Source organism: Daucus carota, chromosome 9, assembly GCF_001625215.2.
Source record: "Daucus carota subsp. sativus chromosome 9, DH1 v3.0, whole genome shotgun sequence".
NCBI lineage: Eukaryota > Viridiplantae > Streptophyta > Magnoliopsida > Apiales > Apiaceae > Daucus > Daucus carota.
Genome location: NC_030389.2, coordinates 2,810,244 through 2,871,191, shown reverse-complemented (window position 1 = coordinate 2,871,191; position 60,948 = coordinate 2,810,244). Strand labels below are relative to the sequence as shown.

At 32.7% G+C, this 60,948-nt stretch overlaps 5 protein-coding genes and 2 long non-coding RNA genes across 23 annotated transcripts; 4 read left to right on the top strand and 3 right to left on the bottom strand.

Annotated features, from left to right (window-relative positions):
- Nucleotides 1-8,490: 8,490 nt before the first annotated feature.
- LOC108192221 (putative wall-associated receptor kinase-like 16) lies at nt 8,491-11,131 on the bottom strand. Its single transcript, XM_017373017.2, has 3 exons — nt 10,258-11,131; nt 9,992-10,156; nt 8,491-9,890 (listed from the first exon to the last, which is right to left on the bottom strand). Exons 1-3 carry the CDS (start codon nt 11,129-11,131, stop codon nt 8,698-8,700), a joined length of 2,232 nt encoding a protein of 743 aa, XP_017228506.1. The 3' UTR covers nt 8,491-8,697.
- Nucleotides 11,132-16,559: 5,428 nt separating this feature from the next.
- Nucleotides 16,560-19,356, top strand: LOC135149345 (uncharacterized). 3 transcript variants are annotated; one of them, XR_010287769.1, is made up of 5 exons: nt 16,560-16,861; nt 17,719-18,052; nt 18,536-18,616; nt 18,750-18,934; nt 19,100-19,356. It is a non-coding gene; the product is annotated as an uncharacterized LOC135149345 (long non-coding RNA). The 3 variants fall into 3 exon arrangements; XR_010287768.1 differs by having other exon boundaries at nt 16,560-17,826; nt 17,932-18,052; XR_010287767.1 differs by having other exon boundaries at nt 16,560-18,052.
- An 8,775-nt stretch (nt 19,357-28,131) lies between these two features.
- LOC108192608 (UDP-glucose flavonoid 3-O-glucosyltransferase 6-like) lies at nt 28,132-32,897 on the top strand. 15 transcript variants are annotated; one of them, XR_001803552.2, is made up of 9 exons: nt 28,136-28,575; nt 28,685-28,725; nt 29,084-29,514; nt 29,746-30,447; nt 30,982-31,139; nt 31,229-31,249; nt 31,441-31,599; nt 31,698-32,152; nt 32,610-32,897. XR_001803552.2 is itself a non-coding variant. In XM_064085575.1 (8 exons), the coding sequence occupies exons 5-7, from the start codon at nt 31,137-31,139 to the stop codon at nt 32,122-32,124; spliced, it is 588 nt and encodes a 195-aa protein (XP_063941645.1). In that variant the 5' UTR covers nt 28,205-28,575; nt 28,685-28,725; nt 29,084-29,514; nt 29,746-30,447; nt 30,982-31,136; the 3' UTR covers nt 32,125-32,152; nt 32,610-32,897. The 15 variants fall into 15 exon arrangements, 2 of the variants coding, with proteins under 2 accessions (XP_063941645.1, XP_063941646.1); XR_010287928.1 differs by having other exon boundaries at nt 31,435-31,599; XR_001803548.2 differs by having other exon boundaries at nt 28,138-28,575; nt 31,353-31,599.
- A 3,837-nt stretch (nt 32,898-36,734) lies between these two features.
- LOC108203831 (uncharacterized) lies at nt 36,735-37,890 on the top strand. The gene is made up of 3 exons (XR_001803554.2): nt 36,735-36,856; nt 37,172-37,220; nt 37,357-37,890. It is a non-coding gene; the product is annotated as an uncharacterized LOC108203831 (long non-coding RNA).
- Nucleotides 37,891-45,232: 7,342 nt separating this feature from the next.
- LOC108203822 (uncharacterized) lies at nt 45,233-53,825 on the top strand. The gene is made up of 8 exons (XM_064083938.1): nt 45,233-45,779; nt 45,867-45,968; nt 46,048-46,114; nt 46,202-46,300; nt 51,952-52,329; nt 52,416-52,699; nt 52,798-52,971; nt 53,630-53,825. Exons 5-8 carry the CDS (start codon nt 52,015-52,017, stop codon nt 53,739-53,741), a joined length of 885 nt encoding a protein of 294 aa, XP_063940008.1. The 5' UTR covers nt 45,233-45,779; nt 45,867-45,968; nt 46,048-46,114; nt 46,202-46,300; nt 51,952-52,014; the 3' UTR covers nt 53,742-53,825.
- On the bottom strand, nt 47,219-50,037 carry LOC135149230 (uncharacterized). Its single transcript, XM_064084270.1, has 5 exons — nt 49,279-50,037; nt 49,085-49,190; nt 48,048-48,246; nt 47,606-47,843; nt 47,219-47,258 (listed from the first exon to the last, which is right to left on the bottom strand). Exons 1-4 carry the CDS (start codon nt 49,920-49,922, stop codon nt 47,608-47,610), a joined length of 1,185 nt encoding a protein of 394 aa, XP_063940340.1. The 5' UTR covers nt 49,923-50,037; the 3' UTR covers nt 47,219-47,258; nt 47,606-47,607.
- On the bottom strand, nt 50,260-51,738 carry LOC108203824 (uncharacterized). The gene has a single exon (XM_017373015.2). It carries the CDS (start codon nt 51,736-51,738, stop codon nt 50,260-50,262), a length of 1,479 nt encoding a protein of 492 aa, XP_017228504.2.
- Nucleotides 53,826-60,948: the final 7,123 nt, after the last annotated feature.

Genomic DNA, 60,948 nt, shown 5'->3' with positions numbered 1-60,948 from the left:
TATCACGCAGATGTTGGTAATAGGTGTCATCCCAACCATGTCAAAAAGACTGATTTCCTGTCTACAGTTTGTGAGTTTTATCTATTAAAAATAATACTCATCTTCATAAATCAGTAAATCACTTTTGTTGTGATTATGACTGGAGTATGATGACCCTGAAGATGCCAGTTAAACATCCTCTGTCACCAGGTTCATTTGCTTATTGTTCTGTTCGTATAATGATATATGTTAGTTGTTTCACTAAGAAATAGAATTGCAGGTAAACATGTCAACTTTTATCAAAAAGGTGGTTCAAATAGTATCATGGAAGCAGAGCCGTGCCTGAGGGTGTTCCAAGTGTTCAACCGAACAGGGCCCAAAAATTTGAGGGGCCTTTTTTAAGTGCCTTATACATATAATATATACGGTTGGAAAAAAAATAATTATAATTTCATTTTAAAAAAGAAAAGTGCAGATAGAATAAAGTTTAAAAAATAATACATGCCAACTAATTACCAATTATAATTATAAGTAAATTTAAAACATGTTATATTGATCTTAAAGATTAAAATTAATCATAATAATTTAATATAGACTACTAGTCTTACTTATTTCATTAAAATATATTTTACAACCGGGAACACTAGGGTTTTGTAGACAACTTCTACATTTTATCATTTTTTTAGTAATTCAATTCTTAGGTGATTAATTTATTTTATTTTATAACTACATGCAATGTTTACATACTAAATGAAAAATATTAACTTATAAAATTACATTAATTAAATTATATATTTATATAAAATTTAAATAGGTTTACATATATAGGTGTAAGGACGCTCCCTCACTCCTAGATACTCACCAAAATACAGGGTAAGATGAGGGCATCTCCAATATATTTCCTCTAAGTTTATTCCTAAGTTTTTCCCCTAAGTTTTATGTTGAGATTTATGTTATTGATCCAATAATACTATGATTTTGTTTTCAATTAATATTTATAGTTTATGAATAATATTATTGACATTTCTATCATAACTGACATCATTAATTAGATTTGTTACATACAAATTGACCATTTTCTCATGGCTACAATCCAAAATGGTTATAATTTGTTTTCATAAAAAAATTATTACATAGGATTGACTTTAATATACACTAAATTATCTCCTTGTATTATAAGGAAAACATAATCAAACAACATTCATCACAACAACGAGGAAGAAAATTGTTGTCCAAAAATGATATACAAGAGTTTATTTTCATACTACAAAATGTATTGTCTAAAGCATGAAACTAACAATATTTTCAAAACTGTAGCCTAGAAAATTGCATCAGACAATTATATTTCTAGAAAGAAAGTGTTGGACAATAGGTAAAAACCATTGTCGTCTGAAGTAGTTTTCTTGTACGGTTGCATACATTACCACTGTCTAACAGGGTAAAAACAATGATATGATTAATTCTTCAACAAAATTTGAAGATGAGCAAAAGAACTATTTCGTCTTGACAATGAGAGGTGAAATCAGCACCAACAAAAAGGCCATCAGAGAAAATCACATCCCAAATTACAACATTCAAATCCAAGAAGTGGCACTTAACCACAACATTTATGAATATATATATATATATATATATATATATATATATATTTAAAAGAATAATAGTATAATATAATATATTATATAATTACTACACATAAATATTTGATATACAATACCGATATCTCAATTTTATTCCTCATTCGCTTGCTGGTAGAAAGAAGATGGATTAAATCATCTCTTGGAATCTTGAAAACAGACACGCGGACAAACTATTAAATTGTTCATTTCTGTTTGTGGGCAATTCCCCTTCACACAGGCACTATACTTCTTCTTACATGCATGTACGCAATCTGTAAATTTTGGATTGGGTTTATTAACTTGCCCTCCATTTCCATAATCTTCTGCTGCTTTAACTTGGTTAACAACTCAACCAATCAAAATAAGGAGTAACAACACACTCCACTTATAACTATGATCATCCTCTCTCAGGCCCATAGCGAACAATAATTTAATATATGAATTAATTATGAACTGTACTTCTCAAGGTAGGTCCATCTATAATGAGTTGCATATATATATATATATATATATATATATATATATATATATATATAGGCTTTTAACTATGGAAATGCATGAACGTACGTACATACAAGCTTGTATTTCTCTATCAAATCTTATTAGCACCGCACAATTACTAGTTTAAATACCAACCATACCTCACATGCACAAATAAAGGGAAAAAGAAAAAGGCCAATCATATTGATGTGTGATCTTTATGAATATATTTATGCTCATATTTTTAGTTACTTTTGCATGAAATTGGAGTTTATTTAATTTATTTTCATATGTGTCTTGTTAGAAATAAAAAATTCTTATAATAAAAGGACTGGAGCAAAACTTCCATTATTTGAAGTTAATGTTAGCAAAATCCAGTGAAAATCTAAACGTAAAGACAATCCTATCTTTTACATAGACCTAATAGCTCAATAATAGAACACGACAAGTAAATAATATTACGCCCGCACAAGAATAAAAAAGATACGAAGATAAATTATATAGAAATCATCTAAAGTCTTGAAGGAATAAGTTCACTAAAAGAAGTTCATTAATATGTTTAGGCCTTAGCGAAGAACAAAGATTTAAGTATTCAAGATTGTGGAAGCAATGAAGATATTGTAAAGCTATGATCTAACTATTCGACTAGGATCAAGCTTTAATAGAGCTGACTGAAACGAACTCTAAGAGAAATGAAGAATTAACAGAGAGAGAGCAGAGAGAGATGAGAAGAGAGATTGATTTTCAACATTTTTATTCATAATGAGTTTGACATCACAATCTCAGTTTTATACAAGCTCGTGGATAACCACTAACAAACTCTAACAGAATTTGAATGATATGATTTTACCAAAGTACCCTCAGGTACACAGCCCTGCTATAACATATCTCCCCACTCCTTTGAGACTTGTCCTCAAGGCTTAGCAGTAAGGAAAATCTGGGAATTTCTCAACAAAAACAGTTGCCACTTCCCAAGTAGCTTCAGTTACTGGCAACCCTTCCCATTGGACCAAGAACTAGACTTCAACAGAATTATGGACTTTCTGAACTCTCCTTTCCAAGATAGCTTGAGGCACCCTTAGTTCAGTTGCAGACTTCCTCATTGTAGGCAATGTGACTGTTAAAGGAAAAGCACTATGGAAAGGTTTGAGTTGTGAAACATGAAAGACATCATGGATCCCAACAGAAGAAGGCAATTTTAATTTGTAAGCCACTTTACCAATCTTAGCAATGATCTGAAATGGACCATAAAACTTTGCAGAAAGCTTATGATTAGCCCTGTAGTGCACAGACTGTTGTCTATACGGCTGAAGCTTTAGCCAAACCCAATCATTCACAGCAAAATTCCTGTCTGACCTATGCTTATCAGCTTGACTTTTCATTCTTTGCTGAGCCTTAGTTAAATGACCCTTAAGATCACTCAAAATCTGCTCTCTTCTTTGCAAACTTCTATCAACCTCATCATTCATGTCTTCTCCAGGTAAGTAAGGCAAATGCAGTGGAGGAGGTTGACCATAGACTACTTCATAAGGTGTCATTTTAATAGCAGTGTGGAAGTGAGTATTGTACCACCATTCAGATATTGATAACCAAGAACTCCAATCTTTTTCATTATTGCTACACATGCACCTTAAGTAATTTTCAAGGCATCTGTTAACTACTTCTGTTTGGCCATCAGTAGCAGGGTGATAAGCAGAAGAGAGTAAGAAGTCAGTACCATGAATAGAGAATAGACTTTGCCAGAAAGTGCCGAGGAAAATGCTATCTCTGTCACTTACTATAGACCTAGGCCACCAATGAAGTTTAAAAACATTATCCAGATAAACTTGAGCCACTCCAACTGCAGTATAAGGGTGAGCCAAGGCCATAAAATGAGCATACTTGCTCAATCTATCCACCACCACAAATATAACAGATTTACCTTGTGATTTAGGTAGTCCAGTTATGAAATCCATAGAAATATATGTCCAGACTTCATCTGGAATTGGTAAAGGCTGAAGTAACCCAGGGTAAGCAGCTAAATCAGCCTTATTTCTTTGACAGATCTGGCAATTTTGAATGAATTCTGTTACATGAGCATTCATACCCTTCCAGTAGAACAAATGCTTGAGTCTTTTCAAAGTCAAATCCCTTCCTGAATGTCCTCCTTCAGCAGATGAATGATGCCAATTAATAAGTTGTTTCTGAATGTCTCCTGTAGTACCAACAACAATCTTATTATCCTTTCTCAATAGACCATCCAGAAAAAAGAAATGTTTTACAGTCTCATTGCTCTGAAAAGCCTGTAAAACTTTCTCAAGCCCTTGATCTCCTTTATAGTACTCAGAAGGTTTTAGTGCACTCCTTGAAGCAAGATATATGAGTGCATATTCATTTATGAACGCATAGCTAGTGGAATCGAATCATAAAGTTTAGAATATCAGGCATATATGAAGAATCAGAATATAAAGGAATCCTAAAAGTCTAATAGAGATCACAATGACAGATCTGAGTCTTAGTGAAAATTTAACAGTAGTATTATTGACCAACATCTTAGCCATTCATTATTTTAAATCTATCAGTTATTATTATTCTTATTTTATGACTTTTTAAAATATGTTTAGAGGCTGCATGTTATGTATACTATAAAACATACTATAGTTACCTTTTTCTTGGAGTAGTTACAAGAAACAATGATAATCAAAATCATCTGTTATTATTGTGTTTCAAGTATATCTCTCTCTATTTTGAAAATATATCCAAAATAATCTGTTATGTTTTGTGTTTCAAGTATATCTATCTGTATTCTGAAAATGTTCTGCACATCCATATATCTATTTTTTTCCTCTTCGTTCATTACCAATCAACATTCTTATTCTCTATCTGGAAGTCAACAACCTTCATCGTGTTGCACCACCATTAGTCTGGTTATTTATAAAAATAACTCGACCTCGTTATTGTCGATGAATCCTCACGTTTCTCATGATCATTTATTAATATAAGTTAATAGAATGATATTTGTAGACATTATTACGTATACTTGTGTTGCCTACTCAATATAAATTATATATTTTCAATTGAATTTTTTGGTGATAGTTTGTTCTCACACCTTTGTTTTTATGTTCTCTTATTGTTTGATTGATTGTACGATCTCGTTTCAGTTTTTTTTTAGTTTCTGTTTGTCTCATGTTGTGTGTCACTTTCACTTCCACCATGCACTGAAGGTTCAATTTTAATTAATATATATTATTTGTTCATGTTACAAGCAACATTATTGCACAACCATGTTAAGTGTATATGTCTATCACTTTGCACATGTATTTTTATTCTGTTTAGTTAGCAAATTGTTCTGTGTAGATGAACACCCTCAAGTGGAAAGTTCCAATTCAGATGAAACCATCATTGACTCTAATAATGAAAGTACAGATTCAGAGACAGATGTCGAAGAAGGCACCGAGGAAAATAATTTAAATTGTACATGACAGGTTGGTGCAACACATTGGCTTTTGGGAGAAAAGTTTTGTAATATTTCATGTAATTAATACGTAGATACCCTTCCACTGGACCGCCATATAGGCCTCCTAAGTATATATATAAATATACTTTTTCAAAGGAGTTAATTACATTAATCAACTCTTCTATTCAGTCAACTCCCCATTTCACATGTTCCAGAGAGTAATCACATCAATTGATAGCACCATAACTAGAATAATTAGTTATTTGCTAATCAAATTTCAAATGGTGCTATATATAGTATATCTGGATAGTATAGTTTTCACTATCTATCTTAAAATAATTTCGAATTCTAGTAGAACAATTAGTAGAATAGAATGAATTTGTCCAACAATGGTATATATATAGAACACAGTTATAGTTCAAGTGCGTGGCATGCTATGACTTGAAGTATAGAATACGACAATAATTGAAATTTAAATAATTATGACATGCGAGATAGAATTACTTGCCTTTGTGTACTCTAAAGCGATACTCGAATTAGCACTTGCTGCTAGTACAAGACTCTTGAATCTATAAATCAAAGATATTGATTTAACCACTTTGGCCAACTCAATTGAATTAATCATACGTCTCGCAATAATATATACTACCCAATCGTTTATACTAATCATTGTATTGATACCGTTAAACAAATAGCAGATAAGTCACGTATATCACATAATCGAGTATTTCATATAATATGCGATTTATGTTATCACGTGTCAAGTGTCATTTATATATATCAATCAAATTAGATATCTACTCTAACTATAAATTTAATTAGAATCAATTAATTAAATCATAGAGATTTGGACACCACATCCCTTGAACATAGGCCAATCCAATAATCAACAACAACCCCCCCTCCCCCCAATATCGTCGATAAAATGTCAGCTTTATGACTAAGCATATTATTTAATAAAATGAACTGGTGTAGTACTAGCAATTAATAATTTATATATGTGAACATGTCCGGAATTTAAATTACTAAATATTCTCGACCAGGGTATAATTGAATTGGAATAATATTATTCCAATTGTCGCAACATCTAAATAATTAAGATTTGAGATTGATCCCTGTAATTAGTACACATTCCAACTATAGTAGTACAACTTGACATCTCAATATAATCATTCAAAAGTAATTATCAATTTTATTAATATTATTATTATTAATATTAACATTGTTAATTTGTAACGCCGGTACTTTTTGATATATATAAATGATATTCTGTTTTGATGCTATTCCCCTAACCCTTTAACATGCCTCTTTAATGGTAATGGTCAAAAATACTTTTTTTTCATATTATGGTGAAAATTTTAATAAACAATATCAGTATAATTATTTGAATCCTATATATTCCTAATACACAATTTAAAAAATGGGTATCATAAAAATATAAAAAAATTATTCATGAATATCAAAAATGCGTATCACACCTACTCAACAGATCATATGCATTCCTTTTACGCGTATCACAATAAAATTTTTTTAAAAAAAAACTTCTTTTAATAAAATACCCATTCATAAAATACATATTTCTAATATCTAGGTTCAAAATATGCATTCGACTCTTATTCAAAAATTTAAAAAACTATACTTTTTTCTTTTTTTTTTCTTGTAGCAAAGTCTAAAAAAAAGTGGTACAGTATTTTTGTTATTTGTTCCTCCTTATAATATTAACACTTCTGTACCCATCAGACTCAAATGAACATGTCCATCTATTTCAGCACTAATCAGCAATCGGTGAACAGAACTTCAATCAATTATTGTTGTCTTCCGCTTCTCCCGTTTCATCACCCATGCCTTCAAAAGGAAGCAACTTGTGTTCTTCTAGCTAGGTATTGAGTCAAGGAATCAAGGTTCACTTGTAATGTTCTCCTAATTTGCTTAATTCTCTTTCATACAATTTATAGTTTTAGATGCATTTATTTGTGTTGTTGATCCTCATAATGATTGAGAACAAAAATAATTTCACAGTAACTCATTTGATATATTGGAAGTTGTTGTAATTACTGTTATTCATTTCTTTACCTGTTTAAACTAAATTTAATTATTCTACTACTTCTGAAATTTGGTATTCCCTGCGTCCTCCCTGTTTAGTTGTCATATTTGGTTTTGTGCCGATCAAATTGATCTAAGTTTGACTGAAATTTATTAATATTTTATCCATTGAAAACATAAAAAAATTAAGTCACCGGAAATAATTTTTAATCTACTTTAAGATGTAATTTTTAGTTTTTAAAATAATAAAAGAGTAACTTATAATTTTGGATAAAAAAATAATCTATTTGATTCATAAAAATAGAAATATGACAATTAAAAAGGAACATGTAATATATATTTGATAAATCTGCGTATTTGTAAGGGCGTGGAGACTAAGACGTCCACGCATAACAGTGACCAAATCACCTAACTTTCACTATTAACTCGATTGAAAGCTTGAGAATTGTTCACAAGTAAAGGTGGTTGCATGGAAATGCCAAAAGGCTAAATTTCAAAGTGATCGAGTTTGAGTTTGAGTTTGAGTTTGAGAATATCAAATACTTTAATTAATAACTTATAATTATTACTCTTTCTATTTTAAAATACAAGTTTTTTTTGATAAAATTGCGCTTATTGTGAAAACATTAATGAGATAATATTTTCTCACTTGTACCTCTATTAATAAATACATGAATGTAGACTCTTATTCAACTCTCATTAATTGTTATATAATTTTCGAAAAGGATAATTTTGAAATAATGTCAATATATTTGTATTGGAAACTAAAAATGGACAAGTATATTTAGAAAAAAAAAATATCTTCGAAAGAGACTTGTGTTGTGGGAACGAAAGGAGAAATTTACTTCTCATCTCTGCACCATTCTTAAAACAAAAATCACTTGTTTTAAGTTAACCCAAACAGCTCATTTATATTGCCTTTGTCGTTTTTTGGACAGAAAAACGAGTATAACATATCCTAAAGTTGAACAAACTCTAAAGATGTAGCATATTATGAATTCTGGATAACATGCAAGACTCATTATCTCTCACAACAGGAAGAACAACATATTATTTCGAGAGTAGACACAAACACAAGTCAGAAGCTGATATATTGAGTAATCCAACTTCACTTATGAGACGAATGATCGATCATTCGATTCATTCCTGTCCAACTTTCCTCGTCATTTCGAAACTCAAGTCCGCAAACTCAGTTATTGAACTAGAATCAGAATCAGCTTTTGAAAGCATACTGATCTGGTTGTTCGAGTTCCTGGCCGGAGTCTGATCTGGCCATGGAGGCGCAACCGTTGTTTTTAAACGCTCTAGCTCCATCGCTAGTTCCCTCATACCTGGCCTTTGGTTTCCCGTCACTTTTAGGCACCTAGCTGCCATCACAACCACTTGTTTGATCTGCTCAAGGTTCTTTCCATCCTCAATAAAACTTTTGTGAATAATGCTGGGCAACCCATTATCATGCTTCACTGAAGCTAGAAAGTACACTGCAAGGCACCTCTCTTCATCTGGCCTATTAAATGACACGGCATGCTCTCCTGTTAGTAGTTCTGCCAGAAGCACGCCAAAACTATAAACATCACTCTTCTCCGTCAACTCACCAGAGTGAAAGTACTCGGGGTCTATATACCCGAATGTCCCTTGCACTAAAGTCGCAATTTCTTTGTGATCTCGAGGAACAATTTTAGATGCTCCAAAATCAGCCACTTTTGCAACAAAATTTTCATCGAGCAGTATGTTAGTGCTTTTTATATCTCGATGAATAATTGGTGGAGAAGCAGCCGAATGCAAATAGGCAATTGCTTCTGCAATTTCTGCAGCTATTCGAAGGCAACATTCCCATGAAAGATATGAGCCAGTCACCTTTTTATGAATATGGTCCGAGAGAGTGCCATTGCTCATGAATTCATAAACAAGTAAGGGCACTTGGGTTTCCAGGCAACAACCTATTAATCTTACTACATTAATGTGGTTGATCCTTGAAAGAATTATCATCTCGTTGATGAATTGGGAAATCTGACTTTGTTCGCTGACTTTGGATTTCTTCACAGCAACTGCTATGTTATTAGGTGAAATGACTCCTTTATGAACTGTTCCACAACCACCGCGGCCAATAATTCCATGTTCATCAAAGTTATTGGTGGCCTTTCTGATATCTTCTTCAGTGAAGAGTTTGACCGTGTTGGCTAAACTATCGTCTTTGGAGAGTTCTTCTCTTAGTGTTAAGCCGCCATTTTGCATAAACAACTTTTGCTTCTGTTTCGTATGCTTTATATTGGCCAGCTGCCGGTATATCCAGGAACTCCCCACTACTAAAACAAACAAACTCACGCTTATACCTGCGATGCAATCAAGATCATGATGATAAATTGATCATATTCTAATATTTGGGAATTTGAATACACACAAACTGTTTGTTTTTCTTTTCTATATAATTTACCTATTGCGATCCTATGTGCAATTGGGCCGCCATGACTTACTTTAACACAACCCCCTTTCCCATCTGATTTGTAACTAGGTGGACAAACACATGAGACGCCTCCATGTTGGTTTTGACATTTTGCAGGAGCATCACACGGATTGGATCTCTTACATTCATCAATATCTGTAAAGAATTGCTAAATGAAACTTACAAGGGTTTCGGATGTGACGCAATATTAAATATTAAAATGCGCAAAACAAGTAATGATTAAGTAGCATACAAACCTATGCAACCATTGATCAAGTAAGGGTTGCCCTCGAATCCATTTGGGCATCTGCATGTATACCCTATAGTTGGCTTGTACACTGAGTCGATACAAATGCTGCCCGGTGCAACACATAAATAGTTTGTTTTGTTTTTCTTTGCTGAAGCGCAAGTTTCATTTCCAACAGTCCAATCAAGCATAATTGGGTATGACCTTCTCCGAGTTGTGCTCAAGTCCAAGGAGGAAAAGCTATATGCCCCTTCTTCAACCACAAAAGCCGAGCTACAAGCGGAAGCCGTCTCATTTATAAATATTAAGCCCAGCTCAGCAAAGTCCCTCACACCTTTTGGAAGTGAAGTTTGGCAACACCCAGTGCCTGAGCATGAGCCATTCATTACATTATCAACACCCCCGCATGTTGATAAACATCCAGTAGCGTAGTTTTGAGCCGTAGAACCACTAATCAACCCAAAAGTGGAACATCCCGTGACAATAAATTTGTTTCGTGTATTATTCACAGGAAAATTTGATAGTCGAAGAGGTGAAGCAATAGTATCTGTACTATTTCTCGACTTATTGTGGCATGTGGGAGTTGTATGTCTTAATATACGAATATTTTGATCAATAAGCAAAATATTAAGCACCTTAATTCCACTTTTTCCAAGGTAAGGCACCTTACCTTTACAAGTTATAAGGAAAGAATTGTCCAGGCTGTCAAGATAGCAGCCTTTTCGTGTGCCAAAGGGATAAGGAATGTTAAGGTTACCGCATGTGGAACTGCAGTTAGGTTTTGAGAATAAATGACCTGATGGTGCTGAAGCTTCTACTTGTGGTGGTGTTGGTAGGAAAAAGGTGAGAAAGGTAAGGAACAAATAAACAAGAGGAGAGGCCATATTTGAATACTTCAACTTATCTATCACTTGTTTCGGATTGGTTAAGGTTTTATAGGAACATCAGTCATTGGCCAAACTTTTTTCATATCTTTCACATTAAAGAGTCCAACTTACCTGCCACAAATTTTCAATTGTTGCCAACAAAAATTAAATCTCATGTGTTTTGTCTGTCAATCGTGTCTTGCCTATCAGTGCTTCTGTATGGAAAATGCAGTGTTTTTGACTTTGTGCGCGGGGACAAAATAAATGAAGCGTGTGTATATGATAAATTTTTATATTTTAGTTTATTTTTATTAAATTTTTTTCAACTTTATTTATTTATTAATGATTTAACGTAATGGCATAATTAAAAATTAATATATCAAATTACCTTATATATATATATGTATGTATGTATGTGTATATATAGGGGTGGGTTCTCCTACAAACTTACAAACTTTATGTGTTCAACACATATATAATTTGAGTTCAATATTTTTTTAACATATTTTGTTGAATATCGATTAAAATTGTGTTGAAGAAGTACATAAACTAATTTTTCAATGTAATAACTAAGTTAAACGTATTATATAACTAATATTTATATTTGTAGACCCTACCCAACCCCAGAGGTATAGTTTAAGCATTTTTATAGATATGTTCAACACAGTGATAATTACTGTGCTACACTCGATGTTGAACCCCAGTTACAAATGTGTTGAATGCACGATTTATTTATGCGTTATTTTTAAAAATTATGATGTTTTTTCAAGAATTTTCAACATGTATACTTTCTATAACTAAGGATTAACATGATGGGAGAATAAAAAAAATTCAAAAAAAAGTTTGTAAGTTTGTAACTTAAAAAAAATTTATTTGATCCTATTCCCTATATATATATATATATAGGGGGAGGTTCAAAAGAGACCGGATATATATATATACATATATACATATATCTATGGAGTACAAAAAAAATGGAGTATTGGAGTACAAAGTTTGATAAAATGTAATCTAGTCATCTAAATTTCAATTTTTTTTGTCCAATAATATTTGTAAATATTTGACAACCTGCACATTATGTTATGCAACATAAACATCGTGATCAAATGGTAGAATAATTACTTTTATAAATCATAGGACTCTATGTTCTGCAATATAACTAATAAGCAGAACAATAATCTTAATACTTGTTAAAGTTGAAAGATATTAATGATTAATTGCCAATTATGTGCAAGACAACTTATAAATGATAGATTATATCAAAATTTGGATAATCAAAGATATTATATAGGATCAAACTAAAAAATTATGATTTGTACTCCAATACTCCAATGTTTTTATGTACTCCATAGAGCTTAACTCAATATATATATATATATATATATATATATATATATATATATATATACATATATACATATATATACATATAGATATATACATATATATATATATATATATATACTTACATACACACACACATATATATATACATACACACACACACACAAATATATATATATAAAGGGGATGATCAAATACAAACCACACTTAGCATAAAAACCTAAACACTAGTTTCAAAATTAACAAATATCTCCTCAAACTTTTAAAAACTAACAATATCCATCCCCTAGTTTTGCCATCAACGTTCCAAAACTTACACTTTCTACCCCGCTGCCACGTCAGCACTGGGTCCACCTCACCCTGCCACGTCAGCACTTGGGGCCACCCCCCGACTGCCACGTCAGCAGCAGGTCTGCTGCCACGTCAGCGGGGTCCACCTAGAAAATTAAAAAAATAAAAATAAAATGGAGTGCTCATAGCAAAAATTAGTGTGGAATTAGTGGTTTTTAGGTTTGTATGCTAACTTGGTTTGTAGTGGAATAAGCCTATATATATATATATATATATATATATATATATATATATATATAGACACACACATACTTATAGGAGGAAGATCCTAAGAAAACTCAGCTTATCAAGAAAACCGAGAAACACACTTTATCCCTGTTGATTTTATAATCATGATATAAATTATGATTTATCAAAAAATCAATCAAATCTGATTCATAAGGGATATTATAGTAATCTTCAACATATATCTAATGCATTCAATCGGTACACATATTTATTGCATTTAATCAGTATATTTAATAAGATATGCAATTAATTGATTTTCTTTTCTATATTATCCATATCTCAATCAATCAATCAATCAGTATTAAATTTGAATTTCAAATTTCAGATTTCAAATTTTAAATTTGTCGTAGGTAGGAGATCTCTCAACAAAATCCAATAAAATATTTTCTAATTTAACTAAGGGAGAGGTATTTCGTTAAGTGTAATTGGATTCCGTTAAGTTTTTATATTCATAAGAATAAGATTTAACAAGATTTCATTAAGTGTTTTGATGCATATTTTTATGCAGATTCTTTTGATGAAAATTATATATAAAATTTAATATCTTTCACTCGTATTGTTCTATTAAATGTTTTTCTGAAAATAAATATTTAAAAATTTTAAACTTAAGAAGGTCTTAATACTTATTGATATGAATTATATTTTTCACATGTAGAAATCACTCAATGATATTCGGTCAAAAGAATATCACTCATTGAAATTATTAGAACAAGCAAAAGAATATCATAAAGTAAATAATTTATACAAGAAAAATCTCAAATTTTAAAAGAATCTTACATGACACAAATAATTTATTATTACTCATAAAAAAAATCTTAAAGAATCTTTTGATATCTATTATTTAAGATAGTATTTTAAAGAATCTTTAGATAAGATTTTTTTGTCGTAGGTAGGAGATCTCTCAACGGAATCCGAAAAAATATTTTCTCATTTAACTACAGGAGAGGTATTTCATGTTAAGTGTAATTGGATTCCTTGAAGTGTTTATATTCATACTAATAAGATTTAACCAGATTTCGTTATGTGTTTTGATGCATATCTTTGTATTTTTATGCAGATTTCATATATATGTTTGTATTTTTATGTGTTTTGAAAATTATATTTTGATGTAAATTCTTTTCATTATGTGTTTTGATGCATATCTTTATGCAAATTTCGTTATGTGTTTATATTTTTATGCAGATTCTTTTGTAAATACTTCTCATATAATTTTTACCAATCTCGTAACTTTTTAATTACCAACCCAATCAGATTGATACTTACTTTCAAGCAACATATTTAATTTTATTAATTGGAAAATTGATTACAGACCGGCCACTCAAGCAAGAGCAGCGTTTTTCAGTTTGGTAAGTATTATTTCAAATTTATAAATTTGATTATACACTAGTACAAAATTGTCTTTTAGCATCGCCCTTTTAGCGTCGGTTATATAGAGTGTCGTGGCTTATACATACTTTATGTGTCGGTTGTTAGCTTGACCGACACTTAATGTCATTTGTGTAGGACTTTTTGCGTCGGTCATGAAACAACCGACGCCTAAAACTGACTCTTTAGCGTCGGTCTTTACCCAACCGACACTTAAAACTGACCTCTAGCGTCGGTCATAAGCAACCGACGCCTAAAATAGCCCCTACAGCATCGGGCTTTAGTCAGACGACGCTTAAAATAGGCCCTCCAGCGTCGGTGTATACTTAACCGACGCTTAAAGTCAATCCTACAGTGTCGGTCGTATACAACCGACGCCTAAAACCGATCTTTTAGTGTCGCTGTTTACTCGACCGACGCCTAAACTCACCCTTTAGCGTCGTCTTACATTTGACTGACACTAAAAGTATTAATTTTTTTTTTAAAAGCAAAAATTATCTGGCATTACCTTCTTGTGTGTGTCTCTGACTCCATATATGGTGGAGAATTATACTTCACATGGAGCGTGAATGTGATGGCTAAACTTGATGAGCGTGAGATTTGCCTGTATTTTATTACTTTTAGATAATTCAAATTATTTTTAAAATTCAAATTCAATTGATATTTATTTGGAATAAAATTTTAAATTATATTTTGAGTAATTAAAATATCCAGAAAAAATTGAATTTGTAAATAATTATATTATTATGTGTATAATAATAATATGATCTGCCGTATTATGTGCATTTTCTTTATTTATTTTTTGTCTGAGCAGGTAATTTAAACAATTAAGAAATATTTAAAATAATATAAATAATATTCATAACTATTTATATAATGAAAGGAGTATTCATACAATTATTTTTTTAAATCAGGTGATTGTTTTAAAAATATTATTTAGAATGTTTAAATATTTTAGAAAATTTTTATGATAATTTTTGAAAATATTTTTCAGGTTCATAAAAAAGAAATTTAATTTACAAATGGAGAATAAAATATATATATATATAATACAACAAGAATAAGTTTTTCAATTCGAAAATACTAATCTACCCTTACCGACTATATATATATTTATATATAAAGAGGTTATGATTGACTTTTGATACTAACCTATTTATTAGACATTCATTAATATATATTAATTATTTTATAATTAAAATTGTAATACATATATGTATATTATATTTTTAATTATGATATAATATATAATAAATAACCAGTATTATAGAAAGCGGTAATCAGAAAATTGATGATTAATAAAAAAGATTAGTATGATTATTATATGAAATTAATTGAATATAATATATAAATAATATATATATATATAATCATTTTTAGAATTTTACATTTTTTCCAAAATTTTTGTAAATTTTAATATTCTACTTGATTTAGTAAATTTTAATATTCTACTTGATTTAATCATCGATTTAGTCAAATTTTGTCAAACCCGTCCGATTATCGATTGATCGGTTAATCTTTTTGAATATTTCATTATTATGATTAAATAAAATTTTATTTATAAATACTCTGATTCGACAATAATCTCATTTTTAAAATCAAATTTTCAATAATTTTTAGGTGAGTTGAAATTTAACTATATAATAAAATTTTAATAATGTAAATTCTTTGTTTTTATATTTCAATAAATATTATAGTAGGGATGGTATGTGTATATATAGACATAAACATAATATAAACATATTAGGGAGGGTATGCGTACATGTTAAAAAGTCAGTTAGAGCATCTCCGGCAGCTTCCCTATATGATGTCCTAAGCTATTAATATAAAGAATATGACATAAAACACAACTCCAGCAGAGTCCTAGCCATCCCTTAAAAAGTTAGGATGCCCACTTCATTCCTCATTTTTAAGGATTGTGGAACCATTCCTCATTCTATTTTCAAGAATAAAATATTCACTTTACTCCTCTTTCTCCCTCTTTCTTTCCTTTCTCTCTCCTACTTACAAGTTGAATATAATATTATAATAATAATAGGGAATAGAAATAGGGAATGTTGTTGGAGTTCCCATTCAATAAAATGTAGTAATCCCTTAAAAGATGAATATTTTATTATATATTTAGGGAACATGTTAAGACTCTGCCGGAGATGCTCTTGCAAACAGAACTGGAGTCGATTGGGTCGGGGAAATTGGGTGTGGCGACTCCAATTAGGGTTTCAAGCAGAGGTGAAAGAGGATTGAACGATCAGGTAATCAAACCGAGTTCTTGCTTTCTTCCCTACTTGTTTATGTTTGTATCTTGGTCGGTTATTGCTGTTGGTTGCGGCGAATTGGGCGGCGATGAATTGTCAATTGGCGGTGGGGAAGGAGAGATGGAGAGTTGCCAGAGGTTAATCTGGATCAGAGCTATGAACCTCTGAAATGAACAAAAGAAAACTTCTGATGTTGCATTAACAGGTATTACTCCCAGGCTGCTCTTTTTTTTATTCACATGCATATCTTGTTGGTTACAAGTTTCGGACCACTGGGTCATCGGTCATCTGCTGATTTATTATACCCCATAATAGGTTTGGCATGGCTATCTTCCTCTATTATCTGAATTTTCACATGAATATGTATCTAGTTGAAGTGAATGAGGGCAAAAAGTAACTATATATTTACTGAAACTTTGTTCTTTAAATAATATCACTCTGATTAGCATCTCAATATGTTAAAACTATAAAGATTGCTTTTACTGATATTTGCCACACAAAAGATTATCTTAGCTTATTATTAGTAATTAATGAGTTTTAAATTTGCTTCGTCATCTTAGTGCTTGTATGGGTTACAATAACAATGCGTTAAATAATAAAAATATTTCATTAGCAAGACTTGATTGAAAATTTGACACTTATCTTTTTCTCATTGAATATCACACCTAAAATTTTGTTTGTGGCACAAAAATTAATTTCATTTGTGGTCTGCCAATATTGTAAAAATAGTCAACTCTATCTAGTTAGGTAAATGTGTAATCATTATTAGTTTCATATCTTGTGAGTGATTATTCAATTTGGTAGTTTTTGTTTGATCTTTGTTCATTGTGGACTTGTGGTTCATAATAAGGCTGATAGTTGATAAATATTATATGAAATATGATTTCTTGGGATGTTAATCGTACTCTAGTTCTTTCTGAAATTAAAAGATTAGTTTGTATTTGTGTTTATGTTATTATTCAGGAATACTTATAGGTTTCTATATCTGTACAAGGAGGTGTACTCTTATATTGTTGGAGACTTCGACTGATCATTGAAATTAAGATTCTTATCTTGTTATAGCTTGTTACAGGTTTTGATCCAAACACACTTCTCTCTGTCATCCTGTTAAGGATATACTTGGGCAGTGGTTCTGCATTCACATCACCCAAGCCTATTTATTACTGCTTTGTAATGTAGATCCTTCTTTTTAGTTGTTTTGCTGCATTAACAATTATGTCCTTTTTAGATGTTTATAGTCATGTAATTGACCAGCTCTTTTGTTTCTATTTCTAGACTTTCGGACCATGTCCAGCAGCATTGCGTGCATTCATATGTTGTGCATACAGATTCAGTTTGGGCACTTTCTAGTACACCCACTTTCAGTCATGTTTATACTGGTGGCAGAGATCTTTCTGTAAGTGCTGCGCAACTAAGGTCTTTCTGCTTTTGTTTCTTGTATTATATTTTCTCCAATGACTACAGCAGTTGTATAGTTACGTGTAATGTGGTTACTAAAAAAATAGTGAACTAGAGAGATAATTTATGGTAGTTAAGCATAACAAACAGGAGACGAACTAGGAGCCTTCTCATACAGGATATACTTTGGGGAACTCTAGATAAGGTCGTGGAACCTCTTTTAATGCATTGGCCAGAGTCCAAGTTAAGAGAAAATCGCTTCACACAGTTATGGAACTTATACATTATGCGGATGAGAATACTCGGTATATATGTATAGGACCCATAAATTATTGCCACTAATATCCTTCTATATGTGTATTGGTTTAATATCTTTATATATTGAAGCTAGATATAGTGAAGATTGCTGGAGTATGAATTTAATTTTGTTGTTTGAGTTTTACTGGGCCTTGTTGATTTTTTGGTTAATGGTCTCACATAGGTTGTGAAAATAAAATGTGATGAAAGAGAAGATCTGAAGGTGTAGGCTACAGGTCTTGCTGCAGCTTTGGTTGCAAGAAAGGTATGATTTATAAATCTACAATATTATCTTAAAACGATAGCTCTGAATTTCCTTAAATTCTTTTCATGTTTATTTAACTATTATATTTTTTAAAAATGTATTGACCCTCCAAAGTCTTTAACTGGTAATGTAGCTCCTCACACAAATGAACCTTCTGGTGGAAGAATAAAATCTGCTGATAGAAAATTGGAAAGAACATAAAGTTTATCTGCCGCAGCTAAATCAGTAGAGAACCAAAAGCAGGGAGAGAAATATGGAAATAAAACACTGCACGAGGATGCCTTGAGAGTTTTTGGGAAGGCATCACTCAAATCTGAGGTATCACTTGAATTTATATAGTCAGGAGACTTCAAACATTAATAGGCAGTAGGTAATGTTGAATAAAGAAAGGGGGTTTTCATTTTTAATGTTATGTGCTGGTCCTGCTGGAACCTGCAAAGGGGTAGAATTTGCAGTTGTATAATATTATTTTTTTATTGTTAGGGAAAAGCCACATTGAAAATATCACTTGCTGCTGGATCTCTTTCTATTCCACTGGTGACAGCTGAGACCTTTTAACATGATCCATACGAAGGGCGACAGACAGTAGCAATCGCTTAGCTTCAGACAGAGTATCCTATGCAAGGAAAATGTTAGAAGTTCATACTTATGTATATAGACACCTTGGATTTAGAAGGATATTTAGCTTTAATTATGTATGAAACATTGGTCGATACTTTTTTCTTTTAAATCGAATATTGAGAGCTTTTAATATATTTATTATTTATTATGGTTTATTTGTGGTTGTGGTTTGTTATACATAGTATTTGATCAAAATCTTTTTGTGTAAGACAACAAATTAAGGTTATCAATAAATTAAAAAAAAAAAATTTTAAAAAGCTTATAAGCGTCGGCATTTTTGTTAACTGATGCTTATTCGCACACCTATAGCGTCGGCATTTCTGGTAACCGGTGCTTATGCCTATACCTATAGCGTCGGCATTTCTGGTAACCGACGCTTATGTATATACCTATAGCGTCGGCATTTCAGGTAACCGGCGCTTAAGCCTATACCTATAGCGTCGGCATTTCAGGTAGCCGACGCTTAAGCCTACACCTATAGCGTCGGCATTCAGATAGCCGACGCTTATGACAGTTTTAAGCGTCGCCTAAATAACCGACGCAATAGGACTATACCTTTAGTGTCGCGTGCATATACTACGCCACTTGACCGACGCTAAAAGTGTGTTTTGACCGACGCTATAGGCCCTTTTTTTACTAGTGATAATTATATTTAGCGATATAACAATAAAATTCTCAAGAATTCTTTCTAGAATTGGGTACTTGTTACTAGTCTTAAAGAGAATCTTCAGAAAAATCTATAACTTTCAAAAAAAATAAATCATAGAACCTAGTTATATTTTCTTACTATGAATATAAATATCTAAAGGAATCCAATTATATCTTATACATTTAAAAAATCGGATTCCATTGAGTGATTTTATACATTTAAAAAATATAATGGAATTCTATTTGGTGTTTTTTATTTTACTCGTTCTATAAATTTGTTAACAAAACAGGTTAATTTATTTATATAATTTGTGATTTTATTAAATTTTTTATAATATTGATTATTTAAGATCTAAAGAAAGTTTTTCTTTAGGTTATTTTCTTCGAAGTCATTTGTTACCTTAAACATTAAAGTGTTTTTGTTAGTGTTCTTACATGTGGTATGTTATTTCTAATAGTAAGATTCTATGAAGATTTCTATAAAATGTTGTTTAATTTTATAATATTTTACATTCTGGATTAAGGTTTCAAGTAAGATTTTATAAAGTGTTATTTAATTTTATGCTATTTTACATTCACAAATAAGGATTCTAAAAAGGTAAAAATATGTAATACATAATAGTCAATATATTGTATAATTGAATATTCATTAAAATGTAAAATACCCTTTAGCAACAAAGATACAACTTAAAAAAAAAAAATAGTTTTTCAGACTAGAATGTTTACTACGGAAAGAATATATTGTTTACAATTAGAAGAATATATAAGTGAAATATTTTAAAGAATCTCATCATAATAACAACATAGAATTGTAAGAAATGTTTTTTTTTCAAAGTCACATGACTAGTTAATAACACTGAAAAGAATAGGCATAAAAACACTTAATGGAATCTAGTTATATTTACTTACTATGAATATAAACATCTAAAGGAATCCAATTAGATCTTATACATTTAAGAAATCGGATTCCATTGAGTGATTTTATACATTTAAAAAATATAGTGAAATTCTATTTGGTGTTTTTAATTTTACTCAGTTCTATGAATTTGTTAACAAAACATATTAATTTCCGAATATAATTTGTGATTTTCTTAAATTTTTTATAATATTGATTAATTAAGATCTAAAGAAAGTTTTTCTTTTGGTTATTTTCTTCGAAGTCATTTGTTAACCTTAAACATTAAGTGTTTTTGTTAGTGTTCTTATAGTATCTTATTTTTAATAGTAAGATTCTATGAAGATTTCTATAAAATGTGGTTTAATATAATAATATTTTACATTCCGGATTAAGGTTTTAAGTAAGATTCTATAAAGTGTTATTTAATTTTATGTTATTTTACATTCACCAATAAGGATTCTAAATAGGTAAAAATATGTAATACAAAATAGTCAATATATTGTATAATTGAATATTCACTAGAATGTAAAATACCTTTAAGCAGCAAAGATACAACTTCAATTTTTATTTATTTAGTTATTTACTAGAATTTTTACTACCGAAGGAATATGTTGTTTACAATTAGAAGAATACATAAGTTAAATATTTAACAACATAGAATTGTAAGAATTTTTTTTTTTCAAAATCACATGACTAATTAATAACACTGAAAAGAATCGGCATAAAAACACTTAATTGAATCTAGTAATATTTTTTTACTATGAATATAAACATCTAAAAGAATCCAATTAGATCTTATATATTTAAGAAATCAGATTCCATTGAGTGATTTTATACATTTAACAAATATAATGAAATTCTATTTGGTGTTTTTAATTTTACTCTTTCTATGAATTTGTTAACAAAACATATTAATTTCTGAATATAATTTGTGATTTTATTAATTTTTTTATAATATTGATTATTTAAGATCTAAAGAAAGTTTTTCTTTTGGTTATTTTCTTCGAAGTCATTTGTTAACCTTAAACATTAAGTGTTTTTGTTAGTGTTCTTACCGTATCTTATTTTTAATAGTAAGATTCTATGAAGATTTCTATAAAATGTTGTTTAATTTAATAATATTTTACATTCCGATTAAGGTTTTAACTAAGATTCTATAAAGTGTTATTTAATTTTATGTTATTTTACATTCACCAATAAGGATTCTAAATAGGTAAAAATATGTAATACAAAATAGTCAATATATTGTATAATTGAATATTCACTAGAATGTAAAATACCTTTAAGCAGCAAAGTTACAACTTCAATTTTTATTTTTTTAGTTATTTACTAGAATTTTTACTACCGAAGGAATATGTTGTTTATAATTAGAAGAATACATAAGTTAAATATTTAAAAACATAGAATTGTAAGAATTTTTTTTTTTAAAATCACATGACTAATTAATAACACTGAAAAGAATCGGCATAAAAACACTTAATTGAATCTAGTTATATTTTTTTGCTATGAATATAAACATCTAAAGGAATCCAATTAGATCTTATACATTTAAGAAATCGGATTCCATTGAGTGATTTTATACATTTAAAAAATATAATGAAATTCTATTTGGTGTTTTTAATTTTACTCTGTTCTATGAATTTGTTAACAAAACATATTAATTTCTGATTATAATTTGTGATTTTATTAAATTTTTTTATAATATTGATTATTTAAGATCTAAAGAAAGTTTTTCTTTTGGTTATTTTCTTCGAAGTCATTTGTTAACCTTAAACATTAAAGTGTTTTTGTTAGTGTTCTTACATGTTGTATCTTATTTTTAATAGTAAGATTCTATGAAGATTTCTATAAAATGTTGTTTAATTTTATAATATTTTACATTCCGGATTAAGGTTTTAAGTAAGATTCCATAAAGTGTTATTTAATTTTATGCTATTTTACATTCACCAATAAGGATTCTAAATAGGTAAAAATATGTAATACAAAATAGTCAATATATTGTATAATTGAATATTCATTGGAATGTAAAATACCTTTTAGCAACAAAGATACAACTTCAATTTTTATTTTTGTAGTTATTCAGACAAGAATTTTTACTATCGAAGGAATATGTCGTTTACAATTAGAAGAATATATAAGTTAAATATTTTATAGAATCTCATCATAATAACAACATAGAATTGTAAGAAATGTTTTTTTTCAAAGTCACATTACTAGTTAATAATACTGAAAAGAATCGTACTAACATATATATTATGGGGGATTTTATTAAGCGTTTAGCTAGAATTTAGTATTATTATTCTATTAACAATCAAAAATAACAATCAGAATATTGAAGAATCTTTCCATATATAAGTGTATTTTGATTGATTTGAATGAAATCATGCATGTTATTTAATTGACAGGTTGAGATCTGGAAGATACCAAAAATAGAGGATATTTAAACATTCACAAGTAGATTCTTTCCGAGTTTGCCCCTTTGATATTAGATTTAGACTATATTTTAATTGCAATTTAAAAAGGTAATATGTATTTTCAATCTAATTAATCAACGGGAGGGTTCTCAGTTTTCTTGACAAGAGGGTGTTCTCTAGAACCTCACTCATATATATATATATATATATATATGGGAGGGATCAGCGAGGAACTCAAGTATCCGGGTAACTTAGGAACTTTTCATCACAGCCGTCCAACACATGTTTTAGTATAACTGTAAACACTGCTACCCTAATGTAACTGTATACACGCACCCATTTTGTGCAGAAACACGTAGCCACTTATACTTTTCTATTTTGAGTTTATATTTCATATTAATAATGTGTTTTATTTTTATTTTGATATCATTTTTTTTATAATCCATATTTTTAATTTTTGGGTGTGTTCTTAAATTACACTACCTATATTCAAATACTTCAAAAATTATACTGAACATATTTAAAAGTTATTATTTATATCTGTTTAAAAAAGAATATGTTCTGTATTTAAAAAAAGAATATGTTCTGTATTTAAAAAAAGAATATTTGTAAGATAAAAATGAATATGTTCTGTATTTAAAAACTTACAACATATTTATAATAACAAAACTTAAAAAAATTAAATATATAACTAATAAAATACAGAACATGCGGGAAAAAATATAAAATATAATATTTACACAAATAAAAATACAGGACATGCTAAAAATGAAAAACAATCAAAAAGAAAAAAAAATTTATATATAAATTAAAATACAGAACATGTGAGATACTGTAGTATAATTAAAATACAGGACATGCTAAAAATGAAAAACAATCAAAAAGAAAAAGAAATTTATATATAAATTAAAATACAGAACATGTGAGGAACTGTAGTATAATAAAAATACATGACATGCTAAAAATGAAAAAGAACAAATATATAAAAAAATACAGAACATAGTATTTGTGGTATTCTATATTTTTTATTATTGAATTCCTTATTTTCTATAAGATCATAATATTTTTGTCTAGTAGGTTTTTACAGAACTTGTAAATATTTACAGAACTTCATTAGGTTTGAAAAGAGCATGTGTCTTCCTATATTCACGCCGTGTCTTTTTTCTGACTGTCTGAGAGTTACCAGGTTACTAGTTTTATGGATCCTCAAGGAGAAGGCCCCTATATATATATATATATATATATATATATATATATATATATATATATATATATATATATATAGGCAAGTGATCAAATAGAAACCAATGTTATTCTAGAAACTAGAAACCATTCCTTAAATCACTGTTTATATCCACAAACATCACTAGTTTCCATGCTGTTAATCACTATTTTATACAGTATATTCATCAGTTTTTATTTTTAATAATTGAGAAAATTTACTTATGATTGACATTGGTGGTCGATTATTGATGCTCAATTATTGTTGTAGAAGGTCTATGATGGTAGCAAATGACGGGATGAGGTGTGTGGTGATGGCAGATAGTCATTATAGTGGCAAGTTATGATGACAAACGGTTATAGGCAAATCATGGTCGTAAGTGAAGGCGGCAGTAATGGAAGGGGTTGATAATGATGCCGGGAGGTTTATCAATGTAGTATGATTGAAGATGATAAAGATATACGATGTATATATGTGTTTATATATCTATATTTGTCAGATTTTGCTTATATAAATTAGTGATTCTGATATACAAATGAGTGATTTTTGTAGTTAAAAACAGTGATGAAAAACTGACCAGGGACTAGTTTCTAGTTTCTAGGCTAATTTAGTTTCTAGTGGAGTAAACCCATATATATATATATATATATATATATATAGAGGCTTATTCCACTAAAAACCACACTCCCATACAAACCTAAAAACCACTATTTCCACTCCCATTTTTGCTATGAGCACTCCAATTTTTTTATTTTTTTATTTTTTTTTAATTTTCAGGGGGCCCCACTGCTGACATCATCTGCCACATCAGCGCCTGATGACGTGGTACTGCCACGTCAGCACTGGGTCACCCCACTGCTGACGTGGCAGATGACGTGGCAATGCCACGTCAGCAGGTGCTGACATGTCAGATGACGTGGCACTGCCACGTCAGCAGTAGGGGACCCCTTTTGGTGACGTGGCGTGGTGACGTGGCGGGGTGGAAAGTGTAAGTTTGGGGAAGTTGATGGCAAAGCTAGGGGGGTGATATTGTTAGTTTTAAGAGTTTGGGGGGATATTTGTTTAGTTTTGAAATTGATTTTTAGGTTTTTATGATAAAGTTGGTTTGTATTTGAACAAACCCCTATATATATAGAGATTCCATAATGTGTTCGTGAAAGTGATTATATTTTAATATTAAAATAAAACATATTAAATTAAAATAATATTAATAAAGTTATACTTGTAATATCCACAAAATCTCTTGTATTTATTATTATTATTATTATTATTCAATTAAAAAATATTTGTGGTAATATTCAAATTCAGCTAAAAAATTGTTATTATTATTTGTAAAACACATAACAAAATCTTAATATTACTAGTCCTCGTTAGAATTCTAGACCACTTAATCTTCTACACTTATTAAATTTTTACTTAGTAACAAAATTAAGAAATATGATACTATTTAAATTCTTATAGAGTTTTATTATAGGAATAGAAATACTATGTAATTATATTTGTGATTAGATTCGAGTAGGTGTTTTTTTAAAGATATAAACTATGCACCTAGTAAGAATATTATATGAGAAAAAGCGAAATATACAAAGAGAAAACCTCTCTCCAAACAATCTATCCAAAAACACACTCAAAAAGGAACAACAATTAACCTATTAGTAAATAAAAATACGAAATTTCCACCGGAGAAAAGCAATAACCGAGATCCCCTTCCTGTTTCCCTTCAAATATATGATGTATGTTTATAGATCACAATGTTTATTGTTGTTTCTTTGCAAGATCAGTTAGGGTGTGTAAGTTTGTGAGCCACCATTATAAGCTTGGGCGCATCCAAATAAAAACATTGCAGCACCAGAAAATCATCCAAAACTGCCGATCCCGGCCAGAAAAACAATACCTATCACAGGTCTAACACATAAATCCAACACATCTCAAACAAACACCACCATCCAACCATACTTAATCTCCCGGCCCCATAATACAGAACATTGAACAACAACCCTTCTAAAGATTACACCCCTTACACACCAACATCCAACACAAGGAAAAAATGAACTCCAGAACAAACAGGGATGCAGATAAGCATACGACATAACCTCTATATTTGGGTTCTCTGGTTTTCTGGATTATTTGGGTTCTCTTAAGATCTTATCCCAAGTTATATATAATCCTCTATATTTTTCATATTCCTCTATTAAATGAAATATGGGAAAACACTTAACAAAATCTTAGTAAAATATCCATTGGTAAAATATTTTCATAACTTACTATTTTTAGATTCCGTAAAAGATTTAAAATATTAGAAGACTTTGTAAAAAATATTCGGAGATATTTTGTAAAATATTTTCATTATTTATTATTTTACTAAGATTCTTTTAAATATTTTATCCGTATTTATTGAGATTCATATTTAATGCTTTCATATTTTTCGTATCTTTAATTTAATGCTTCTATAACTTCTGTATTTTTTATCAATTAAAAATATAAATGTTATATATAATACTTCATATTTTAAATATTATTTTTAATTGAAATATGGAAAAACAATTAACGGAATATTAGTAAAATATTTTCATTACTTACTATTTTCGAATTTTGTACAAGATTTAAAATATGAGAAGACTTTGTAAAAACTATTCAGAGATATTTTGTAAAATCTTGGAGATATTATTTTACTAAGATTCTTTTAAGTATTTTATCCATAATAAAATATATTTTATTAGGTGTTTCATTTAGCTCGTTATATATAATATATTATGTATATTGATATATAATATGATTTTCTTATGTGTTTTCTAAAGTAAATTTTAATTTAATTTAATTAATTTTAATGATACGTTAATAAAAAAAATTAGATATGCATGCACTTGCAACTAATAACATATAAGTGTATAGTGGATTAATGATGAAATATTATTGGGATTCTATAATTCTATTTATAAAATTATATATAAAGTCAAATAAAAAATATATGAATAAAGATTATATATCCAAATTATCTTTCTAAATTCTTAATACAAGTATTTTTTATTGTGATTGAAATATTATATCAAACACATTAAATTTTTAATATTCTAGGGTATTGGGATTTTAGCCATCCAAGCCTAATGGTTAAAATTTCAAAATTTTAAGTTGTTTTGGTTAAATGAGAATGAGCAAAATAAAAAAATTAAATAAATCGATAAAAAAAAATTAAAGACGTCGATAAAATTATATATAAAGTCAAGTATTTAATTATAAAATCATATATAAAGTCAAATAAAATTATATGAATAAAGATTATTTTACGAATCATCTTTCTAAATTCTTAATACATATTAAAGGTTATACGCCAACTAAAGATTATATTATAAAAAAAAAATCAAATATAGCCTAATATAGCCGTAAAATTTTAAATTGTTTAAATTAAAGTCGTGAATGATTTTTTTTTAACAAAAACTAATAAGAATAAAATCAACAAAATTGATAACAAATCAATCTATTTATTAATAAGATAAGATGTTATCTTAACAAAACAATGAAATTTATAAGTTCTTTTTATATACAGAAGATAGAATATGTATTATCAGATCTATTAATTAATAAGTAAAAAATTAGTATACACAATGACATGAATATATTAAGATTAGAATAAATAAAAAGAATGTATGCATTAAATAATATTCACGAGTTAATTGTTGAGAAAAGATTTAAATCTAATATTAGTTAGTGTATGAATGTAGTGATTGTATAGATTAATCCTGTTGACGTGCACAAAAAACTAGGGCTGACTTTGTTTGTATACTAGTATCACACAGAAGTTTAGGAAGGATAAATTTGTAATCTCAGTGAATTGCACAAAGTAATTCTGAACTGTATTTAGCAACTATGTATTCTTTCGGTTAACAAGCAGCATTAATCAAGGAAAATCAATTAGTTTTGAATTTAAAGATCGAAGGGTTTTCTGAATTCAATCTTGAAATCCTATCCAAAGATTCACTCTCAAACATGAAATACGCAAATGGAGATGGTCGGTGTTTTTAATCAATTTTCGGGCGCACAGTGTCTAATCCCAGGTCATAGCAGATGAACAGTTACGAGCTGTGATAATCTCAGTCAAGAATCACTCCCTTGAAAAGGATGGAGAATTGCTGCAGCTCTGGGAAGGATATTGCTGGTGGTACGTAAATTCCTTTTTTGTCAGTTTTGATGAATCCTCTGAATATATAGTGCCCTGCTATTCATATTGTATCATTGTAATTAATCCTTCTAGAGTTCCTTTTCCGCAGCTCGGAAACGTGTATCTGAGTCATCAAAAACAGGTCTTCCGGTAGGTATATATATTTTGGGAAACTGTTTCGATACTGTTAACTTCTTTAGATGTTACTCCCTCCGTCCCAAAATACTTGTCACATTTCTATTTTTGTTGGTCAAATTGACTAAGTTTTGACCAAAGATTATAAGTCAATTACTCATTATTTTAAAAAACTGAAAATTACATCTTGAAGTAGATTAAAAGTTATTTCCGGTGACATATTTTTTTTATTTTGATAATTTATAAAATATTAATAAATTTCAGTCAAACATTAGTCAATTTGACCGGCACAAAACCAAATGTGACAAGTATTTTGGGACGGAGGGAGTATCGACTTATGTTTACTCATCACTTTTAAATTTTGAATTGACAGGGATAGCAGCAATATTCTACGCTATATTAACGGGATGACGGGATCCCTTTTGTCGTGAGAATATTTTCAATTTTTGATTAATGATGCTAAGGAATTCTTAGTCAATTAATGGTACATGGCTTTGACAGGTATGAAGAGGCGTAAGTCGAAGTCGGGTTTATTTCTTGAAGTAGGAATAAGCTCCAGGGTGTTTAATTATATTCACCAACAAATGTTTTTAAGATATTTTATATATCTTCCTAAGAAAGGATATCCTTTCGTCTTCGTAGACTACTAACAAGTATATATATTTATAGCAAAGCCATCCATGTTATATTTAACTACCTGAAATTCACAGTCATCCATGTTAATTTACGATGATTTGAGTGGTATATTCACTTGCTGAACGTCTGAAGTCTTACGTTCGTGTTCCATTGGTTGAAAGGGATAAGGTGCGTCATTATAGAATTTGTTTTGTATTGCGCATAAGCTTTCTCTTCTGTCTTGACAACATCATATTTGTTTAATTTCTTTCTAAATTTAATTATATGTACGTTGTCTGGTACAGTGCAATAATAATTCTTTTAAGTGTATGATCTTAATTGACGGTTGCCTTTAGTGTTAAATTTTTCCATTTAATTTGTAATGAGTTAATAACGTTATTTCTGTTGATTTATTCTCAGGATGCACTTAAAAATGTAATACCATCTCATACATCTTCCGGCATCTCATCGAGCAAATCAGTCGGTCCATGGAAGGTGGGACTGGTGAACACTCAGCTACAGAGCAAGGTTTTTACTATCCACCTACTAGCTGTTACCCTCATGGCTACCCATCTAGACATTTAACTGTTGATTTAATAGGTCTTTCGAAATGATAACTGTAAGTTATAATCATTTGGATGACATGGGTTCTCTGTATGCTGGCAGTTCTTTCTGTAAAGTATTTTCTTCATTTGTCCTTTTATTTTGATCCGAGTTATCTTTTTTATTGTTTAATTTATCCTCACACATTCATTTTGCAAATTTGCTAATTCGATGATGGTGGAGAACAATCTAATTCTAATGTTTTTTGCTCACGGTCAGATGTGATTCTCATCTCTACTATCTGCCTACCTATAACAGTTACCTAGCTACCTCATATATATGTGTTGATGAGAATCAGCCCTACTATTCTACATCTTGATATCAACAGAATGCGGATGCATATGATCAGAAGTCATGCGACAATACTACTTGAATGCAGAGCAAGCTAGCAATGCCACACACGAGACAACTACTGTACATGGTGGAGCAGATCTCTCTTTGAGCTCTGATATTTCAGAAAATACAATTGGTTCTGATGATCGAATGAAAAGATACAACTTTCTTAATAGTAAAGCACCGGTACAATTGGTTCTTGATTCTTTGTCTTGAATTTATTAAAATTGGCTTCGGTTTTGGATGGATATAATGTTTGTGTATCTGACTATTTGCTTATAACAAAGTGGTGCTAGCATATCATCTATAATGGGGTACTCTTGAAATTAGAGGATTAAATTATTGAACTATATAACTTCTGAGGAACCTGTTTAAGATTTCTAGAGTAGCTGTATAACGAAATATAAGCTGCAGCAAGCAAGTTAGAGGTTTGATATTCATTAGATTAGTAATTTTATTTGCAATTATACTCAGGCATAGTTTCTTATTTCCTCCATCCTTGACTCTACATCTTAACATGATTATTTCATTCTACTTTTCAAGACTTATCAGATCATTCAAACCTTTGGGTTAAATTCTCCAAATTTGTGAGATTCATGAGTCGTCATAGTGTGTATAGAAATTTATCTGTAGCTCAAGTAGATTAATATCTACTGTCATATCTTCGTAATGCATGAAAATTCTCGATTTTATGATATATTTTATTTTTATAATGTACAGATAGGAAAACTGTGCTGGGTTCAGCCTTGCCGTCATCTTCAAAACACAGATTTATCGTGATCCATTGACACCAGTAGCCAACTGAGAAAATGTTAATCCTAATTTTGAGTCGCAAAATAGATCCCCCAACTCTAATGCTGTATTTTGAACTCTGAATGGTATGGCTTCTTACACAATATCTATTTAAATAAAAATCATAGTTTTGTTCATTCTGATTAAGCACAGGGGTCTATATTCTGAATAATAGAGCAGGCAGATGCACAACTAGGTATGGTCTGATACTCCCAACTCATTAGTTTCATGTTTTTTTACGGTGCAAAGGACCATTTTGATATAGAGTTTTAACTTAAACCTTATCCTACATGCTTCAGACAATGTCTGCTCTGGACAAAATCACAAGTGCTCTGTAGTACAAGGATTCGGATGCTAAATTATCTGTTCCTTTATTTCAAGAAGCAGGTGCCTGCTAAGGTCTTGCCAGCTATATGTTTGGATGAAAAAGGATCTCAAGTGATGTTATTGTGTCGACGCAAGTTCAGAGAGACTAAAGGGATAATTGTCAACACATTCGCGGAGCTGGAAACGTTTGCTGTTCATTCAAGTTGCAGGCTTTTGCAGGTGCATTCAAGTTAAAGGTTTTTACAGATAAATTGATTAGCTTTTGGATAAAGTATGTTTGTGGATCTTTAATCCTCTGTTTTAACAATATTGTTTAGTTTTTAGTGCAGTATTGAGAGGTCTACTTCAAACATCGCCTCTAGCTGGGGTTGCAACTCTGCAAGGGAGGTGAAGGATAAGAGAAAGGCTAAAGTGCTGCAAGAATACTGCTTTAACAATAATGGCCTATTATCTCAGGAAGCAATACGTATGTTGGATGATGGAAAGTTACGCTGCTACTCAGAGATTTTTAACAGCTCTGAGATTGGCCTGGATTCAGTGGTGAGTGCTTGTGTTTATGCAAAGGATGTTCTGCACAATGCTATCTTGGGGTCTGTAGCAAATTTACTCCCAAAGTGGGGATGTTTCAAGGCGTCAATGAGTGGAGATTCGGAGGCTGATGGGTTGAGGAGGGTTAATCAAGAGAAACTCACCATTAATCTATTTAAAGCTACGAGAGATGGTGAGGGATTAGCAACTCCATAACTTAATCCAAGGTCATGTTTAACCAATGGTGAGTTTTTTTTCCCAGCTGCCAAGTTACTTGCTATGTAGATTTATCAGTTTTGAGTATTGCTCTTTTACATCGCATATTTAACCAATATTTTCATTTCATTGTTCACTGTTGTATTATATTGATTAGTATTTAAGTTTCCTCCCTTCATTTATAAGTCTAAGAATACAGTGCATTGATAATAGTGACGGCTGGAGTGTAATATGTTTGCTCATACAGAATAAGATATTTTGTACGCTTCTTAATTTTGGTAATCATTAACTTTTACTTATAATATTATGCTTAAATGATCTTTCCCTGAATTTGGGTGTTCTCATTTGAGTTAAGTTATTCTAATGATTTATGATAACGCGTTCCCTAATGAACACAACAAAGCAGGTATGGAACATGTATCCTGTTAATATAGGTTGTATTTTTCTACATATTCTGATGTGGTTAAATTGGTTTGACATTGCAGTTTATATGCTGTCATTAGCAAGTTTGGTGCAAGTGTTGAATTTCGCATAGCCTGATGGAAAATTAGCATCCGCACTTGACTGGTGCCATCGGGATAGTTTTTATATATGTTATAGAAACCATTTTCATTTCTGTTGTGTTCGTAGGTCATCAAATGGACTTCCTATTAAGTTGTTGATCCGAAGAATGAGGATTTGTATGGCTCATAGGCTCTGGATTCCATAAGTATGCTACATATGCAAAATATTCAAAAGAAGAAATAATATTGGGAGACTTAATTTTTATTTCATTTGGCACTAGAAGTTTTGAGATCCAATTTCTGTTTTTTTCCTTAGATTGTAATTTGTTTGACCTAATCTCTTCAAAATAATATTACTTTGAATATTAATTCTATAATTTTTTAAGTTTTACAAAAATTAATTTTTATTGTATGGTGTGTAGTTTCATTTAATTATTTAGTACTTTGTCACATTTTAATTGTTATTTATAATCAAATTTTATTATTTACTTTCTCGAGAATCATTTATAATAATAATATATATAACAAAGAAAAATAGACCGGTACTAATATTTAAGTTCTTTAAAGATAATGAACCGATGAATGTTCCAGATATGCCCTCCATTGTCATCAACTTAGGCCACAAACTCTCCACCATTTCCACTTGGCTACAATTCTATACAATGTCAGTAATTATGTATAGGATCAAAAAGTCGCAATTGCAAGAAGCATCAGAGATACCGAATCTCTAAGAAATACATCTTCCCAGCACATGCGGTTCATTGAATTGCAATTGATCTCGAATAGAAGGATCAAATCTTTTACAATTCTCTCTAAGATGGTCTATATGTTAGATGCATTTTTTCATTTTTTAAGTTAGTGTTCTTATTTCATAATGATGTTTGTTTTGGCTTTTCTGGCATGCATACTCTAGCTAGCTCTACCATGTGCCTCAGGGCAGAAAGACATTAAATATATTGCATTTAACCTTTAGGATTTAGGATTTAGTATCACTACAACAAAACTGGCATCAGACAACACTAGTCAGACAACTGACGCTGGATAAGTGTTGGCCGAAACAAAGACACAACACTTTATTTTCGTCCTCGAAAAACTGTTGTCTAATAAATTTAATCAGACAACGGTCTCTTAACTGTGGTATTGTGTAATGATGCACGTTAGACAACTGTTTTTAGAGCCGATGTGTGAAAAAACTACATACAATATTCTGAGAAACCGTTGTTGTAATGAGACAAGTGTTTTATTTGTTGTGTTGTTTACGAAAAGGTCAGACAAGGGTTCCATAGAGTGTTGTGTGACAGGGAAGCTAACATGCAAGTGTTTTTGTTAGCATCGTATCATGGCCTTATAGACAAGCCTTTAGCTAGTAAAACGTTGTCTGACTGAATGACTTGTAAGAAAATAAATGTACATAAAAGAGTGCAAACATTCAAAAGTCCTAACCAAAGTTACAAAAATATATTCATATTCTTAGTAGTCATAGGCTTTTCTAGCATTAGATCAAGTATTGATCAAGGAAATGCGAATTTTTAACTCATAAAAATAAAAGTTTATTATACAATGGTTTTCTTCCCATAAATCGTTGTGTCATTTTCAATGAGACAACTTAGATGCTTATAAAAACCGTTGTGTGTTAGACACTACAGGACAAAAAATACCTTTTTATAATAAGACAAAATTTACAATTAACAAGTAATGTTAAAAAAACATATAAAATAAATATAAAAAATTTAGATTTTTTTATACATGACTAATATTGTTAGTTCTCGACATCCGTACGGTTAGATTATCGAAAAAAATATTTAAAAATTAATATTATGCTCATCTTATACATAACAAAGATTCTATCCGGTACTTTATAAATTGTAAACATAAAACATATACTAATACTTACGTCCGAGGTATAAAATTGTCTTTGTATTACAAATGAAGAATACATATTTGCATATATGCATAATATAAATATATATTTTAATACAAAGAGTACAAAAACAAGAATTGATCAAGGAAATGCGAATTTTTAACTCATAAAAATGTAAATTTATTATACAACGGTTTCCTTCCCATAAACCGTTGTCTACACTACTTTTATACAACGGATTTTCCATGAAGCGTTGTTTGAGCATAATTTAGACAATGGATTCTGTTACAACGGTATAACTTCGGTAACAGTTGTGTCAATTTTAATTATACAACATAGGTGCGTAGAAAAACCATTGTCGGTTAGACACTACATGATAAAAAATAACTTTTTACAATAAGACAAAATTTACAATTGACTAGTATTGTTAAAAAACATACAAAATAAACATAAAAAAAATTTGATTTTTTATATACATGACTACTTTTATTAGTTCTTGACATCCGTACGGTTAGATCATCAAAATAAATTTTTATAAATTAATACAGAGTTAATCGTATACATAACTATCCAGTACTTTCTAAATTGTAAGCATAAAACACATACTAATACTCACGTCCGAATTACAAAATTATCTTTATAGTACAAATAAACAATAGATATTTGCATATATGCCTAATATAACTATATTTGTTAAGCCATGGAGTGTGAAAACAAGAATTGATCTGGGAAATGCGAAATTTTTACTCTTAAAAATGATAATTTATTGTACAACGGTTTCCTTTCTATAAACCGTTGTCTACACTATTTTTATACAACAAAGGTGCTTATAAAAACCGTTGTCTGTTAGACACTACAGGACAAAAAATACCTTTTCACAAATAAGACAAAATTTACAAGTGACTAGTATTGTTAAAAAAACATACAAAATAAAAATAAAATTTTTATATTTTTTTATACATGACTAATACTGTTAGTTCTTGACATCCGTACGGTTAGATCATTGAAATAAATATTTATAAATTAATACAGAACTAATTGAATACATAACAAAGATTATATCTACTACTTTTTAAATTGTAAACATAAAACACATACTAATACATGCGTCCGAAGTACAAAATTGTCTTGGTTTTACACATGAACATGCATATTTGCATATATACATAACATAAATATATTTTTTAATACAAAGAGTGCAAAAACAAGAATTAATCAAGGAAATGCGAATTTTTAACTCATAAAAATTACCTTTTTATAATAAGAAAATTTTTACGATTGACTAGTGTTGTTAAAAAAACATACAAAATAATCATAAAAAAATTAATTTTTTTAATGCATGACTAATATTGTTAGTTCAAATTTTCTTATATTTCTACATCAACAATTACTAGGATCAATTATATTGTTTACTAGACACAATAATCGTACTATATTTTTGTAAAAGATCATATAAGATAAGTATAAAATATTTATTTTTTATACCACTAACTTTTTATATATTTAAAAATCTATTTTTATGATATTTTGATAATCAACTATAAATAAATACTTGAAAAGAATTCATTTTTTCAATAATTCAACTTCACAATATATTAAAATATACTCCCTCCGTCCCCCTCAATTGTTTACATTGGAGGGGGACACGGAGACCAAGACAATGTATGGAAAATGAGTAAAGTTAGATGAAAAGTGGATAAAGTGGTGGGACCTATCAATATTTAATAATAGATTTGAGATAGTGGAGGAAAGTAGTGGGTGTAATAGTAGTTTTTATTGTTAAATATGAGATAGTCGGGGAAGATAGTGGGTGTAATGATGAGAAAAACTTACTATTTATAGTAACGTAAAGAAATGAGAGGGACATCTCAAAATAGTAACAGAAAAGAAATGAGAGGGACAGAGGGAGTAATATTTTTATTATTTATAATTCAATTTGGTATCTCAGCTTTGGAGACAAGCCATTTTATTTTCCCCACATAATTTTTGGTCCCCCAGCAATCCCAAATTTTCGTTTCCCCCTCTGGCGTTAAACTCAAATTTTGGTTTCCCCTTTCCTCTCTTTGTATCTTTCTTCTTCTACATCTCCGATTAGTATGTCGAAGGTGAACACAGTACACCAGAGAAGCTCTATTCTCTTCTCTCTCTCTCCAATAATCTCTCTCGCTGTCTCTCTTCTCTGCCCGGGTCTTTCTTCTCTTCTCTCTCGATGTCTCTCTTCTCTTTATCCTCTTTTTGTTTGTGATTAGGATTTGTTTTACATACTAACAGTTGTTTTCGGCTTGCTTTGTAAGTGGAGTGTGTTGATTCTCTGAAGCAGCTAAAGGAGAATAAGAATTTGATTCGCATCTTCATTCTGCTTTTGCAGGTCCAAACCCTAGATTCTCAATTTATATTTTTTTAATCAATTGCATATTGAGTATGAATGGGCGATAATTGTTCCCACACCACGAATGTGTGTGTTTTATATTATGCTTGCCAAATGTTACTGCTTCTGTAAATACTATATGTAAATATGAAAGTCTATGTGAAGCAAAGGAGACAACATATAAGCCAAAAGTAGGCAGTGCTAACTATTCACTCTTGTTTTCTCTGCTAAATTTAGATCCCTTGTTTTCCTCTTTGTCATGAGCTCATCTTTTACTTATTATTATTGATAAATATTTCACTTTGTTGTTTACAGGAATGATATTGAAGTAGAAGCACTAGTGATGAATTGAGAAGAATACCAGGTATTATATAAACAAAATTAAGTTAAGTTTTCACTTTGACTATATCATTTTAAAGTGCTCTTTGTAAATTCTGATTATATGGCTGCTAGATTGATTATTTTGCTTACCTTGTGTTTCAAACTTCTGGGAAGCGTAGCTAGCACTACCTTCCCTTCCCAAATGGCCTGAAGGATTGCTAATAGCATACATGTGTAAGTGACACAAATTGGGAAGGAGCCCCTGCTGAAATTTTACTCAGTACCATTGAGTGTGTGACATTTTAATATATCAGTCCACACAGTTAACTGGTAAGTGATATTATAATTAATTTATACTTGTCATTATATTATTTTCCAAGTTCAAGTTATAGGTAAGTATGGTGTACTCTTAGTTCATTTAAACATGTTGATATCAGTGTCAACCAAATGTATTTCAAACCTCATACAAATTTTTGGTCTTGATATCTAGTAAGCTCTATTCCTTGTGAACCTATTCATTTTGTATTAAATGTATGTACGTGAATATTATTCCTACTCCTCATAGATCACAAGTGAATTACTGGTGCTGCAACACTCTCTATCAGATTAGGTACAAGGGTGTTGGAAAGCAGTGTGGGCAAATAATTATTAGTCGTACCATATTGTATAATTGATTCAAAGGCAGTTACCTAAAATATAGATTTCCTGTATTAGTCAAGATATGTATGATTTTAATCCTTGTTTTGAGGAGCCTATCAAGGCACTGATGTAATGTATAGTTTCCAATAGTCTATGACAGGTCCTGATTGGAACCTACCATGACTCGTAATTTTTAAAGCCTACAAAGTCCGCATAATGGCACCCTTTTTGCCTACAATAAAGATTATAGTTTTTATTAATACTTTATGTAGATATTGAGAATCATGTATTTTAAGCTTGAAAGAAGTAAAGACTAGTTACTTGTTAGTTTGTTTATAGTGGTTGTGGTTATTACAGGCTGTTTTCTTTTTACTCCTCTTTCTGGTGCTTAATTGATATTCAAATATGTTATAGGTTCATGATACATCAGATCCAATGGTGAAGAAGTTAGGTGTTGACTCACTTCCTGCTTTGGTTGGTTGGACTTCGAACGGGGAGAAGCATATCTTAAAAACGGGAATCTCCGTAAAAGATCTAAAATCTGCAGTTCACGATCTTAGTGGTTTACTTAATGGCACTACAAGAAAACTGTTAATAAACATCACACATGAGACATCGGTCACTTCGGCCACTGATGTCTAAAGTATCATAGACATCGTCCATATTTTATTTGATGTCCATATAGTTTTAAAACATCGCAGATTTCGAAACTGATGTCTTAAGTTCAAATATTAAAATTAAGCGTGCGGCCTCCCAATTTTTTCCCCCCTTAGCTGAAAATTCCCTCCTTAATGTTTTTTCTTTCCCTCTAACACATACATTCAGACAAACTAAAACCTAAAAACTAAAAACTAAAAATAGAAAAACACCTCTCTCTCTCGACTCTCTCTCAGCTCACACCTCTCTCTCTCGACTCTCTCTCGACGATCTCTGCGCCGCTCCTCCTCTCTCCACCTCCGCTCTCAGCTCCGCTCACCACCTCCTCCGCTCTCAGCTCTCTCTCGCCACTCTCCACCTCCGCTCGCAGCTCTCTCTCCGCCGAGCTCCGCTCAGCTCTCTCTCCGCCGCTCTCTCAGCTCTCTCTGCTCAGCTCTCTCTCTCTGTTTCAAGGTTTGTCTCTTCTCTTCTGCTTATAACTTGAGGCCCTATAGTTTTGTAAATCAAAATCAGAGTTCTTAAAATTGAGGGTTTTATGAAATTGAAACCCTGATTTTGTTATTTGTTTTGTTAATTGATACTGGGTTCTGGTTGTGGCTTTATTTAAGCTAATTGGTATTTATTTTTTGTATTTATTTATTTTGTCAAAAACCCTAGTTCTGGTTGTTATTTGTTACTTGTTTATATGTTTTTAGGATAAGTTTGTGGATAGTTACCATGTATTACAGGATTGTGGTTGTTGTTCCTGTGTTTATATGTTGTTTATAGTTGTTGCAGTTTGTATAGTGTGGGGTTAAATCATATGTGCATTTGATTAAATGAATGTATGTTGTTCCTGTTGTTTATATGTTGTAAGTTTGGTTGATGTAGGCTAAATGAAATATAGGTCATAAGATATACATAATAATATTTAATCATAAAATTAGGTCTGAATTTTAGTGACATACCAGGTGGTTTCAAATGGACAAGTCTTGGATAAAGGCAGATAGAGATTCCTTACAGTATGAAATTGGTGTAGAAAATTTCTTGATTTTTGCGGAGGAAAATGCTAAAAACCCAAAGAAGATACGTTGCCCCTGTTCACGTTGTGCTAACTTCAAAAAAACATCTGTCAATGCAATCAGGGGTCATCTATATGAATCTGGGTTTAGTTTAGGGTATTTGGATTGGATTTGGCATGGGGAAGAGGTTGGTAACTTTATTAACTCACATGCGGGTAGTTCTTGCCCTGCTAAAATTCCAACACACGTTAGCGAAACGGTTAAAGTATGTGAAGCAGCCTATAATGATGGAGAATGCGATAATGAATCAGATGACTTTATGAGGTTTGTTTCCGATGCGGAACAACCTCTTTTTGAGGGAAGTGAGTGCACCAAACTAGAGTCGGTCTTGAAATTACATAATTGGAAGGCTAGGTTTGGAGTTAGTGATAAGGCCTTCACTGATCTTCTTGAATCTGTTGGCTCGTTTCTTCCTAAAGGTAATGTTCTTCCGCCAAATATGTATGAAGCGAAGAAAACCTTGACTGATTTAGGACTTGAGTATGTTAAATTCCATGCTTGTCCAAATGACTGTGTATTATACAGGGGTCCAGTTCTCGAGTCTTTAGATGAGTGTCCAAAGTGCCAAATTTCTCGCTGGAAAATTGGAAAAGACGGTAAAGTTAGGATTAACGTTCCAGCGAGAGTTATGTGGTATTTTCCGATAATCCCCAGATTCAAACGGCTTTTTAAATCTGCTGATACTGCCAAATTAATGAGTTGGCATGCGAATAATCGATCTAAAGATGGAAAGATGCGTCATCCATCTGATTCCCCTTCTTGGAGAAATGTTGATAGTAGGTGGCCTGAATTTGGAAGTGAGGACATAAATATACGCTTAGGATTAGCGGCAGATGGTATAAATCCATATAATAATGGATTAAACAATCGGTATAGCTGTTGGCCAGTTATGTTAGTAACATATAATCTTCCTCCATGGTTATGCATGAAGAGGAAGTTTATGATGTTAACAACATTGATTTCCGGCCCGCACGAGCCTGGAAATAATATTGACATATATCTACAGCCATTAATCGATGATTTAAAAAAATTATGGGAGGAGGGTGAACCAAATGTTTATGATGCACATAGTAAATCCTACTTCACTCTTAAGGCAGTTCTAATGTGGACAGTGAATGATTTCCCGGGATACGCAAATCTGTCAGGCTGCATAAATAAGGGTTATATGGCTTGTCCAATCTGTGGTGATCAAACTGTGGCTAAATATTTAAATCATAGTAGGAAAATGTGTTACCTAGGTCATCGTCGATATTTAGACAGTCATCATCCTTATAGGAGGCAGCGAATGGCTTTTGATGGAGAACAAGAACTTGATGATGCACCTGAGCCACTCAGCGGAGAAGAAGTGTTGGCGCAACAACAAAAACTTGAATTCAGTTTTGGGAAAGGGGGAAAGTCGAAAAAGGTGGAGTATGCATGGAAGAAAAAATCAATTTTTTTTTGAGTTAGAATATTGGAAGTTTCACCACGTTCGTCATTGTTTAGATGTTATGCACATCGAGAAGAACGTGTGTGATAACATAATTGGGACACTACTTAACCTGAAATTCAAGACTAAGGACAGCGTTGCCTCTCGTCTTGATATGGTTGAGATGGGTGTAAGGCCTGATTTAGCTCCTGAAATAGGAGAAAAGAGGACATACTTACCTCCTGCCCCTTTTACTTTGTCTAGAAAAGAAAAAAAAATAATGTTGGGATCATTGTCCAATATGATTTGAAGTTGTATGGGCTGAAGTCCCATGATTGTCATGTCCTCCTCCAACAGTTACTACCGGTTTGTATTCGTTCCGTGCTTCCGAAAAATGTAAGGGTAAGTATAATCAGATTATGCTTTTTCTTCAACTCTTTGTGCAACAAAGTCGTAGATGTGTCCAGATTGAGTAAACTCCAATCAGATGTGATTCTGACCTTGTGCGAGTTGGAAAAAATATTCCCTCCATCATTTTTTGATGTTATGATACATCTAACAGTCCACTTAGTGAGGGAATTGCGTTTATGTGGCCCGGTTTTTTATAGGTGGATGTTTCCATTTGAACGATTTAATAAAATATTGAAGAGTTATGTACGGAACCGATTTTATCCGGAAAGTTGTATAGCTGAAGGTTATATTAAAGAAGAATCAATTGAATTTTGCACGGGGTTCTTTACCGAGAGTAGCAGAACTGCTGGTCTTGACAAAGATGAAAATTTTTCTGGTCCAGTTGGTGGCGTGACAATGAAGTCGGTGGCAGAAAAGGAACAAGATGAGGCACATCTCACAGTCCTCCTTAATAATATTGAAGTGGAAGCATATATTAAGTAAATAAATTATTTATACGTAGTATTTCTTATAAGTCCTGTAGTAGTCCCTTTTTATAATGGTTTATTCTTATTTAATGTAATTATGATCAGGTTGCATAAGGAATATTTGGAAAGAATTTACGAAGGAAAAAAGAAGGGTGCACAATGGCTATTGGGAGAGCACAATCGACAATTTGCAGACTGGTTTCAACAGACAGTTGGGTGACATTCTTCTCCTATTATATTTCAATTTTCTTCAATTTGTGCTTTACTTGATATCAACTTATAGTCCTTATGACTTTATGTGCAGGTGAGTACAGAAATCAGTGATGGGAAAGCCATTTCAGAAACAATAAGATGGTTGGCAGGAAAACCATCTTATTCAGTGTTGACTTATGAAGGCTATGTGGTTGACGGGGTCCGATACCACACAAAGGAGCGAGATAATGCTAGGGTAGTTCAAAACAGCGGCGTGTCATTAGTTGTTAGGACAGTCCAAGTGTCCAGTGCCAAGGATATAAATCCTATAGAGGGTGATTTAACATTTTATGGCATTATAGAAGAAATATGGGAGTTAGACTACCACGCATTCAAGGCCCCTTTATTTTTGTGTACATGGGCATCAAATGACAGAGGTATCAAGTCCGATGATCTTGGCTTTACACTCGTGAACTTCAATCGACCAGGCCACAAGAAGGACAAATATGTCTCTGTTGACCAAGTCAACCAAGTATTTTATGTTGAGGATCCATGTGATGCTCATTGGTCAGTTGTGTTATCATCGACAACTAGAGATTATCATGCCCTGTATGACGAAGATGTTCGAGAGGAGATATCGTGGAATCCTCCCCCGTTCTGTTGCCATATCCCGATATGTGACCCTACTATTAGTGTTGATGCAACTGTTAGTAATAAAAGAGAAAATGTAGAGGGGATTTGGGTTAAGCAGTGATAGGTGTCTATATATTTAGCAATATAGTCATCTGCAATATAGCAATATGTACTTGTTTGAATTGTACTTGTTAAATTTAGCAATATGTACTTATTTGAATTGTAGCTGTTAAATTTAACAATATGTACTTGTTTGAATTGTTTGCATTGTAATTGTTTGAATTTTCTCTGCATTTTACATTATAGTTGTGATTGAATTTTGCATATTGTTTAAAATATGCATATTGTTTGAATTTGGCATTTTATTGAGTTACTGTGGACTTATAATGTGTGTGTTATTTGTGCAGATTGAAACATGGCACCTAAAAAGCAAAAGAAAACATAGAAGGCTGGTAATGCAAGTGGAGACACTAAACTGCTGGAGAATGAGATCACAGGATCACAAATTCAAGAAAACCAAGAAGTGCAGGCATCGGAACCTCAACAAGCTGGATCAGAGAAACCAACTGTTAACACGACTGGGACAGTTGTAAAAAAATCTGGAGGTAAGCGCGGGGTATGCGCAATGTACAAAGTAATTGTGAAGAAGTCTCATGGGAAAAAGTCTAAAGTCACTTGTGATGAGTATGGAATGCCTAACGGGGAAACAAGGGCCCGATTGCAGTCCTACATCGGTATGTTGGCCAGGACTACAGTTCCAATCGATATTGAGAGTTGGCCCAAGGTTGATCCTGAATTAAAAGCGAAGATTTGGATGGATATTAAGGTACTTTGTAATAATGCTTTCGTTTGTAATAATGCATTTCTGTATTCATATTTTTAACGTAATATTAAAATTCATATCTTATTTGTGTATTTTCCAGTCGACATTTAAAATAGGTCCACATTGTGAGGACATTGTCTTAAAGTCTGCTGGCTCGAAATGGCGACAATTTAAAACTGATTTGACGAGGAAGTTTGTGCTGCCATTTGTTGGAGACAAGAAAAAGTTGAGTAAGCCACCAAGGAGATATGCTTATGTTAGCAAGTCCACCTGGAAGCGATTTGTGAAACAGAGGACAAATTCTGCCTGGACGGTATAATTTGTTGCACTCTTAATTTTGCTACTCAATTTTCTGTTCACTTTACTATTTTGCACATATATGACATGTAATTTGCTAATGTTGTTCTTAGAAAATCCATGAAGCACAAAGCAACAGGGTTTCTCAAAGAAAGTATCATCACCGCTTGTCCAGGAAGGGTTATATAGGTTTAAAAGAAGATGAAGTAAGAACACTTTTATCTCTGCACAATTATCATGGATTTTAACAACAATTTTTTATGGAAAATGCAATTTAACAGATCAAAAAAGGCAAGTTAGAGCCAGGTGTCGAACCTGGTAGAGCCATTTTATGGAAAATGGCTCGTAAGCGAAAAATTGACGAAGAGGTCGAAGAGGTTAAAGAGGTCGATGAGGTTGAAGAGGTTAAAGAGGTCGATGAGGTTTCAGAGGTCGATGATGAATTTGCTGTTGTATGCAAAAAAATTGTAAGCTTTCTAAATTATATTTGCATACTAGCTAGTAGGGCCATCAATTATAATTAAAATATAAATTTCTTGATTTCTTGACCAATTCTGTTTCTTTTATGTCAATAGGATGATTTGTTGGAAAAGAAAAAGGCCGGTGAATTAGAGTTCTATGGAGCTGAAGATGTTCTTACCACAGCTTTGGAGAGTCAAGAGCATTCCGGAAGGGTCCGGGCTGTTGGAGGGTACATAACCCCAAAACAATACTTTAAGCTGCCGAGAGAGAAAAAAATTCGAATCACAAAAGGAGAGTTGATGGCCCGTGATCGGCAAAGGGATGAAAAGACGGAGAAAAAGATGCAGGCTCTTGAGGCAGAGATTGCTTAGTTAAAGGCAATGTTTGCTTCAAGTGTTGGTCCTCAGTCCCCAAAGCAGCCTGAAAAGGCAAGTTCCCAGCCTGAAAAGGAAAGTCCACAGCTTGAAAAGGCAAATGTGGATGATGATGAGGAGTGTGTCATGTATGATCAACCTAAGCCTACACCTCCTGCAGTTTCGGTATAATTTCCTGAATTTTTTGTATTTAATTAAATAATTTCCTGAATTTATAAATTCGTTTTGCCTTAATATTTTAATTTGGTCATTTACGTATTGTAGGGGCAAAGATCTTGTGAATTATCTGTGGACAAGAAAGAAAATAAAGTTGCATTTGGTATGGTGTATCCTAGCGTGGATAGAGAAAAATTTCATGGAATTGATATTCCAGATGACCATAAGTGTGTTTCTGTCGACGGCCTCATCAAACCAGATGCCTTGCTTCCGGTGCCGATACGTGGTGAAATGGTGACAGTCCGCGATGCACTTGGCTCTTTTGTAGCATGGCCCGAGGAATTAATCAGCTACACAACTGCAGTGGTATGTGAATTCTTTGTTTGAGATGTTGAATTTTGATTCGTAGTAGGAATATATATGTGATGTGTATACTTGACATTTTTTATGGTTTGATTATCTACAGGTTAAGAAGAAAGAAAGGTTGCGGCCAAGTGCACAAAAAAATCAGAATGATCAGTTGCAGAAAATTAAGTCGCAGTTCATTAGTGTGAAGCCAAGTCCAAAGGTGCCGAAAGGCTTTAATTTATTGTACAAACACGCAACAATCTGGATGAAAAATACAGGCGTTTCGATAAAGATTGTATGCGATCCGGATGTGTTTGGACATGAAAAGACAGTTTACTTGATAGATGAGAATATTTTGTCATTGTTGGAGTTTAAAATGCTAGGACAAGCTGTACTTGCAGCTTACATGGCGTAAGTTTTCTTTTTCTGTTAATTTTCTATTTTTCTTTTTCTTTTTCTGTTAATTTGCTAGTTGTTCGTAGTTCTAATGTTTGCACTCTTTTTCGTAGGCACCTGCATAATGAGATCTCTGAACAACAAACACTGGCGGAGACATTTGCATTTATTGACCCGGGATCCACTTATCACTTAAATGCCAATTTTGAAAAATACATTGTTGAACGGTTGAAAGAGGGTAACCCGGATCGGCTGTTCTTTTGGCCACACAATCAGAAGTAAGTTGTTTATTAAATTTTACTTATATTAAAAACCTGTATAAGAAACATCTGCTATAAAATGTTTATAATTTTTGATGAAAACAGTATGCATTGGATTCTGACTATTATTTGGGAAGGCGAAATATATATTCTCAATCCGCTCCCTCACCCAACACAATTTCCAGAGCTTGAAAAAGTGTTATCAAGGTAATTTTTTATTTTTCTTAATTAACATTTTGATGGAAATAAAACGTCAATTCTGAAACCGTGTACATTGTATATGCAGCGCGATTAAGACGTTTAATTCTGAAACTGGTAGGAGCAACAAGCCAGCTAAGGCAAAGTTTTTAAGTGTAAGTACTTTTACACTTCATCATTTGAGTACATAGTTATAGTTAATAAGTAGTTTAATTGAGGTGTAATTTTAATTTTTCAAATAGGGATCTCCCAAACAACCTGGTGGCCATGAATGCGGTTACGTAGTCATGCGTTACATGAAAGAAATTATCGCTGACACAAGATTAAGTTTTACTTCAAAGGTATGCATAGTTGTTTTTCTATATCACTACAAGGATTTTGCTATCAGACAACACCTCTTAAACAACGGTGAAAAAAAAAACCGTTGTCCGAAATTGACAGACAATGGTGGATTTCTTTGACATGAAAAACTGTTGTCTGATAGGTTCTATAACAACAGTTATAGCTGTTTTTTGAAAGTGTTGTTTGTTGGATGTTCTATTACCAAGTTAGACAACCGTTTAAAAATGCACTTTTGTAAAATCTCTTTAACCACAACACTTAAAACCCGTTGTTAATAAACTAAGTTTTTGTAGTATGAGACAACAGTTTTGGCCTTTATGTTGTGTAATTCAAACAAGTGTTTATTATAATAGTTGTCTGGTTATTCATCAAACAATGGTTTTTGCATACCATTGTTAAATAGTATTAAATGGAAAGCTCATATAGACAATGGTTATTAGTACTGTTCTGTAAATTTGGTTCAAACAACCAGTCTATAGAACCGTTGTCTGAACACAGTATTTAGAAGACTGTTTTACAGATTTTGAGAGTAACCGTTGTCTATTGAGTAATGGCAATAAAAAAAATTTTACCTGTACATATCAATGCCCCAAAAAACCAATCCAAAACCATCCAACCATGAAATTTACAAACAATAAATCATCCAACAAACTAAATACTGCTGTTGCATTATTTTAAAGAGAGTAAATAATGGACATTGCATTCATCCAACAAACTAAATTATGCTGTCAAATTTACAAGTTAATCCATGAATCGAGAAATAAACAAACTAAACCTACTGCCTACACAAAACATAACATGTATGTTGGCAGAGTAGCGTATTACAATGGAATACAAAGCACCAACTAGGAAAACAAGAATGCGATCAAACAGTGGTATGTGTCCACTCAAATTGGCTCAACTGTTAAAATTTCTTGATCAACATCATCTCACCTTGATCAACATCATCAGTAAACCCTGCAGGTTCCATCATCATTAAATGACCTAAATTTTCTTGCTCTTAATAAGTAGTTTCAAATGAGGCTAAAAAATTGGATCATTCACTGAAATAAAAATAAAAATTTAAACATTAACAAATATTAAAGGAACACGGTTCATGACACCATTAATGTATACGTAGTATAATTACTTGAAACCAATTAATACAGGGCAGAGTAATCGTAATGACACATATTAACTGAAAAATTTATAATTCAACAAATAGAATCATTTAAGAAATTAAGAAGAAATTATTGTGGATAAATAGTAATAAAAGGCAAACATGTATACTCTTCTTCAAATTCAAAACAAATGTAATTTATTACCATCATGAAAGTTGGATCCATTCTTCTTCGTCCCTCATATAACTAGCTTTTTCCTCGTCATGTTCGTCATCATTCGGGAACGTTGGCACATGTAACTCATTCTCAAGTTCTATTTCTACCGATCCATCATTTTCGTCATCACAGTGGTCATAGTAGTTCTTTTCCGGTAATTTCAACACAACAGACCAATTTTTTTCAAGAGGATCCTCAATGTAACATACTTGCTTAACATGTTTACCTAGAACAAAAGGATCATTTATAAAGCCTAATTTATTTAAATTCACTAGTGTAAATCCCATGTTATCTACCTTAACCCCTTTGTTCATATCTACCCAATTACAAAGAAATACAGGAACTCGAAAGTTGTTATAGTCTAACTCCCAGATACCTGTTATAACTCCGTAGTAGGTGTACGAAGTATGTTCAATATTCTTATCCTTACCCTGCACAAGCATTGTATCTGCAACCACACAAACACCACTGCACTGAACTTGCCGTTTATCATCACGCTCCTTCGTGCTATAAGTAACACCATTGATTTTATATACGCTAAATGTAGGCACAATCTTGTTCGGGCCTTCTGCCATCCACCTTATCTCGTCAGTTATAGTATTGTGTTCGTCCAACAATTCTGATTCAATCTGTCCAAAAAAAAATTGTTTAAAACTAATTATTTCATATTACTAGGGAGTGAAATACTATGGTTTCAATTTTATATGGTGTTTCAAAATGTAATTATATAAATTCTTTTGATAAAGTACAAATTTAACTTTAAAGAGATTAATGCAATATAAGCTTATACCATACTACTTGTCAGTGAAACTTTTATTCATAGCTTCAAATGCATATTATGCCACTGCTGCTTTTCATGTTTTGACTAAACTATAGGACTGTTGTATTACTCTATTGAATTAAGCATCAATTTGTGTGTGGACTTTTAAAATAATCCTACTATACTCTATTTAATTGGCCTTGCCCCTGATATAGCCACAACAGGCTTGCTGATATAGCCTTAGCTTTCACAGTTTACATTGTAAATGTTTTTGAATTAAATTTGTTTACCACATAGGAAACAGAAATGTAAAAATAACACACAGGTATAAAGGAAAGTTTGAAAAATGTAAAAATAACACACAGGTATAAGGGAAAGTTTGAAAAATGTAAAAATAACACACAGGAAACAGAAATGAAAGTACAGAGACAACATGTAAAATAACAAGTCTTTTATTAGGGTAAAACTAGAAAATAAAGATTGAGAGAGGTATTTTTCTGCATTCTTCTCTTGTGTGATAATCATTCTCTTTTTAATGTATCAAAAATGTAATCTGCATCCAAGGAAAATTACTAATTACTAATTTGAAATATGTAGAAACTGATAGAGTTCTAGATTTGTTAAATTAGCATCTTTGAGTATGACTAATTATTGTGAGCATATTAATTAGGCCTACATATAATGTTAAAACAAAATAAAAATCATACCTTTTTCCTGAACCATGTGGGGAATGTATCATTTTGCTTATTTTTTAGCCAGACTTCATCATTTTCATGGTGTTTGAATCTCGTCATCAAAGATGCCATATGCTCCCTGCCAGTAAAATCCACGGATATTATATATTAATCAAAATGCACAAAATAAGGAAATAGCGCACACACATATTTCAATAACTGCTTACTCAAAATATGGCCTTATGTCATTACTGTTTTGCAAAAAACACAAGTGTGCTAGGTGCAAGTCGTGATTGATTGGCTTTATCATAGTTGCACCAGATAAGGGCCTGCCATCATTCTGCTCTTGCCTAGGATTTCGCGGCAATCCAATGGTAGCTTCTTCAAAATTTACCAAACACTCGACGGCCTCTTCGGCAACATATGCCTCGGCAATACATCCTTCAGGATGAGCTGGATTCCGTACATATCCCTTAAACGTCTTCATGTATCTTTCGAAAGGATACATCCAACGTAGGAATATTGGCCCGCAAAGCTTAACCTCTCTCACGAGATGAATTGAGAGATGGATCATCACATCAAAGAAGGAGGGAGGGAAGTGTTTTTCAAGCTGGCATAATGTTTCCACCAACTGAGATTGGATTTTTTCCAATTTATCTATATCGATGACTTTACTACAAATTGCCTTGAAGAAGAGACAAAACTTAATAATTGTGCACCTGACTTCTTTTTGCAGTACTGATCGAATGGAAATTGGAAGCAAATGATGCAATATCGTGTGACAATCATGTGATTTCATTCCAACAAGTCGTAATTTTTCCATATTTACCAGATTCTTGATATTTGAACAAAATCCATCCGGTAACTTCATTTTAAGAAAGGATGAGCAAACAGTTTTTTTTTCAGCATGTGATAAGTTCCATGACGCCAACGGCACCTTCTCTTTCTTTCCGGGAGTTTTTGGCCTCAACTCTGTTCTTATTCCCATTTCAGCCATGTCAAGACGGACGGACTCCCGATCTTTTGTCTTTCCCGGAATATTTAGCAAAGTTCCAATCAAAGCTTCACATATATTTTTCTCGATGTGCATCACATCGAGGACATGCCTGACTGGAAAAAACTTCCAATACTCGAGTTGGAAGAATATAGAAACCTTCTTCCATATGGGTCGAGCTTCACCTTTCTTCCATCGAAGTGGGCGTTGTGTCTTACCAAAGACATGACTCCTCAGATGTTGTACTCTTTGAAAAACTTGCTCTCCAGTTAATGGAATAGGAGCACCCCTCCTTCTCTATAGTGTTATCAAAAGCTGATTTTTGCTTTCTATATGGATGATGACGGGGCAACCACCTCCGATGCCTCATGACCACCGTCTTGCGGTAATTAACAAGCCTGGTAGCTTTTGTTTGATCAATGCATACAGTACAAGCATTATAACCTTTAACGACGTTTCCCGACAAGTTCCCTAAGGCTGGATAATCACTTATTGTCCATAATAAAATGCCCCTAAGTATGAAAGATTCTTCCTTATATGCGTCGTACACTTGTTTCCCTCGCCACAACTCTTGTAAATCTTCTATAAGTGGTTGAAGGTACACGTCGATATCATTTCCTGATTCAATTGGTCCTGATATCAATAAACAGAGCATAATATATCTTCTCTTCATACAAAGCCAGGGAGGAAGGTTGTAAATTGATAGCAAAACAGGCCAGGTTGAGTGATCAGTACGGTTTCCATGAAAGGGATTGAAACCATCAGCAGATAAAGCTAGTCGAAGGTTCCTGGTCTCTGATGCAAAATCGGGCCAGTTTTGGTCGACATCCTTCCATGTTTTTGAGTCAGCTGGATGCCTCATTTTACCATCCTTTTGTCGCCCAGTGTCATGCCAAGTCATTTCTTTTGCAATGTGCAGTGTACTGAATAAATTTCTTAATCTCGGTATCAACGGAAAATACCATAAAACCTTAGCAGGTACCCCTTCCAGTTCCTCTCCTTTCCGATTCACTTTCCATCTAGAGGCCTTACATATACGACATGTAGTCTCATCCTCATCTCTCTCACCACGGTATAATAAACAATCATTCGGACATGCGTGTATCTTTTCATACCCCATTCCTAATGAACATAAGGTTTTTTTCGCTTCAGTGAAGGAAGAAGGAATATTGTTTCCTTCCGGGAGCATAGACCCAATTAGTAGTAGAACATCAGAGAAGCATGCATCAGACATACCATGCTTCGCTTTCAAATTGTACAACTTAACTAAAGCTTTTAACTTAGTGTAACTCTCACATCCGGGATAAAGTGGCTGATGTTCACCTTTAACATGGTTGACAAAATCTGAATAATCTGAAGAAATATCATCTTCATGGTCCTCAGGTATATCCATTCCTGTGGAAAATTGATTAATAGATTCTGAAGTACTTCCTGTTTCAGTCGGTACAGGACTTTCTACTAAATTTGACTCCCCGTGCCATATCCAACGTGTATAAGTTTGATCGATACCGTATTGAAAAAGATGATGTTTAACTGTTTGAGCTTTCCATGATTTACTATGTGCGCACCTTGTGCAGGGACAACTAATCTTTTCTTCGGTATACCCATTTCCATATGCAAACAACAATAAATCATTAACGCCTCTTTGAAACTCTTTCGTTCTTCTATCAGCTCGTAACCATGACCTATCCATCTGATATTAATAAGAAACCAAATTAATGAACAAGTATAAGAAAATTAGAATGACAGTAGAACATCAGCAGTGAAAATGTTAGGAAATGCAGGATGTCCAGGTAGGTTATTACTTGCCAATAGTGAAAATGTGAGTTAAGAGATCGGTGGTGGGTTATGATTATTATTTTAGTGTTGATGTTAATGCAGATAAGGTCTTGTCTTATGTTGACAGGGTCTTTCAGATGCCAGACACGCAATTAAGCCGAGAAAGAAGCCAAATGAGCTAGTGTCCTAAATGAAAGTGGATGGTTCAGGTAGTTCTGACTGCAAATTGGCCATAGGATCATTGAGCAACATTGTTGCTTTTGCAAAGATGCATGAAGTCCCTGTTCTTGATGGACGTGAACAGACTATCCATGGAGTCAAACTTGGAGAAGCAAATGCAAGAGTGTCAATCACTCAAGTCATTCAAGGCAACGCAAAGATTCCCTTCCCCATTGGTGATGAAATTGTTTCTGTACAAGAAGCCATGGGAACTTTTATTGCGTGGCCAAAAGACCTCATAACTGTGGGAAACAATAGCCTTAACCAGGTTTTTTCTGCTCCAAAGGTCAGAAAGGTTTTTGCATTATGTTTAGTAGAAGTATGTGTTTATTTGTATCTTTATTTCTTAGTCTTTTGACATGCATTTTTCAGAGAGCCAAGAAAGGTCTTGCCAAGAAAATAAAGAAGTCAAGCAAGTTAATTGATGAATATGTTGAACCAGAGCTTGTTGTGGACATGGGTCCAAATTATCCATCTGCATTGAATCGCTTGTGGACATGGGCAAAAGATTCGTTGAGTGATGGCCGGACTATTTCTTTTCAGTTGAGCAAAGAAGCATTTGGCTTGACAAGAAAGCAGAGCATATTCTTATCAGACATACATGCAGTCTGCTCTGGAGGTGAAATGGCAGGGTCTGTAATCTGCCTTTACATTCAGTAAGTTTCCTTGTAAACAATTTTTTTTTAATTTTTCGTGGATTGTCCTACAATTAAAATGTGAATCTTTACTCACTATTGCTTAATAATGTATGTAGCTTTTTAAATGACTACGTGAAAAAGAATAAGATGTCGAGCATGATAAGCTTCGTTGATCTGTGTACGATTGGTGCCACTGGATGCGGTACTGCAACGCAGAGGTCGAATGCACTAGCTGCACGTTTTAAGGGTGCGAGAAAAGGGGAACACTTTCTCATGCCTTACAATGATGTGTGAGTATTACACTACTGCTTTACTATTATTTTAGTATTAAAGATGATCATATGTCTTACCATTTTAAGTTAATTTTTTACGAGAATTTAAGTTAGAATTTAAATGCAAGAGTTAATTTTTGAGTTTAAACCTGATAATATTTCTTTTAAAATGTAAGTTGAATTTTTTACCGTAATTTAGGTTCTAAATTTTAATAGAAGGGTGAATATGGTTTCATCACGTTTTCAGACAATTTGCTAGAATTTTTAATAATAACTGCAGGTTTCATTTTTTAAGTTGATTGGTTACGATAATTTAAGATTTAACTTAAATAAAATATTTGAATTTAAGATTCTAGCTTAATGATAACATGCCTTACTAAAGTTGAATTTTAGATATTCAACTTAATCGCACATGTAGTATATTAATTGAACATGAAAGTTTGATATACAAATTTAAAGACGAGAGAATATTTATTATATCATTTAAAAACCATTAATATCTCTTGCAATTTCTGAGTTGAATTTTTACGAAAATTTTAACTTTTATATTTTAATACAATTGTTAATTGCAAGTTGTTGCAATGAGTGTCATAATTTGTGACAATTTACTGATTTGTTGATTTTAAGAAATTTACTGCTTTGTTTTTATTTTAGTAATAATGATATGTTTTGATAGGAACCACTGGACGTTGTCTGTGGTAAATCCGGATGCAGAGATAGTCTACTACATGGACCCTCTTAAACGTCGAATTGCAAATGGTGAATGGGTTGATGTTGTCGACAAGTAAGTCCCCTTATAGTATTCAGTCTTCACTTGTAAAGCTTGTCACACCAAACTTTATCGTGTTATGTGTATTTAATGATATATATATATATATATATATATATATATATATATATATATATATATATATATATATATTATTTTCATTACAGTGCCATTAAGTTGTACAAGGAGGATCTGAATAAGGTTTTCAAGAAGAAAATATTATGGGAGAACATGGCGGTACAGTTTCATTCTCATCAGTTTCATTCTCATCATGTTTCATTTATGCCGTATATGAAATTGTAACTAAAATTTTGTTACAATTTTCAGGGAGTTCCCGTGCAGACCGGGACCAAGGATTGTGGGCTGTTTGTTATGCGATACATGAAAGAAATTGTTCATGATAAGGAGCTTGAGTTTGTTACTAAGGTGAGTACTTTAATTTCTTTGAATTTTCTGACCAAATATGTATTTACTCTTGTATCATAAATTATGTGACTTAACAAAAAAAATTCATGCTTTTTCAGTGGATGCGTCGGTCAAAGTTAGTTTATACCGCTGATGAAATCAACGAGATCCGGATTGATTTTGCAAAGTACTTTATGAAACGCCATGCCACTTAGGTTTTAGATCAGTTTCTTTGCTTTTGAACTATTCGCTTTTGAACTATTCAGGGAAGTGCAACTTTAAGTTTATGTAGTTGGTGAATTGTTATGTAAATTTGGATGTGGCTACTTGATGTTGGTTTGAATGCCTGAATATTTGGTTTGTTGAACTTGTAGTTTAAGTATGATGAATCTTGAACGCCATATAGTTTATGGTCGTTGTTTTTATTTTAGTTGGTTTGGTTGCGTAATTGATGGATAAAAAAATTGCTAATTTGTGGTTTGACTTGTTTATAGATTTGTTTTATTTCCAGTCAGGTGGATTTGTGAATGGATTGAATTTAGTTTTAGGTTTGTGCAGGTGGTATGTATGAGATATTAATTCAATTTGTAAAAAAATTACAGATTCACAGATAATGGTCTTTAAGAGAAAAAAGAGCCATTGTACCATACTCATTCAAACAACAAGTTACCTAAAATATCGCAAAAATAACCATTGCGTGATGTTATATAATCAAATGGGTACCTAATTGAAACCATTGTGTCAATAACATTTCAATAACTGATGGAACTGAAATAGTGTTGTGTGATGTTAGGTCCAATCAGACGTAGAAGGGGGGGGGTTGAATACGTCGTACCAATTCCTTCGATTTAATTTAATTGCGGATAATCTTTGTTTCAGTCCATGTTAAATCAATCGTAAATAAATAACTCCAGCAAGTCGGGGAATATTCTTGTATTAGAAATAATCCTCGGGTGCTACAAATTCCAACACAAGTGTCGGCTGCAGAGACTACAATCACTCTAATACAAACTCTCGATAAATACGATCTTCTAATTTAACTCTCGAGAACGTGTATAGTGTGTGCACTTACAAAGTGTGTAGTTGTTTTCAAATGAAAACACAGAGCCCTATTTATAGACTTTCCAACAACTAACCATGGTTAACGAGTTCGTCCTGAACGACTTGAGTTCGTCCTGGACGGATTCGTTTTCTAAAAATAAAACTAACTCAGAATATATAAGGAGTGGCGCCACTTTCATATACATATATATAAGTACATATATATATATGAAAGTTGCGCCCAAATGTATGTTCTTCTCCACTGTGGTCAAAGTTGGCGCCCAAGGATGGTCAACAGTTGCGCTTTGAACCTTCTTTCACAGTGTTGCTTTCACTTAGAAATAATCCAAGTGTGAGGGGAAGTTGCGCTCCTGAGTGTATGGATAGGAGGCGCAACATTTGACTTTCTGGTCAAATGTTGCGCTCCTGAGTGAATACAGTTATCTTTACTTGGCCATTATTCTTCAACGAAGACATCAAGCGCAAGTTTTGACTTTCAGTCAAACTTGGCGCTTGATCAATCCCTCCCACTGTACACTGTGTTTGAACACTTAGAAAATCTAAGTAGTGAAGGGTTATTGAGGCGCAGACTTTGACTTTAGTCAAAGTTTGCGCTTCAACAAACACTGGCTCCTCCCAGTATTGTACTTAGACAATTTCCCTTGGATTTCCAAACATGTCTCACTTATATATATATAAATATATACATAATTAATTGTGTTAATTAATTACTTGAATTAATTTTATTCAAGTAATTCACAATTAATATATATATATATTTATCTATATATATATGTATAATGAGTTCCTTGGCAATATTCTGGAGCAGCTCGATTAACTTGATCAATTAATTCGATGATCGAATCCACTGAATACTTTCGTATGTCCTGACGTCCTGTGCACTGGTCTGGTTCACGAACGACTCGAACTGAAATAATTCCTTGAATCCTTTGCTTGATAATTTACTTGATCATTCATTCCTGGTTAGATGTTGCTTCGATAAATTTGATTATAAATAATCAAATTAAATATACTGGAATCTTCTGGTCTTTGATACGTGATCTTCAGGCAATCTTGATAGCAGAAACACATAGAACTTTATTCTTCACTGAGGCTTGAACATATTAATGAACTTCTTTCAGTGGATGGATGCTCGTCTCAGATATCTTGATTGTCTTTGTCTGTTCGTATCGAATCTCCAACCTGTAGATTCCTGTATCATACTTACGTATTGTTTCCTGTCTTTTGTTGTGTTGAGTTATCGTAATTACATTTACGTTACATTATGCTTTACAATCTCCCCCTATTTGATTGTTAGAGTTCGACAAGCAAATCCTTTAAGAGGATAACTCAACTGACACAATGAAAAAGCATACTATTTTAAACAGGAAATAATACTAAGTACAGTCTGGATTATATCTTACATTTTCCAGAAATCAAAAGTAAATACAAGCAGCCATTGTTCCTCTAGCCTGAACTAATCTTTCCTTGGTTTCTTGGCTCTTGCATTAATCAGCTTCTGCTCAGCTTTTCTCTTTGCAGCTTCCTCTACTTTCTTCTGAGTGAGCTTGTTTTCAATCTCTTCAATCCTTGCTGTAATGGTACTCAGTGCCACTTGCTCCAGTGTATTCTCAGGTGGAGGTTGCTCTAGATTTTTCTTCATCTTCTCTAAAGTTTGCAGGTGAACCATCTTCTTCAACTTCTTAAAAGTGACATTCATCTCCATTCCTTCAATTTTCATAATGATCCTTGATGGATGAGCACGAACTCTAGAAGTGTTGTGGACAGTCTCTACAGCTTTTCTTATCTCCAGAAGATCAACCAAATCTTTGAGCACACTCTTGTCTTCCTTTACCACTGACCACTTAACAGCTGCAACTGCACGAGTGATTCTTTTGGAATTGAGTTTCCCAATCTCTGTGAGTGGTATAGCAGTGACTTCAGAGTCTTTCTTCTTCTTGAATATTACAGATGTAGGATTGTAAGTAACAACAGGTGCATTTGGATTTTCAGGAACTTCAGGGTCTAGTGGAGACAGTGGATATGGTGGTTGACGATTGATGGCTGATAAGTCTAATTCTCTCAGAGCAGCAAAGTTCAGACGATAGGCATATAGCAGTTCAGCAGTTAGTCTTCCCTTGCTAGTCCTTGAGCACTTCTCCCTGACTTGAGCTTCCAGATATTTCAGTATACGAGGATTGTATGTTGATAGTGCTTCATCAGTGAGTCCTATACTCTGAATCATACCATCCTTGAAGTACTTAATAACTGAGGGCTTGTCATGAATTTCAACTCCAATATCAGTGATCCATTCTTCCACCATATCTCTGAATATTTCATTATGTTTTCTGCCGGTTGAGATGATCTTGTTTCTTACCACAAACAGCTCAGTTAAAGAAAGATCTCTGAGAAACTGACTTGACACATGCTTGAGTCCATGGCCTTCTCTCTGTAGCTCAAATGATATGTTCACCATCCATCCTCTCCTGGGAAGAACAGCAACAGACACAGTAGAAATGATATCATTCAACACCTCGTGATAATCATGTAAATCCTTGTAGTTGTTCCTGAAGGAGTCAAAGATATCTTTTACTTCGTCATCATCATTATCTTGAGTGACCTCTGGAAAGTCAAACACAGATCTAGCAGCATCCCATTCAGCTCCATCTTTATGTAAGTTGGCAAGTCTCCTTTCCCTACGAATCCGTCTTTGGTTTTCTAACTTTTCCCTTGCTTTCCTTTGCTCAGCATAATCCCTAGCAACATCAGCAATGTCTTGTGGATTTGCAATTTCAAACTCTTCAGCAGGAAAGATGTCATTGTGATATGCAAGTTCATCAGCAAAGACTTCAGCATCTGGGATTTCTCCTTCTTCCAGATCATCATTCTCAGCACCAACCATCCTTATTATTCTATCATCAACAAACTCAGGGATGTATTCATCATGAGTGTAACTGAATTGATGCCTAAGAGCAGAATCAATCAGTTCTTCAGACACCCCTGTTATCACCCTCTTTCCTTTTGCTTTTTCTGCTGCTCTCTCCCCCTCAGTTGAGTAATCCTCTCTGGAAGGTTGAGATGCCAGCAACTTAGCCTCCAGGGCAGCAAACCTTTGTTCCATTGTTGATTTGATTTCTACCAACTCCTCCCGTAGAACAAGATTCTCAGCTTCTAAGTGTTGAACTTTGAATTTCAGAGCTTCAAATTCTGTCACAGATACAGTTGGAAGTGGTGTAGGTTGAGCTGTAGGGTTCTCACTTGTGCGTTCTGTAGGTGTTTCTCTCATTTCACTCAAAGCTAGAACACTCAGTGGGTCAAAGGGTTTCTGTATAGCAAGTTCTGTTGGTGTTTCCCTCTCACTCAAAGTCATTCCAGCATCCTTAGATGTACCTGCAGAAGAAATCTTCTGAGCCTCTTCTAGAGAGGTCACAGAAGGTGCAATGAAGGTTCGTGAGCCTTCGTCCTCAGTTTCCTCGTCAGATGAATCTGAGTCATTAGAAACAAGTTGCCAACTACTTGAATGTAGTGAGTCCTTTGATGGATCCTGAGTTGGAATCTCAGGGTGGGTAGACACAGGGCTCGAAGGATGTGATCCTTGAATTGGCGAAGCACCCTGGTTTCCCACAACTGCCTTTGACGGCGAAAGACTTTGTGACAAGTCCTCTGTAACTGGCACACTTCCTGATACGAAGGGCTCAGAAACAGATTGCCGTTCACCTTCGAGAGGTGAAGAGTCCTTTGAAGGATCTGGGAATGTTCCTCCCAGGGGGGTAGACAAGGATGTAGAATGTGGCATTTCATCCAAGTTTCCCCCAGAAGCCTGTGAAGGCATTTGACCCTGAATAGGATCAGTAACAACAGTGTCTATCCCTGACATGGACGACAAAGTGTTAGCAACCGTCAATTCTTCTATTGTGTGTGCAACCTCACTGTGCATTGAAGTAATATTTGGCTGAGGTGGTGAAGAAATAGACATATCTGCAGTTGTCTCAGGTTCTATTCTCCTTTCTTGACTAGGAGACAGAGCTGCAGTTTCAGAAACGATCTCCTTGTGTGGTGCACTTAAGGCACTTTCTCCCTCTCTCTCAGAAATAAGACTTGGTTGGCTGAGGGGTAGAGTAGTTTCTGCTTCAAGTGTTTGTGAAGTGGTGCCTTGGTTATGAATTTGTGGGTTTTCAAATTCATTGGCACTTGTGATAGGAGGTGAAAGCTGATTGGAATCCAAAAGATTCTGAATCCAATCAGGTGCACTAAAAGACAAGTTGTCAGAGTCAGAAGGGATACCTGACTGCAGCAGTGGATTGTAAGTGTTGGAGAAAAGCTCATCAACATCCACCATCACATCATTAGAAGGTGCAGCTGTATTGGTTTGAACAGGAGTATCCACTTCATCTTCAGAATCAGTAGAGTTGTCTTGCAGTGAATCCTCTCCTTCAGATTGAGCATTGTCATCTGAGGATGTCTGTGCATCTTCCACTATCACCTCTTCTTCTAGTTGTGAAGTTTGAGTCTCAGGGATATCAGCTTGATGAGATGACTCAGGGACTTCAGTACTTTGAGTTTCAGGGGCCTCCTCTTCTTGAACCACTGGATTAGCAACATTTTGAATGTGGGGTGGAGGCACATTTGGATTGTTCAGGAATTCTTGCATTGCCTCCGGAAGAACCACATCTTCATTGTTGGTGTAGTTCTGATGGTTTTCCAGCATAGAGATGACCCTGGTAGTCATGAAAGAGCAGATAACATTGTCTATATTGGGATAGACAGCTCTCTCAGCAGGAGTCAACAGTTGATTTAGTACAATCTGGAAGAACCTAGGATAGAGTAGTATGTTCCTGTTTTTCCTTAGGGAGTCCTGAAAAGCTCCCATGATCAAGTGTCCCAGATTTATCCTTGAATTCTGAGCTATTGCAATTCCAATCTCCTGGTTGAAGGTTGTGATGCCATGGAACCCTCCAGTCTTTGGTGCAAATACATGAGAAATGGAATTAAAGAAGAAATTCCATTCTCGAGGTAAATGCTTCACGTACATTTTGCTTGGAAGATCACCATTTTCCCTCTGGCAGTGAATAGCAAAGAAGAAATTCGTTCGTTCAGCCTTGTCTGGAACAGCCTCAAAGTTGTCAGTTGGCAATTGGAGTGCAGTGTTCAGGGTTTGTTCAGTAATCATCAGTGTTCGTCCCTGAATGACACACTTGAGTCCAAATACCTGTCCTTCATTTACAACAGAAATAGAAGACAGAAAATCTCGAAGAAGAGATTTGTTAAGATAAACTGATTCTGTCATAGCAAATCTAGCAAATGAAAATTCTGACAAGTAACGAACCCAGCGTCGATAATTCGCTTGCGTAATTAAATTATTATTTTCAACAATAGTGAAATTTGTTTTCGGAATCTCAAAATTTGCAGCCATTTTTAATTAAAATTAAAAATGATTATAAATTTCGTTTCACGAATAATAACGAACAAATTTCAACTTATGTCACGAAAATAATTAATTAATAACGCTCCGAAAAACCCTAATTCCAAGAATTTCAGATTTTGATGAAATTAAAGTATGTTGTTTTCCTTGAAATTCTAAGAATAATGGTATCGGTTTCGAAAATTATCGAAGCAAAAATCACGTACAAAACAGTCCAAGAAGTCTAAAGGTTTCGAAAAACCCTTTCGAAAAACTGCTACGGATCGTGTTGAAACAGGTATGTATGGAAAGCTCTTGACACGGGGAATCCAAAACTGGTCTTATAATCAAAAATGGGCAAGAGTTCGTCGGTGTTTTG

Excerpts from the sequence above, each read along its gene's own strand:
- LOC108203824 (XM_017373015.2), bottom strand. The coding sequence starts at position 51,738 with ATGGATAGGTCATGGTTACGAGCTGATAGAAGAACGAAAGAGTTTCAA.
- LOC108203822 (XM_064083938.1), top strand. The coding sequence starts at position 52,015 with ATGAAAGTGGATGGTTCAGGTAGTTCTGACTGCAAATTGGCCATAGGA. Across the intron at positions 52,330-52,415 it reads AGGTTTTTTCTGCTCCAAAG|AGAGCCAAGAAAGGTCTTGC; the intron begins GTCAGAAAGGTT and ends TGCATTTTTCAG. Across the intron at positions 52,972-53,629 it reads CTCATGCCTTACAATGATGT|GAACCACTGGACGTTGTCTG; the intron begins GTGAGTATTACA and ends ATGTTTTGATAG.
- LOC135149230 (XM_064084270.1), bottom strand. The coding sequence starts at position 49,922 with ATGAAGTTACCGGATGGATTTTGTTCAAATATCAAGAATCTGGTAAAT. Across the intron at positions 49,191-49,278 it reads GACATAAGGCCATATTTTGA|GGAGCATATGGCATCTTTGA; the intron begins GTAAGCAGTTAT and ends TTTTACTGGCAG. Across the intron at positions 48,247-49,084 it reads CCACATGGTTCAGGAAAAAG|ATTGAATCAGAATTGTTGGA; the intron begins GTATGATTTTTA and ends TTTTTTGGACAG.
- LOC108192608 (XM_064085575.1), top strand. Across the intron at positions 31,600-31,704 it reads CAAGTTGCAGGCTTTTGCAG|TGCAGTATTGAGAGGTCTAC; the intron begins GTGCATTCAAGT and ends TTTAGTTTTTAG.
- LOC108192221 (XM_017373017.2), bottom strand. The coding sequence starts at position 11,131 with ATGGCCTCTCCTCTTGTTTATTTGTTCCTTACCTTTCTCACCTTTTTC. Across the intron at positions 10,157-10,257 it reads CTTGATCAATGGTTGCATAG|ATATTGATGAATGTAAGAGA; the intron begins GTTTGTATGCTA and ends AATTCTTTACAG. Across the intron at positions 9,891-9,991 it reads TGCACATAGGATCGCAATAG|GTATAAGCGTGAGTTTGTTT; the intron begins GTAAATTATATA and ends ATTGCATCGCAG.